This window comes from Stenella coeruleoalba (assembly GCF_951394435.1).
Source record: "Stenella coeruleoalba genome assembly, chromosome: 3".
Lineage (NCBI taxonomy): Eukaryota > Metazoa > Chordata > Mammalia > Artiodactyla > Delphinidae > Stenella > Stenella coeruleoalba.
In genome coordinates this window covers 150,110,926-150,183,014 of record NC_137148.1, presented here as the reverse complement: position 1 = coordinate 150,183,014, position 72,089 = coordinate 150,110,926, and the positions used below count along the sequence as shown (strand labels likewise).

General features: G+C 43.3%; 1 protein-coding gene across 4 annotated transcripts; it reads right to left on the bottom strand.

The window, feature by feature from the left end:
- Positions 1–17,526: 17,526 nt before the first annotated feature.
- Positions 17,527–66,193, bottom strand: SFXN1 (sideroflexin 1). 4 transcript variants are annotated; one of them, XM_079918143.1, is made up of 12 exons: positions 65,816–66,193; positions 50,561–50,733; positions 38,718–38,888; positions 37,902–38,000; positions 36,296–36,371; positions 35,619–35,704; positions 34,566–34,693; positions 31,725–31,774; positions 24,990–25,062; positions 24,035–24,084; positions 23,577–23,624; positions 17,527–19,833 (listed from the first exon to the last, which is right to left on the bottom strand). In XM_079918143.1, the coding sequence occupies exons 2-12, from the start codon at positions 50,722–50,724 to the stop codon at positions 19,771–19,773; spliced, it is 1,008 nt and encodes a 335-aa protein (XP_079774269.1). In that variant the 5' UTR covers positions 50,725–50,733; positions 65,816–66,193; the 3' UTR covers positions 17,527–19,770. The 4 variants fall into 4 exon arrangements, with proteins under 4 accessions (XP_079774269.1, XP_079774266.1, XP_079774267.1 ...); XM_079918140.1 differs by lacking the exon at positions 24,990–25,062; XM_079918141.1 differs by lacking the exons at positions 17,527–19,833; positions 23,577–23,624; positions 24,035–24,084; positions 24,990–25,062 and adding an exon at positions 26,871–29,465.
- Positions 66,194–72,089: the final 5,896 nt, after the last annotated feature.

Below are 72,089 nucleotides of genomic sequence, written 5' to 3'. Positions count from 1 at the left end.
AAGATGATTTTCAGAAACAGGTAATATCATGACTCTCATGCAGATGTAAATATGAACACACGTTAAAAATTTTAATCTATTTGTTAATCAACAAGGGAACCAGGTGGATGTTATAACCCATTCAAAGAAAAACTCAGAAAAGCACTAATGTATGTGGAGTAAAGGAGTGTTGAAATGAATTGCAAATGAAGACAAACATTTTGCACTTGTGTCGATGGGTATAAGACAGGACAGAATCCATGTGTCCATCAGTTACAAACTGCTTACAAAGTTGTAAAAGGACTCCCACAGAATCAGTCTAATAAGGCAAAGGGTGTGCTATAGAATATGCATAATTTTCCACTAAAGTATGAGATTTTTTTCTACGCTGTGCAGGAGATGGGGTGGGCCATCTCTCCCAGCTACTGTGAACCATGGACTCCCCTATAGCACAGAGGATTTGCCCACACCATGGCAAGAGACTTGGCTAAGTCTTAGCCTGGCTTCCACCTGCACTAGGCCACGTCTCAACAGGCGACCCTAGGCCACTGTGCTGAATCTTTGTTCATGTCGACTGAAAAAAATTGCACAATGTGAGAGTTGTGAGTTAAGTTGTATTTGGGGCAAAATGAGGACTATAGCCCTGGAGACAGCATTTCAGATAGCTCTGAGAAACTGCTCCAAAGAGGTCGGGGGCAAGGCCAGTATATATGTGATTTTGGTGAGGGGGGAGTACATGCAATCAAGCATATATATTTTGCAGAAAGTTGCTGCTAGTCACAAGGAGCAGACGTCACCATGAAGGATTTTGGTGCTTTTCTAGATAAAAGGAGATGCAAGAATTGGCTCATAAAATCTTCTCCTGAAAATATTTAACTATCTGAAGACCTGTTCTGCCAGTTTTTTCCCAGAGCACAGAGTGCCTCATTCCTGATCTCCACCCTGATCTCCTTTCGGGGGTGTTGAAGGACAGGGCCTGCAGCAGCTCATGATTTAATCCTTATAGAAGTAGATGGCAAGTGCTCATTTGTAGTTGGCACTCAAAAAAACATAATACAGCCAAACCACAAAATGTACCTTGTCCCAACCCACATGCTCAAACTATTTTCAGTAATTCTTCATTGAACTCCCTTCTGTGATTTTCCATATCCTCATAGCCCCTTTCTGTTCTCCCTTTAAAAACTTCAGTCACCTTTGTCCCAGTCAGAGTTGAGCTCAGTTTGTACCTGGGTTTCTGCCCTACTGCCCTGGTCTGAATAAAATCTGTCTTGCTGCCTTTAACATGTGTCTGGTACTGTTTTTCTTTGTCACTCCACACTTTTCTCTCTCTTTGCTGTTGCTTCCACAAAGTATTAAAAAGTATTATCTTTCAGTACAGCCAGCTCCCTTTTTATTTTTATTTATTTATTTATTTATTTTTGCGGTACGCGGGCCTCTCACTGTTGTGGCCTCTCCCGTTGTGGAGCACAGGCTCCGGACACGCAGGCTCAGTAGCCATGGCTTACGGGCCCAGCCGCTCAGCGGCATGTGGGATCTTCCCGGACCGGGGCACGAACCCGTGTCCCCTGCATCAGCAGGCGGACTCTCAACCACCGCGCCACCAGGGAAGCCCCCAGCTCCCTTTTTATTTTCAGAGCTCTGTATCTTCTGGTCACTTCCCTCACAGATAATTAAACCTTTTTTCACTTTTACTCACAAATTTTCTACCCTGGTTGTATTGCGTACTATTCTCAGCGGTTTCCCCCATGAGTGACTCTGTCTCTTTCCTGAGCATTTTGGAGAGCTTCGAGGTCCCAGGTTATCTCAGCACCCAGACCCCTTCTGTCCCTGTGCAGCCACCTGCAAAGCAGAGCCTTGTAGGCCTCTCCCAGTTCTGTGTACTCCGGACTGTTTCCGGTGAAAGTGAGGTTCTTGTCTCATCACAGAAAGAATTCAGAAATGAGACGGGGAGATCAAGAAAGTAAAGTAAGGATCTATTTAAGCAAGAATACATTCTCAGAGGGACAGCAGGCAGACAAGCGAGCAGCTGCTGCCCTGAGTTTCTTTGGCAAGCCGGTTATAAGGGGCGTACAAATGAAGGGGCAGAATAGTCATTGCGGAGGAAGAGGTTTGGGGGTCAAATTCCCTGACTTTCATCCCAGCTCCACCTTCCCTAGAGGGAAGGGAAGGCTTTCTGCCCACGATTCAATCGCCTCTTTTATTATGCAAATACTCCTTATTTAGCTTTGATTGATAGTATCATGGCATGGGTGCATGATGGGTACTTTTAGCTGCAAGGCTAATTTTATTGTAATGACAGCATAATGAGCAAAATGTTACATTTGGACACTGGAGATTCCTGCCTTTTCCCACCTTTCTTAGTCTGTCTCTAGGGCACTTATCACCCCCAAATGTGTGGTTTCCTGTCAGTCTGGAGGTTCCTGCTTTTCTTTGTCTGCCCATAGACCCCCGCTGTTCACAAGATGTGTGGTTTCCTGCCACCTGGCTGGTGCCCCCCGCCCCGCCGTTTCTCTGCTCATATGTAGCTACATGCCCGCTGTAACACGTCCACCTCTCAAGGACTCACTGCTGTCAGTCTCTGCAGTGCCTGGCTCTTAGGACGTCTGGAAGTCTTTGTTTTCCCTCTATCTGCTCCCACACAGCTGCGACCCAGGTGACCTTGTTGCCATCAGCGGTGTCACTGCAGCCTCCTGTATTCTGGGATCCTTGGTCCCCTGGTTTTATTAAATATGTTGTCTGTGGCTACTTTTCTTTTGCTCTCCTAGTTATTCTGTGCATGTGTGTAAGAGGAGGCAACTACACTGCCACTATCTCTTCCATCCTTGACTGTGCCCTTTTAGACAGGACACGTGCGGTCCACGGTGCCAAGGTCCCCACCAGGTGGCTTCACTTCCTTACTCAGGACATATTACCCTGATGGCCTCCAGAGGTCTGTTTCCACATAGCCTCTATTTTTCTTGCTGTATTTCTGACGCTCAGTGTGTGTTTCAGAATCTATCTGCTTATATTTTCTTTATATTTTTTTCTCTTTATAATAGCTAAGGAGTCAATCCCCACCCCCCTTCTTTCTTTGTTCATGTGTTCTTTTTTGGGGGAGGCAGAGATCTGTTTTTGTTTTTTTTTCTATATTGCTTTCTTTGTAGGAAAAACAATGAGATTCAATCCCTTCCTCAAGCACTTTCCTGGGACTTTCTTGAAACACCTACACCTCATTTCCTCATCTGTAAAATGAAAATAATATAAACACATCAAAGACTTTGAGAAGATTAAGAATATGGTAGGTCCTCAAGTAGTGCCTTTCTGCCTTTCCAACTGGTCATAATGTTGCAACTCAAGTACATTTCCCAGTGTTTTGTTTGCATTTATCAAGCAGTTTTACATCTTGTTTTGTTGTTTTTTTTTTTAAAAAAAGGATGTGAATTCAGAACGTTTTAAAATTCCACTTTGAAGAAATACCCTTCCCTCACCCCCTGCTGGGTAAGAAGAAGAAGAAAGGAAAAAGGAACCAGGAAATCAGTTCCTTTTCCTTCTGCTGCTGTCAGTCACTGCTGTCCCTGTCTGGGTCAGGGCCCCTCACAGCAAAAAAAAAAAAAAAAAAAAAAAAAAAAAATAACAGAGAGAGAGAGAGAGAAAGAAAAAAGGCTTTCTGCCCACGATTCAAATTAACCCCTTTTATGACCATTTTTTTCCCCTCCTGAATTGGTATCTCCCTGTGACACAAGCTTTAGCCTTTGAAAAAACTGCTAGAAATGATTAGAATGGAGAACAAAAGGATTGCAGCCTCTGAAAGGTAAAGACTGTACACGTTTGAATTCAGTCACCTCTTTTATTATGCAAATACTCCCCCTTGGATTCCGCCTTTCTGTGTGATTAAATGGAGACTCTCTTAGGATAAACAGAGCACAGATGCTTAAATAAAGGACCCACATTTCTCAAGTCCCCTTTCCTCAGAAGCCAAATAACTCTGCTCTCCATAGTCCCAGTTGTTTCTTTGGAAAGTTGTCCATGTTCCCTGGGGGAAGATAAATTTTGAATGACTGTTCCTGGCCATGGGCTAAAGACAAAAACAAAACCCCAATTCTCTGGTTTCCTAGAGACTCCATCATCCAGGTTGAGATCTGGGTGGTGTTTCCTGCCCGATAGAGGAAATAATGGCTCACATTTTTTTTCCCGAGCACTTCCTGTGTGCCAGGCACAGTGCCAAGCCCTCTCTCTCCATCCAGTCCCTCCTTTCCTCCTCCCAACAGCTGCATGAGGTGGGCACTGGTTTGGATTATCTGATTTTGCAGATGGGGGGGGGGCAAGACTTACCCAGGTGGAGTCACTCAGCTCATTAGCGCCAAAGCCAGGATTGAAACCCACAGGCAGAAACACGGAGTTGGCACCATGTGCAGTGCACTGAATCTCATGGGCTTTAGGGCAGGGATGCAAGCCTGCGTTTTGTGTCCTGGACCCTGAGCTTCTGGAAACAGAGCCAAACGTGAGGACTGGCATCATGTGCTCCAAAGAAAAAGAAAGAAAGAATGAAAGAATAAACGAACAAATGAATGGATACCAATCTAAGAAAAATGCAGGATGATGGAGCAGAAAGAACATGGGCTTTGGGGTTGGGCATCTGGGTGACAGTCTCAGATATGCCAGGGGCTTGCTGTGTGGCCTGGTGCACATTATCTTTCCTCTCTGGGTCTCTCTTTGCTCTCTCAAGGTTGTGGGGAAGATAAAATAAAATTATCCCCAGGAAGCTCTTTGGTAACTAGCATTTTGTAGAGGGGGACAATATATTGTCCAAACCAGGATGACTTGGAAAGGGGTGCTATTACCAAGGACACCCAGTCAACCTGAATGCGGGACCATTCTCTTCTCAATGTGCAAATGATCTCCTGGCTTCCCTGAGAATAGAAGAGAAATCCTTCAGGAGGAGACCCTTGGGAAGTGTTTTTAAGGTCAGTAACTCAGCCCTCTAGGCACCTGACTTTGAGTACCTTGCTCTGTCCTACTCACTCACTAGATCTCTGGGTCACTTCATAGAATGGAGCCGTTTTTGGTTTAACTCAGCAGTGGTTGGGATGATCGATGCCAGAGTCTTTCTTTTTTAAATATCTTTATTGGAATATAATTGCTTCACAATGTTGTGTTTGTTTCTGCTGTATAACAAAGTGAATCAGCTATACATATACATATATCCCCATATCTCTTCCCTCTTGCATCTCCCTCCCTCACACCCCCTCTATCCCACCCCTGTAAGTGGTCACAAAGCTCCGAGCTGATCTCCCTGTGCTATGCGGCTGCTTCCCACTAGCTATCTATTTTATGTTTGGTACTGTATATATGTCCATGCCACTCTCTCACTTCGTCCCAGCTTACCCCTTCCCCCTCCCGTGTCCTCAAGTCTGTTCTCTACGTCTGCAATGCCGGTCTTACTTTGAATATTTGAATCTCTTACAAGCTGTGAGATCTGGGACAAGATACATAACCTCTCTAGGCCTCATTTTTGTTTCCTGCAAAATGGGGCTATGAATCCCCAAGTGCACAAGTTGTGTGAGGATTGGGTGCTTAGCATGGTCCCTGGCACGCAGAAGCCCTCCGTAACTGGTCGCTTCCCTTCTTTCCTTTGCATGGACCCTGGAGGCTGTTCGAGTATTTATTGAAATCCAAGCATCACAGAGGACAAGGAAAATCAGACTGAGTTGGTCATAGCAGTCTGTTATATTTAAGTGGGTAGTGAAAGAAAAAAATACCCTACTATGCATACCTGTTTTTACTAGTAATAATAATGGTAACTGTAACAGAAGTGATCGAAACCCCGCTGTACATGCCCCTGGCCCTCCGGGGTTGACCCGGAAGCTGAGCACCTCCCTCCTCGAGCTTCTGCATCTCTCTTCTCAGCCAAGGGCTTCTCTCCTCATGCAGCTGTGCCCAGATGCGCAGTGGGGCTGGTCACTGCCTCCCAGGGCAGACCCCTACGTCATGGGGGTGAGATTTGGGGTAAACGTCCCAGCCTCCTTCCCGTCCTCCGGGGGGATGATACTGACATGATTCCACACTGTTTCTCAGAGTCTCGCACGAGGGCCTGAGCCCCAGGTGCCCCCAGCAGGAACCTGCTCAAAACAACACCCAGTACTGGCTTGGCTTCTGTCACACTCCTCCCTGGTCCCCCCTGTGCTTCCTGGCATCACCTCATAAAAAAAAACACGAGCCCAAATTCTACTCTTTGATGAACCCCAGATGAGATGGTAACTGCTGTAGTCTGAACGTTTGTGCCCCCAGCCCCCCAAATTCATATTTGAAATTAACCCCCAAGGTGATGGTATTAGGAGGTGGGACCTTTGGGAGGAGATTAGGCCTTGAGGGCGGAACCCTCCTGGTTGGGATAAGTTCTCTTATAAAAGAGACGCTGGACAGCCAGCTCGTCCCTTCCACCCTGAGAGGTTATAGTGAGGAGATGGCCCTCAATAAGGAAGCCAGCCTCCACTATACGCTGAATAAGCCAGCACCCTGCTTTCCACTCCTCAGCCCCCAGAACTGTGAGAACTAAATTTCCATCGTTTATAAGCCACCCAGTCTATAGTATTTTTGTTACAGCAGCCCTAGCGGATCAAGATAGTACCTAACACTTAAGTGTTGGCTGTGTGCGGGGGCTGTGCTTAGCCCTCCAGAAGCATCATTGAACGTGATCCTCCTGAAAACCCCATGAGGCAGCTCCTATTATTAGCCCTATTTTACAAATGAGAAAAACCAAAGCTCAAGAGGGAAGTGATTTATGCAAGTTCACACAGTGACTTAGTAATTTTCCAGGACAGAGATCCTGGGCCAGAAGCCAAGGTTGCACTGGTTGATTCTGTTCTCTGTCTATTCCATTGATTTGATGTGAAGAGCCTCCTTCAGTGGGGACTTTAGAGACCACCTCCAAGGGGATGGGGGAAGAATACCTAGGCTCTAGAGATCTGGGTCATGAGATATTGATGAAAGTGGGGTTCTGAGCCATAGAAGAGCTCAGTCGAGCCCTGGGAATAGGCCATCCGTGTGTTTTGATGATATTACTAGAGGCACAAAGGAGTTAAGTTCTCTCAGCCATTCTCTGTCTGCTTGACTCTTGGGAAGGAGGTGGGCCTCCTGGAACAAGAGGGGCAGCTAATGCATCATGTCTGTGGTGGGGCAGCTATCACACTGGGAGCGACCCGTGTCATTCTTTGAGGCACATTTCTTTCCTTCCTTCCCTCCCTCCCTCCTTCCCTCCTTCCCTCCTTCCCTCCCTTCCCTCCTTCTCTCCCTCCCCCCTCCTTCCCTCCCTCCCCCCCTCCTTCCCTCCCTTCCCTCCTTCCCTCCCTTCCCTCCTTCCCTCCCTCCCTCCCTCCCCTCCCTTCCTTCCCTCCCTCCCTCCCTCCCTCCCTTCCCTCCTTCCCTCCCTCCCTCCTTCCTTCCTTCCCACCTTCCTTCTTTTTTTGTGAGTCTGCTTCTTTTCTGTTGTATTCACTAGTTTGTTGTATTTTTTAGATTCCACATATAAGTGAGATCTTACAGTATTTGTCTTTCTCTGCCTGATTTATTTCACTTGCACAATACCCTCCAAGTCCATCCATGTTGCTGCAAATGGCAAAATTTCATTCTTTTTTATGGCTGAGTAGTATTCTATTGTAGTATACACCATATCTTCCTTATCCATTCACCTGTTGATGGGCACTTAGGTTGCTTCCATATCTTGGCAATTGTAAATAATGCTGCTATGAACACTGTGGTGCATGTATCTTTTTGAATTAGAGTTTTTGTTTATTCCGGATATATGCCCAGGAGTGGAACTGCTGGGTCATACGGTAGTTCTATTTTTAGTTGTTTGAGAACCCTCCATGCTGTTTTCCACATTGGCTGCACCAATTTACATTCCCACCAACAGTGTAGGTTGGAGGTGCATTTCTGATGCAAGGGGTCAGCCAACCCTGCTCTTCCTCTAACCTACAGCATCTCCCAAGCTTGGGTCTTTGGCCTTTGAGGGTTGCCAACCATGGGGAGACCGAGGCAGATCCTCCTCCACTCTGTGCGCACCGAGCGCTCTCCTTCCCACATTCTGACTCACATCTCCAAGGTGGGACTTCTGATGCAACTTTACCAAGGAGAAGCCTTTCATTTCAGCTCTTGCTAAGGAATTTATGACCAGATTACCAGTAAACGTCATTTCCTAATTGGTCAAATTCCAAGAAGGAAAGTGTATTTTTAAAAATCTGGAGTTAAGGGCTTCCCTGGTGGCGCAGTGGTTGAGAGTCCGCCTGCCAATGCAGGGCACACGGGTTCATGCCCCGGTCCGGGAAGATCCCACATGCCGCGGAACGGCTAGGCCCGTGAGCCATGGCTGCTGAGCCTGCGCTTCCGGAGCCTGTGCTCCGCAACGGGAGAGGCCACATCAGTGAGAGGCCCGCGTACCATCAAAAAAATAAATAAATAAAAAATAAAAAATCTGGAGTTAATGAGAGTCTGGAAAACATCCAGGTGAGAGGGCGGAGCAATGAGAATGCTGGAAAGCTGCTCGGCATCCTCCCTTTGGGAGGGATGCAGACACCATCTCCGAGTCCAAGCCTGGCTCCTCCTCCCATTGGCTTTGGCCCCCCGGGGGAGCCACATAATCTTTCCACTCCTCGGTTTCCTCATCTATAAAAGGGGGATGATATCATTTCCTACAGCCGAGGATTCCTGTGGGGACTAAATGGCAGTGCACGGAGAACATCAGTGCCTGAGGTGTGCTAAAGGCTTGGTAAAAATTAGCAGAGCCACGAGGTTAATGGGCAAAATGCCCATGAAAGATGAAAGGGGGAAGAGGCAGGGAAAGTTTCAGACGGTGGCGCAGCTCTGAAGTTCAGCCAAGGCAGCATCAAGTTCTAGAGCAAAGGTTGTTTTTAGAAGAATCTACATTGGACAGAAATAGCCAGACCTGAGTACCCATGACCCTCTCCTCCATCCCTCTGCTCTTTTTTTTTTTTAAATAAATTTATTTATTTTATTATTTTTTACTTTATTTTTTTTTGGCTGAGTTGGGTCTTCATTGCTGCATGCAGGCTTTCCCTAGTTGCGGGAGCGGAGGCTACCCTTCGTTGCAGTGTGTGGGCTTCTCACTGTGGTGGCTTCTCTTGTTGTGAATCATGGGCTCTAGGTGCGTGGGCTTCAGTAGTTGTGGCATGTGGGTTCAGTAGTTGTGGCTCACGGGCACTAGAGTGCAGGCTCAGTAGTGGCGCATGGGCTTAGTTGCTCCGCGGCATGTGGGATCTTCCCAGACCAGGGCTCGAACCCATGTCCCCTGCATTGGCAGGTAGATTCTTAACCACTGCGCCACCAGGGAAGTCCCAATCCCTCTGCTCTTAAACTGTGCCTCCCAGCTTTGGGGAATGAGACAGTGGTCCAACACTGAGCCAAATATGTAACGTCTGCTCTCTTAGCTGCCGAAGACCCAGAGGGACCCAGAAGCAATCACATGTAGGGACTTCCTTGAGGGCATGTCTGTCCTTGTGTCTGGGAGGGGAACCCAGGAAGGAATCTTCTTTTGAATGCATGAGAAGCTTATGCTTTAGAAGTCAGCCAAGGTGTGTGTGTGGGCTTGACTTTTTTGTTAGTTAGTTAATTAATTAATGTATTTAGCAGCCACTTATTGAGTGTCACCTATGTGCCAGGCACCTGGAAATTCTCTCAGAGGAAAAAGACACCTACTTGGACCCAAATATGAAAACAGAGGCAAGGCCAAGGTTCCTCTCAGAGAGTAATTTAGAATTATCTAGGTCAGGGCCCTAAAGCACTACTTTAGAGAGCACAGACGAAGACATTTCAACTGAAAAATGCTCAAAGATTAAAGTTATTTTATTTTTTTCTAGTTATGAAATAGTTACTCATGTCAAAACATTTAGAAAGCACAAAAAAGTATAAAACAGAAATAAATATCAGTCTCACTTCAATATTAATATTTGGGTGTTCTTGTTGGTTTTACCCTGGTCTCAAGAGGGGCCATTTTAACTGGGTTTTGAAGGATGAGTAGGAGTTCACCAGGCATATCAAAGATAGGAAAGCTTTCCAGGAAGAGGAAATGGCATGTGCACAGGCCTGGAGATGTGAAAGTACGTGGACATGGTTTGCAAAAGCCAACGGGAAAAGGACAGGAGGGCCAGAGAGAGGATATTCATTTGCATAGTCTGGCAGGGAGGAAGTCATGGAGGCTCTCACATGTCAGACCGAGGAGCCAGGACTTTGTCAAATGGCTTCAGGGGAGGGTGTGCCTGCTCAGGCAAATGTGGAGGATGGGCTAAAAGAGGGAAGCCTGGCAGCAGGAGCCAGTGGAGGCTCTGGTCCAAGTAGGGGAGACAGTGGTCCAAAAGAGAATGGTAACAGTGGAGGTTCAAAAGATTTACCCCAAGGGATGAGAAGTAAATTTTTAAAAAGTGACCTTTAGATATTTAGTTCTTACAAAGACAACTATATCCTATCCTGGGGAGGGTGTGGGCCCTGTTGCTAGAGTGAAATACCTTTTTGGAGGACAGTCCATTTACTCCTTGGGTGGTTTGGGGCAAGGGTTTCAACCTCTCTAGGCCTCAATTTATTGTGTGAAAAGTGAGGCTAATAAGAGAATTTATCTTATAGAGTTGATGAGAGGCTCAAATGGGATAGTGAATAAATTGCGCTTATCAGACCTGGCACATCAAAATAAAGGCTAAATACAGTTAGCTTTCATCATCATCAACAAAATTTTAAATGCTCACATCCTAGGACCTAACTAATCTCCCTTCTAGGAACCTCTCTTAAAGAAACAACAGCGTAAGAATATAAAGCTTTGCACAAGGATATTCACAACAGAAATTTTTTTGTAGTAGCAAAATTGTGGAAATAACAGAGGAATGATTAATAAATTATAGGAATTCACGTTTCAGAATTCTATGAAGCTCTTAACAAGAATGAGGAAGATCTATAAATATTACCTAAAAAATTTTATGGGGAAAAGTGAGATTGTAGTAGAATATGTATATTTCATTTGTATAAAGTCAAACCAAATACACTTACAGGTGAGCGCATACATATGCAGTGGCCAGATGAACGGAGATCAAAGTCCACAGCCGTTACCCCCAGAGAAGGTAGCCTTGGGGTTGAGATTAGGAAAGGAGAAGAAGGAAGCCATCTCTTTATACACTTCTGCGTCATCTTAGTTTATTCTTATGAGCGTGTATTATTTTGGTGGGGCTTCTTAGGTCAGAGAGGTTGAGGCAGAAAAGAAGGCTGAAGAAGGAGGAGTGTGAGGCGGAGCCTGACGGAGCCTGGATGGGAAAGGAGGCAGGAAGCAGCCGCGCGCCCAGAAGAGAGCACGCTGCAGGGCTCCAGAAGCTTCATCTTTCACATTGCAAACTCCACTCACGCTGGAATCCTTCCAGAGCCACATTGTCCAGAACTAACAAGCCACTGCGGTCCTGGGCACATCTGTTATTTGCCTCTGGCGATGTTCCAGAATTCTTCTCCCAGGCCTGTGGGAATGGAGCCTTGGTTGTGCTTACCCTGGGGTCAGAGGCTGGCTCGACACTACCCCCCCGCCCCCCCCACCCGCGATGGATGGCAGGCTAAGGGGAGGGTCTGGGCAGGACACATAGGCCGAGGGCGTTCTGCCTACCTCTGCCACGCGTGAGCTGGCTATCTCTGGCAAGTCCCTGAAGTGCTGCAGTTTCATGTGTGAAGTGGGAGCAACTAGAGTCGCAGTTACTTGACAGGGTGTTGTGAGAGTAAATGAGGCTGTGATAGGGTAAAATAATTGCTCAGTGCCTGTTAGCCATCGTTGTCTGTAATGGAGCCTCGACAGTGGTCGAGTGCAAATAAATGATAACCACAGGTCCACGCTCCTAGTGTCCACACTCCCGGTTCACTGCGGGACGTCCCGTCCCCACCACGGCAGAGCACTAACCACTGCCCCCGCTCCCCGGCACCTCCAAAGCCGTGGAATCACTTTAACCTACTCTTCCATCTCGAGAACAACAGTTCTCAACCCTGGCTGCATTTAGAACCTGAGCCCTGGGGAGCCTAAAATGCCGATTCCCAGGCCACCTCCGCATATTGGGATGTGATTGGTTTGGATGGGACCTGAGCAATGAGACTTGTGAAAGGCTCTTCAGGTGATTCTGGAGTGAAGCCAAGGGGGGAGAAACCCTACCCTACACCCAAACGGGGGTGCCTTCTTAATGCCCAGCATCAAGGATGGGGGCTGCCCATTGCTGCCTCTTTGTGTCCCCTCCCCCCAAACCCTGTCTTCCCGGCTCTCAACTCCCAGACTTGAGAGTGCTGTCTACACCTGGTCCAGGCAGCTTTTCTGTCCAGCCTTCTCTCCCTCTCTCCATTATTTTTATTGTCAGCCTCTACTCGGGAGTCCTTTGCTTTGTTTTCTTTTGTTTCCCCATTGTCCAGATTTTGCCTTGCAAAGGAGCCCTGGGAAGCTGGAGGTGCACTGCAGAAGTGGAATCCAGTCCCAGCTTCTCTTTCGGTGACAGCATCCTTTTCCTCCTCATCGGGTCATCCGCACTAGATTTGCCGATGTGACTCACCCCGCCCAGTGAGAAGGCCGTTGGAAGAAAACTTTCTGCTTCTTTCCTATGTCAGCCATCCAGCGGGTAAGCCACCCGGCTGCACCTGAGGCCGTTCCCCTGGGGAACAGGGTTCCCAGCAACCCCACTCCTAGTTCTGGACTGAAATTATTATTCAGGGTTTGTATCAGGAGGTGGCATCCTTCGGAATTTCAATAGCATCGTCATCTTCGTCTCTATTTTTAGCTTTGCGTTATTAAAAACCTTGTTCTCTCCTGCTACCATCTTTCTTGGAGATTGCACATGATTAAAATACATTTTCATCATAAATGAGAATACGAGGAAAGAACTTGTTCTTGATTGCAATCACACATGATGAATCGATTTCCTGGCCCCTGGAAACGTCACACTTGCCAAACCAACACTGTGACATGCTGGAAATGGCCTGCTTGTCTGTCTTTTCCATTTGGTTTATTGCAGAGAAATAAAAGGACAAGGAAAGGAAAGTCACGACTTCAGGTTCTCCATTTACCCATTTTAAGCTTCACAGCAAGACTGTAATGTAAGTTTTATTGTCTCCATTTTACAGCTGAGTACACTGAGGATCGGAGAGGGGAACTGGCTGGTCCCATATGACAAAAACAGCAAGTGACAGAGTTAGGATCTGACTGTTGTTCCTCCCCGGGACCAAAGCCTCCAGAAGGAGTCCCTGCTTTCAGGATGAAGCCCGCACTCCTTCCCTGGGCACTGAAGGGCCCTCACGACCCTGAGATCCTGGTGGCATCTTCCCCAAAGTTCCCTCCTTTGCACACACCATTCAGCCACACTCTCCCTGGTTTCCAGATCTTTCCATGGAAAGGGAAGCCCATTCCGGTACGGAGAAGCCCTAGTTTTCTTCTTGCCCCTTTTCTCCTCCCAGTGAGAAATTTCTACTCCTCTTCCCGGTATCAGTTGAGATGCCACTCTTTAAAGCCCTCACTGATTCCCAGCTCCCTTTCCCTGAGCCAGCTTCAGGTGTGATTGGCCTGTGTCGCAGCACTGATGGCTCCGAGGGCAGGGGTTGGGTCTGGTCTACAATTGTTCTGTGTTCCGCACTGCCCCCCTCCTACCGGGAGTCAGGTGCCCTGTACAATAAGCCCCATTCCTGCTTGTTGGCATCTTTCCAGCTTCCTGAAGCTGGAGAGATCATGTCCTTCTCCTGGCTTCCTGCACCATCTTCCCGACCTGGCCTTGGAAATCCAGAGATGCACTTTCGAGAGCCGCAGTCTGTTGCCTTGCGCCACCTGCCGGCAGCTCTGGGGATCGGTGGGCTCCAGCCGCGCGATGTTGCAGGCAATGCTGCTCCCTGGCGGCGTCTCTCGGCGCTGCGGATCTCTCCGGCCTGGAGCTCCAAAACCTCAGGTTCAGGCCTGTCTATAAGGTAGATACTGTTTCCATCATTTCCAGGAGAGAGATGGAATCAAGGGGAGGGTCAATGATTGGCTCGGTAATCCCAAGGCTTGGGAGCTGAGAGGCACCCGCTTCCAAGCCTGAGCTGGGGGTCACTCAACGGCCTGAACTTGACGTGTTTCTGATTTTAGAACCAATACAGGTACATTCCAGAAAATCTGAGAAACAGAAAGCTGTAAAGAAAATAAAGATTACCTGTAAATCCAGAGATACCAACTGTTAACCATTGTGGTATATATTCCTCTAATATGTCTTTTTATACATATCAGTGCATATATTATTATAAAATTGGGACTATAACCTACAGGGTTTTTTTTTTAAGTAGCATTTAATATGTCCTGAGTTCAGAAACAGAAGAAAATCTGTAAAACTAGAAAAGCATAAAGGAGAAAATTTTAAAATCACTTAAAATCCCACCATCCAGAGATAGCCTTTCTTCCCAAATTAGCTTATATTTGTGGCAATCAACTGTTATTTATCCTTCTATCTTGCAAAAATCCAATTCAGAAATTAAAAAATTCTTTTTCCCAAGGGAAAATTTATTCTTATACTTGGGATTACCCACAATAGTGTACACTTTTTTTTTCCTACCTGGCAGTTTCTCACTATCTTCTGGAAATATTCTCCAACCTCCCCCTTCCTTCACTTCCCCCGACCATTCCATTCATATGGTTCCCTCCCAGGAGTAGACAGGTCTCCTGTGAACCCGAGTGTATCCATCTGTGGGATTAATTCTTAGACGTGAAATTGCTTTAAGGAGGGTACGTGCTTTTATAAGTTTTGAGAGATACACCCAAACTGTCTTGCAGGAACACTGCAGCAATTTGGATGTCTACCAGCAGTCACGAGAGTGCCTGTTTCCCTGTAGGATCACCAACAGTGTTGTCAAACTTCTGGCCCCGGGGATCACATAAGTTTAGCTACAATGCGTTGAGTGTGCCCTGTGCCAGGCTAAGTGCTGTCCATTTATTAATTCTCATTGAATCCTCCCAATAACCCAAGGACGGAAGTGGCATTAACATCATTTTACAGATGAGGAAACAGGTTTAGAGAGATTAGCCTGCCTCAGTTCATAGAACGGAGCTGAACGCGACTCTAGCATTCATCCTAACAACCACGCAGTGGTTTTCAAGTTTGAATGGACTGTGTCAGAGTCACTCAGAGGGCTTGTTAGAAGTTGGTCGGGTCCCACCTTCGAGTTTTTGATTCAGTACGAGAGGGCCTGAGAACATGCATTTCTAGCTCCCAGTGATGCTGATGCTGCTGGACCAGGGACCACACTTTGAAAACCATTGTTCCTATTACTCTAATAGGGGATCCTATCTGGAAATGACCTTGCTGATCTGCCTGTGACCTTGGTTGGGTCCTTACTGGAATTCCATATGTTCCATAAACCTTTTGTTTGTGGGTGTGTGTGTGGGAACGTGAATACATCTTTTATAATCCTTTGAATCCCCCAAGTTAGGTTGGTGGTAAGTGATTTCACTTCTTCAAGACTGTTTCCCCACTTTTTAAATGGAGATGATGCTCAGAGGAACTGTTGGGGGTATTACAAGGAGTAATGTATGCAGAAATAAAAACACGTTGAAGATTGTAAAATGCTGTACCGAAGCTAATTCTAATTATTCCTATTGATGGAGAAGCTGTGAAGTACAGCGGAAGACACTGGAGTCTGACAGGCCTGGACTGAGAGAGCAGTTGGGCCACTGCATGACATTAGACAAATCAGCCCACATCTCTGAGCCTCAAATTCCTTCTCTTTAAAACTGGGCATATCGTGGTCTCCTTGAGGGTTCAACAAGCCCCTATGTGTATTGTCCCAAGCGCTCCTTCGTCTCCAAAAGCTACAGGGGCAGTGGTGTCATCCGTGACGGTTGGGCTGGCTCCAAAACAATGGGTACAATTGGATGCTCATTTTGCCTCTCGGTTCCCAAGGATAACATTCATGGCCAGCTCTGGTCCCAGAAACCCTCAGATTCCCTGTTCTTTCCACATCTTGGTGATGACCTCTCCGTGATGCCAAGTGGCTTCCTTTCCACAACTGGAAATCGGAAATGTGAAGACCCTTCTTCAGATTCCCAGAAAGAGCCCAGGATGAACCCGATGACCATATGGGGACCCTTCGCTGGTGCCAGTTGTTCTAGGTGATGGAGCTACGGCCGTGGACAAAACGGAAATCCCTGCCCTCGTAAGCTTGTTGACCCTACGTCCCTAAGAACGTCAACATTGAAGCTGGAAGCCTCCTTGGAATCTGGTGAGGGGTAAATACGCAAATTCACAGAGTATTAGAAGTTGATCTGAAACTGACCCAGTGAAGCTCGGGTCCCTGGGAGCGTCAGAGATGTGGCACAGCCAGAACTTCTCCAGCTGCGATGCATACGGGGATCTCAGGGCTCCTGTTATCTGGCAGATGCTGGCTCAGCAGGTCTGGGCTGGGGCCCAAGAACTTGCATTTCTAACAAACTTGGATGTTGCTGGGCTATGGACCATACTTTGAATATCTAGAGTTTGATACTTTCTAACATCACTAACAGATGTAACCTGACCTTTCTTTGGCTTTTAGTGAAATTCTGAATACACAAGAATACACCAATTTGAAAAACTAATGTTATTGGACTGTTCCAGTCGTTTACACTTTTGGACAGGGCTGTAGATTCAGGTGTCAGACCTTGGCTGCCACTATAGTTTTCAAGCGACCAGGAGCAGCCTTGAACTTGTACTACTTGAAGCCCCAGCCTTCTCATCTGTGAGCAGAGACTTTCCTACCTCTGTCTCATTTAGGCAAAACCTTAACTGTTGGATGTTTTAAAAGGATGGATTCAAGTGTCTCCCCGTGGCCACTTTAATCTGCTACTTTTAGTGGAGTTGTGGGTTATCTCTGGGGAAGCCGCCAAGATTCTGAAATCTTACCGGTGGATTGATATACTGGCATTTTGAATGCACGTCCAGCATCTGTAGACGATTGGCAATCATCCACTGAATGGTTACTCTGTGCCAGGCACTACGTCAACCGCTGTGCTGGAATTATCTTGTTTACAACAACTCTATGAGGTAGATTCAATTATTCTCTCCAAACAATCTAAACTAATAAAACTGAAGGTCACAGAGAATGTCACCAGCCCAGATATGTTTATTTTAAAAGTGGGTACAACCAAGATTGTACCGGCTCTGACTCCTAGGCCCAAGCTCTTGAATATATTTCAATAATTTAAGTGATAAACAGAGGTCCTGTAGCAACACAGAGCAGAGACGTGACCACGGTGGGTAAAATGCTCAGTTCTTTTTTACGTCTCTTAATAAGGCACTCCCCAATCCTGGGCTGAATTTAGATTTTCTCTGTGAACTATGGTAAACGCTAGTTCCACATTAGAATCTGACAAACAATATAAAAGCAAATTGACCTGACCACATGTGTACGGGTGTCAGTCATCAGGGTCTAAGGCAGAATCTCATTCCCCCTGTGTCATAATGAACGTACCTGGAATTACGCTGTGTGGGGCTGCCGGGGGGTGGGGGTGGGAGCCTCTATGGTGTTCAAGAAGGTGGAAAACTGGTAGACAGGACTAGAAATATATTTCCTGCTAAAGGCATAATACAAAAATATCTCTTCATCAGGAGTTACTGATGGTACCCAGATATTAAGTTAGAATGAAAGGTACCATTGAGTATAACATAAAAACTGCATCATCCTTTACATACAAATAAAAGAGAGAATTTTTTTTCATTCTGAGTTTATTTAACATTTCATCCAGTTGAACTGAAATAATACATCGACTCCAACACTGGCCAGACACTGTGCTAATACTGAAAAAAAGCTGCCAGTCGTTTAATACTTACAGTCATAATTCTTTATATCATGTTGCTAGAAATATTAATAACTATTTACCTTTACAAGCATATTGCACTTCATGTGAACTTTTCTCCAGAAGAGGTATTCCTAAGAGATCAGCAAAGATCGCCAATCTTGGTTCATTTTGTTCCTTTATATAAACCATGATTCAACTATACAATTCATAGTTCTCTATAAAAGCATCAAGAGTCAGAAGCTTCAACAGATGATGTTTAAAAAGACACATCTCCAGGCTCATTATCCCTTTTGTAATGATCCTTTGGCCATCTCATCCTGGTGTGTATTAAAATTTTGGTCAGTTTGTCAATCTTCCAACCAGGCACTCATTAATTTTTCAACGAAGGTTAAGATTTGGACATGGAGCTGCCACCTGACTGGGGGTAAGCATTCTGAGATTAGCTGGGGCGAGTGGGGTAGGCCTCAAGGGCTTTAGTTTCTTGTTAAAAGTGCCCTTTAAGCACTTCGTGGAGCTCTGCCTTGAATTTCCTGCTTTTACCCATTTTTAAAGAGAAGCATCTATGGCCACAAAAGACATCCAAGGCCAGAATGTCATGGGGAAGCTCTTTTGCTTCAAATGGCTTAAGACAGGAAATCTAAATGAGAATATTCCGGCAGTATATAAAGGAAGGCTCAGAGTGGCCCAAAACCTTCAGGTCCATTCATGGTTTCAGAGAAAAGAGAAACACAGACACGAGGCACACCATTTTTTCTTTATGAGGAAATTCAGTCTGGTCACAGTGTCAGGAAAAATTTGCCCAAACTAGTTTCTATATTCTGAATTACAGATCGAATCGAGTGGTCTATACTCAGTGTAATGACCACCTCACGTATGCCTTTGAACCTCTACAGAATTGAAACATAATCTATTAACATTAAATATATTATATGTGAAGATACTACAGATGATGTAAACAGTGGTCCATGGGTTCATTATTTTCAAACAGGGTGGAATGTAATATACAACATTCAAGTAAAATTCATTGAGTCATTGATTCACATACACATTATTTCCGTATCTTTCTGAACGCCAAAGAGATCTACGAGGATGACAAGAAAAGACATGTAGGCAGAGGGAACTGTTCTCTCGCTTCTAAAAAAAAAAAAAATCAAACACGCCAGATTCAACCCAGTCATACAGCGTTGGTTTCGAATATACTTCCAAAATTTGACATTTGTGCATTTCCGTTATTTGATTAGTTGATTTAAATGATTGAATATAAAGTCAACAAGTGCAAGGTAAGATTGATATCTTCATAAGAATGTAAAATAGAATAAATTTCAAACTCAACCGAAGAAATCCACCAGCAATACGAAAGCATACAGCTGCTGACAGCAGGGACCTTTCACAATTGTCTATCACTCTGACTTCCGGGAGGTGTATGAAGGAGCTTTTATCCTACAAATGCAAAGAACTCATCATCTACTTCGGGTCGCCTCCAGCCCGAACTGGGCAGGAAAGTAAACTGTCCTTAATATTTACGAGTCATTTTCTTTTACAGTTTAGCTTCAGAGCTTTTGTGTTTTCTCAACTCACTACTGAGCTCTCCTTGATTTGAAACAAGAGTAGGATAAAAATTCAGTATTTTAAACAGATTTCCTTTTCATTGACTGACAGTCAATATACTGAACATCTACTCTATGCCTAGCGGTGCTTTTGAAAACTCTGGGTGAGGGTTGGGATATTGTCTTTGAAAAAACAGTGACTATAAAAGCTACAGGAAGGGTGTTTCTGTAAATTGTACCATGATTCAAATGTAAGGGGAGGCCACCCCAGGTGCTGTGCTAGAGGTAGCAGCTTGACTCTAAAAGGCTAACGTGGATCGTTAAAAGGTATCTGTCACCTGTCGACCAGAACCAGGATATTCCTTACCAACTTGGCTACACCACACTTGTGGTTGGTAGGATCCTCTGAAGATGTTTCTTTCCCTACTTTATAATCCCTTGTTAAAGTACACGCGCCGTAATTCAGGATGGGTCTCTCGGATCCTGGCTTGCAGCTCGGCCTCCAAGCTTGTCACAGACATGGAACTGGGAGAAGGGAGAAACGACAGACAGGGTCATTCCACGGGCGGAGGTGGGAATTAGAACCTGGAGAGAGGAGAGAGAGTAGCCCCACCCACCCCCCGTGACTGGGACAACAGAGTCCTGTTTGAAAAATGCTTCACGTGCCCAGAAAACGAGTATCCGGTTCCTCTCAGAAAACTGTCACTAAATATCAAAGAAAGGCACCATCAAAACCCAACACTGAGATACGCTTTTTACCTCTCATCTTATTAAAAGCCTTAAAAACCACTTTTGCCAGCAAGGAGGTATGGTGATGACACTCTTAGACCCTGATGGTACTGGAAAACGACCTGTGGTCACGCCACTTCCCAAGGAAAACAACATAAATGTTCACCGTTAATTAAAAAAAGATATATGCACTCAGTGGAATTTTTTAGCACTACAAATTCACTTGCGTTAATCTGCTTTTGTCCATTGTATAGTAAAACATACTTATTCTAAAACTTTCAGAAAATACTAAAATGTATGAGAAAAAACATCTCTTGTTGACCACTGTTAGTGCTTGCTTTATACATTTAAAAATGTACTTGAATGTTTTATATGTGCATATGTATTAAGGATGAAGAAAAACTGTCCAGAAAAACTGTGGACATTTTGTTATTGAAAGCAACTTGTTTGCCCCTTTCCTGTTTGCCCATTTCTGTTCCCCTCTAATCTTAAAAGAACCTAATGACAGGGATGAGATCACTAAGCGATTAGCCTAACTCCTGACTTGTGCTGTCCTGAATGCACACCATGCCTTGTCTAACCTGTTGATTCTTTTCCTAGATAAAAAGAAGAATGAAGAAGTAAGCAGTTAAAAAAATGACTAGCTCTCTACCCGCAACGAATCTCCCTAGGCAATCCCGCAGGCAGATCATGGGGCAAGATAACATGTGAAGAGAGTCAGCCAGTCTGCACTCAACGCGACGGAGAATGATGCAGAATCCAACCTCCTGCCTCGATGATTCGCTGAGATTCTTCCCCCTCCATTTTTTTCCCTTTAAAAACTGTCATGGCTGAGCAGAATCATCAGAGCTGGCCTCTGGACACAAGTCCACCCTCTCCCCAGACTGCCAGCTTTTATGATTAAAGCACCTTTCCTTTCTACTGACACTTGCCTCTTGAATTATTGGCTTCTGAGCGGCAAGCAGCCGAACCTGGGTTTGGTAACACTACATAATTAGTCTTTTAAAAAGATTTGTTCTTGGGGCTTCCCTGGTGGCGCAGTGGTTGGGAGTCCGCCTGCCGATGCAGGGGACGCGGGTTCGCGCCCCGGTCCGGGAAGATCCCACATGCCGCGGAGCGGCTGGGTCCGTGAGCCATGGCCGCTGAGCCTGCGCGTCCGGAGCCTGTTGCTCCGCAACGAGAGAGGCCACAGCAGTGAGAGGCCCGTGTACCGCAAAAAAAAAAAAAAAAAAAAAAAAAAAAGATTTGTTCTTTAATATAGTTGAGATGTGGTAAACTACGAGGTCAAAAAGGTAGGAGGCCTCTTGCCTTCCAAGATGGCCCACGCTCTGTCTATGGAGTGTGTATCTCCCTGAATAAACCTTTCACTTTACTATGTCTTGCTCTTGAATCCTTGCCTGCACGAAGCCAAGAACCCACACGTGGCGGCCATCCCAGGGACTCAGACATGACTTGGGATGTGACCATCCTCTCGCACCCCACTCTCTTTCCTGCAACATCTTTTCTGGCACCCAATGCGGGGCCTCCAAGGCCATAATCTCGATCCACCTATTGGGCTACGGCTCCCCTCTGAAGGGCGGCTGGGACTTACCCTGAGCCATGTAGATTCAAGTAGCCCGTTAAGTGGCAGCTGACGTCGCCTGCAGGATCTGGCAGAGACCAGTTCTCTGGCCGTGAAGAAGCGCACTGAGGCCAAGGCTTTTCCCCTCAGTCTTTCTCATTCTCCTATTGCTCTATCTCTTTGGACTTGAAAAGATCCACCCAGATGACCACCAAACATCCAAATTACGACTGCGCAGCAAGTAACTGACAACTTGGTTGGGTCTAAAGAACTCCTGCCAGGGGGCTTATCTGGTGGCGCAGTGGTTGAGAATCTGCCTGCCAATGCAGGGGACACGGGCTCGAGCCCTGGTCTGGGAGGATCCCACATGCCGCGGAGCAACTAGGCCCGTGAGCCACAACTACTGAGCCTGCGTGTCTGGAGCCTGTGCTCCGCAACAGGAGAGGCCGCGATAGTGAGAGGCCCGCGCACGGCGATGAAGAGTGGCCCCCGCTTGCTGCAACTAGAGAAAGCCCTCGCAGAGAAACGAAGACCCAGCACAGCCAAAAATAAAAAAATAAAATAAATTTAAAAAAAAAGGTAGGATATAGATTTATAAACATATGCAAAAAAGAGAAAAATTATGAATATAGAAAAACACTAGAAAAAAACCACAATGGCTATTTTTTTTCCATATAGTGGGAACTTGGGTAATTTTAAAATCATGTTGCTGATGATACTGATAATGGGTATGACTTAGTACTCAGTTTCGGGGTCCGACGTTATGCGTTTTAACCCTTATAAAAGCCTGGCAAGTCAGGGATTATCCTAATTTTCCAGATAAGGAAACTGGAGGTGTAACTGAGATTTGAAGTCAGATCTTTCTCGACCCAAATGCCATGTTCCTAAGTCACCGAGCGCAAGGTCAAGGGCTGAACACACATTCCAATGCGATATGCTAATGAAATAAACATGTCTTACCTTAAGCCCTGAGATTCTGGGGTTTGTACAATTAAATAGGTAAGAGTGCTCCTCTTTAGGAAATTCATCTGTACTGGGCTTCAACAGAGGTTCTGAAGGTCCCGCCCTCTTCAAGGGGGGCTTAGCTGTAGGCATCAAGGTGATAAAAGTTCCCTCTCCTTGAAATTTAAATCCCCAACTAAGAACAGTGGGGGTCAAAGGCAGAAGTGAAAGACCGGATAAAAGATGGATTTTTCTATCAGGTAGAGGGACCTGATGAAGTTAGTTCTAGAACAGAATACCTCATCCCAAACCCACCGTGAAAGCCTAGGGCATTAAAGGCCATATGTTTGGGGCCTGCTGGCCCACGAAGGATATTACAAGGGCAGGAGTCTGGTAACACAAACCACAGCAAAACAACAAAATGCTGCTCCTCTATGCCTTGATGTTAGAACAGAAAAAAGCTGAAGCCTTAGATTTATGGGATGCTGATTTCATGCCTGTCAATACAGTTCTTACATCAAAGGCAGGATTCAAGGGCAGCTTGTGATGAAAGACACGTGCACAATCAAGCTTTTAAGGCAAAAAAAGAAAAAAAAAAAGAAAAAAAAAAACCCTAAGTAGGAAGAAGGGAAGCAAATATACCAACCACCAAAGCTAAGTGCATATAACTGCTGTCCCTGGGGGTGGAACTTAAATTCGAATATATCTGCATTATAGACACATTTGCCAATGCATTGGACATCAAGCCATATTTACATTCTTATAAGAGCAAATTGGCACCAGAGTTAACCTGAGTCTTACACAAGAATAAAGAATTTTCAAATGTAACAGTAGCAGGTAGAAAAGAGCTGGGCAAAGAGAATTTTGATATGAGACAGACACGCATTTCATTTCTGCCTCTTATCTCTTCCTTTTAGAGGCTTGGCTTCATTATCTTTTTGAGACTCAACTTTCCTACTAGTGAAATGGACCTGTGTCTTCAACTGGTTTTTGGGATTAAAACGCATGATCACTCTGAAGAGTAACAAATACATACCTTTTCTGAGGAAACAGAGCACAGCACAGAGGTGTAGCAAATACCAAACTTAAAAAAAAAGGAAACAAATCAGAGCATTTTTGAAAGGTCGACTTTTCAGATTCTTTTTTATTATTTTACTTTGATAACAATCCCCTTTCTTTCTTTCGAGTATTATGCTGCCTCACAAAAATATGTCCTGTTCGTATAATTTTACTACCAAGGACTGCCAAAATATATATATTTTTAAAATCAAAGAGATAAAAGGAGTTTAAAAAAGAATCACACAAATAGCCCCAAATGTTGTTGGTTTCTCTAAAGACAGCTTATGTCTAGCTAATGACTGGGACCATAAGTTCCAGATGTTCTGGGATGGTCTCATTTTCAAAACGTGTGTCCCATATTATCCCTCACATTTCAAATGCTGTATATTTATCTTAAAAAAAAGAAATTAATGACATCAAAGTAATTCTACTCACCAGAAGCCAACTAATCCAACTTGAATAGGCGCGCTCATCCATGGGAACCTCTGTGTTGAGAAATAAATTATTTTGAGTACTTTTTATACAGGCTCTTAGAAACAATTTCTTCTGCTGGTTAACTGGGACAGGAACCTCGCCACATTACAAGATCCAGCTGGAATGCGATTAGTGAAATGCAGGGGTAACACTGTAACAGCGTTATAGTTAGTCCTGACTTCCCTCTTCGATCTGTTCATGAATGCACAGGCAAAGATTAAGCGGCTTCTCATTTTTCTCCCTTGCACATATAATCTGAGAGATGCCTGGCTATATGGGAGCTGGAGAAATGGTTATCACTTAGCTATAATTTCTCTCCTGGCTGGGGGTCTGTAGAGCGTGGTTCCAAGGCTGGAAGACAAACAAAGTTGCAATGAAATCTCTGCCCTACCAGTTCATTCCCACCGTGGGAAAAGGGCACGGTCTCCAACCTTTGGTTCCTTCTCTGTAAAATGAGGATCACGACAGCTTCCTCAAAGCGTGTGAGTGAAGATATGCCAGATAACATTCATAAAGCACCTAGCACCGTGCCCGGAACGTAGCAGAAACGCAACAAGTATCCCCCCTCCTCCTCTGCACCTTTCCTTTCTTGGTTTTAGTTGCTGTCGGTATGGCTAAAACTATTGCTGGCATGACAAATTTTTGCCTGTTACTTTTTTGTTAATGGAAATGAATGAGTTGGTTGGTCTTTTAGAGAATAAGTGCTGTTAGATTTTTAGTGTTCAAAAGGGAGTTTTAAAAAAGCATAATATGCCATATAAAGAGCAACGAAATACATAGATTATATCAATAAGGCCCCTGAAAGAGCTGCAACCAAGTTGTGAACTGGCTGTGATGAAATCAGCCAACTTAGTTAAGCGTCGACACAAGCTGTTAAAAGCTCATGACCCCAAGGAGGCTTGTGTGACAGGCATACCCTGGTCCCCGAGCAGACTCCTCTGGCGAAGAGGTACATCACATGGGTGAACGTGAAGGGAGAGAGGCGTGGACTGGAGAGGAAGGGAGAGATGTCATCAAGCAGAGACAGACCATGGAGCTCGCACAGAGGGGCCCCACCCCTCCAAGGAAAGCAGGAAAAGGAAATATTGTATCTGGGGCAACTGGCTCTGTCTGATGATGAAGGATTTTCATAAGGAGATGGTAAATCCTCTTCCTAGCACTTCCCAGATGTGTGTCATCTGTGCGGGTACACAGACTTGGTGATGGGAAGGCAAGCTAAGCCCTGAATGAGATCTTGAGGGAAGATGAACCCATGAGAGCCCATCCTCAGGTCAAGTGGACTCTTGAACAGCTGTGTGTAATCTCAACAATGGATGTGTACAAACCAAAGGCTGATGGCGGCTTGTGCAGAGGGTTTTGTTGGAAAGGCTCTCGGTAACGACAAGGATCCTGGAGAATTCTGATCTCTCCCATGAAACCCAACCTGGATGTCATCCCTCCTCCCGACTCCTTCCCAGCATCCCATCCTGCCTCCTTCATCCCTACTTCTTTTTTTTTTTTTTTTTTTTTTTTGCGGTACGTGGGCCTCTCACTGTTGTGGCCTCTCCCGTTGCGGAGCACAGGCTCCGGACGCGCAGGCTCCGGACGCGCAGGCTCAGCGGCCATGGCTCAGGAGCCCAGCCGCTCCGCGGCATGTGGGATCTTCCCGGACCAGGGCACGAACCCACGTCCCCTGCATCGGCAGGTGGACTCTCAACCACTGTGCCACCAGGGAAGCCCATCCCTACTTCTTAAACAGAAATTAGTCTGAGATTAAATAAGTGAGCTGAGGATGTTTGGTTTTCCCCTAGATAATCACAGAACTCCGTGAGGGAGGGACATAACTTATTTAGCACAGAATTGTGCAAACAGAGGATATTTTAAATGAAAAGTTTAAATGAATTAAAGACAGTAATCACAAGTTTAAAAGATATATATTCAATGAAGTAAGAGCTCAAAAAGTTGATATGAGTAAATTCTTTCTCCTCCCAATGATTTTTCCTCCAACAGCTTTATGAAATACAATAAATTGCACATACTTACTGTGTATGATAAAAGTTCTGACATAAGTATTCAGCTGTGAAGCCATCACCACAATCAAAATAATTAACATAGCCATCATCCTTCATGTTTTCCTTGTTCCTTGTGCCCTTGGCAATTCCACCATCTTCCCTAAATCCTGTACCCATTCCCTGGCAACCTCTGATCTACTTTCTGTCATTATATACTAGGCTATAATTTCTAGGATTTTCTATACAGTATCTACTTTTTTGTGTAATTGTTTTGAGATTCATTCATGCTCTTGTATGTATCCATAGTTCAGGACTTCTTATTGCTGGGTTAGGTATTCCACTGCATAGAATGTATTGCTTTGATACTCCATTCATTCTCCTGTTGAGGAACATTTGGATTGTTTCCAGTTTTGGGCTATTACAAATAAAGCTGTTTTGAACATCTGTCTTTTATGGACATATGTTTTCATTTCTTCTAGGTAAATACCTAGGAGTGAAATGGCTGGGTCACATGGTAAGCATAGGTTTAACTTTTTAAGAAACTGCCAAACTCTTCTCCAAAGTGGTTGTATCATTTTACATTCCCACCAGCAGGGGATGAGAGTTTCAGGTCCTCCACAGCCTTGTCAACACTTGTTATGGTCAGTCTTTTTGATTTTAGCCATTCCAATAGGCGTTTAATGGTAGCTAATGTGGTTTTAAACTTGAATTTCCCCAATGACTAAAGATACTGAGCATCTTTACATGTGATATTATTTTATATCTATATATACTTGGTGAAATGTCTGTTCAAACCTTTTGCCCTTTTTAAAAAAAAAAAAAAACTGGTGGGATAGGGAGGGTGGGAGGGAGGGAGACGCAAGAGGGAAGAGATATGGGAACCTATGTATATGTATAACTGATTCACTTTGTTATAAAGCAGAAACTAACACACCATTGTAAAGCAATTATAATCCAATAAAAAAATGCAAAAGAAAACACAACTGCATTGTTTTCTTTAAAAATTATTGAGGACTCTTTATATATTCTGGATACAAGTCCTTTATCAGACACATACTTTGCATAAATTTTCTCCCAGTCTGTTTCTTGTCTTTTCAATCTCTTTACAGTTTTCAAAAAACAGAACTTTAACCTTTTGTTGAAGCCCAATTTGTCAATTTTTTCTTTTATGGACTGTGCTTTTGGTGTTATGTCTAAGAAATCTTTGCCCAAGTCTAGATCTCAAAGATGTTCTGCTATATTTTCTTCCAGAAGTTTGACAATGGTAGATTTTTACATTTAGATTTCATGAACTATTGGGAGTTGATTTTTATATATGGTACAGTCAGTTCCCTACACGTGGCCCACATCCCAGGCAACCTGACCATCTACAACTCTCCCAACAAGCCATGTTCTGTGTCTTCTCTGAGTTTCTGCAAAGCAGATGTCCCTGGCCAGTTGTCTTCAAGCCTCTGCCCACCTAGGGCAGTTGGGGGCGAAACCTCTTCTATGCTCCCTCTGTGCCTCACGCTGTACTCACCATGTATTGGAACCATTTGCCCTGTGCCTCTCCCCACCACCATGCTATATGGTCCCTGAGAGCAGGGCCCAAGCCCTATTTCTCTGATGCTAGGACCTAGCACATTGCTTGGCATGCAACAGGCAGTCAACAAAGGGCTGCTGAATAAAATAAATGAATGAACAAATAAATGCCACATTCACACTCCATTAGCAGACAATCCTGAAAATCTACTGAGTAGACAGAGCCGTCCACTTTTATTAAAGAAAATATAAATGAACTAGAACTTAAGGAACGAGCAGCTCTTATCTGACCCAGACCATATCAACTTTATTTATTCCCAATGAAAGTGCCAGCAAAGTAGAGACCACAGGAGCTACTCTTCAAGAACACTGTTGGGAAAAGCACCAGATTTTAAGCAGTGAACTTTTTGGTTTTACTGCAAAGATTTCTGTGAGTCACCTGCCCACGGCTGATGCTTTTTGCCAGCGCTCCATTTGGGAAAAGATAAAGCGTGGGGGGAAGTATGAGTCATGCCGAAGGCTCCCCGAGCTCACCGTTTAAAAAGGCCAAGAACACTCAATTCATTTCATGTTTGCGGAGGAGTCTGGTCATATTCAAGGTAAAAGCCCAGATAAGTACATCCTTGCAGAGAGGCACATCTGGCCGCTGGAGCTGCGGGAACAATCAGAGGGCTAACCGACCCAGGCAGATGCCACCCACGTGGACATGAACGGCTGAGGAAATGACCTCTAAGCCTTTGTAAAAGGGCTCAGAAAAGCCTGCCCTTCCAAATAGCATGTGAAAGTGCTTTGCAGATGGAAACATATGGATAGAAAGATAAGCTGCTCTGCCTATGTTTTTGTAATGGCCATCGGTATCAGTGAAGTCCTACAGTCCTCGCTACATGGGCAAAATGCAATATTTTGGTGTAACAGCAACCCTGAACATGGGAGTGGGATGTTATGTCTGAAGAGCTCAACGTTTAGCCATTGCTTTTTCAAAGCATCATCCTCCACAGAAGTCCGAACGAGTTCAGCTGCAGCCAGACCCTGTGTAGCTAGCGAGGTGCTCGGACTGACCCATAAGCTATTCTGACCTCCTCCCCCAACCCTGCCCCATGGCTTCTGATGCCAGCGGCCCCTTCCGGTTCCACATGAGGCCCTTCAGTAGTGGAGTGGGGCGGGCAGAGGGGAATCGAGGTGGCACACCTCTCTATGATTATTGAAGGGTACGGTACCAAGCAAAGCTGAAAACCACAAACAAAAACAAGGGAGGAAAACACAATATTTATTCATGTATTGCTGTGAAAAGCCTAGGGCAGTGTGGCAACAGTGGCTAACCGCTTGTATCATCTGCTGGTTGCTTCATGGAAGAAAATGCCAGGCTGTATCTACAGCAATTTCTGTCTGTCCCAGCAAGAGAATGATACAATATGCCCAGCTATGTCTCCTGCCCAGTGTTTGTCACCAAGATATGAGAGTAACCGTGGCAACTTTTCCAACAACACTGAGACCCCAGGAGTTCAAAGGCAGTTGGGAGAGTAAAGGACCAAGTTCATTTCACATGTCTTCCCCAGTGACCTAACTCTTTAGCATGAATGTAGGTTCGAATGCAGACTTTCCTACGGAATTTCTGGAATCCCACGCCATGATCAGCTCACATGTAAGCAGCCACGTGTGCTCAGTATCCAGAGCCTGGAGTGAGCCCCGGGGAATAATGTCCCACCAGCAGCGGCAGCTGGCAAGATTAGGAGTCTCCACTCCAGAGCCGGGCTGCTGACACACCTCTGCTAACTGGGTGCTGGGTGACGTTTGAGAGGCAGAGAGAAGGGGATGGGAAAGCTTCAATGGTGGGGACACACTGTCACTGAAGGTGGCCTCCCAACTGCTCTCACAGTCACCTGCAAATTCACGACAATCATATATTATTGATGGAATGACCCACACTTGCAAAAGTATTCCTCTCTTGCAAAAGTTCACTTTCATGCCAGACACACTAACATGATGAGATGACAATTTCCAAGCCTTGTTATCTACCCAGAAATCTGGTCTTGCTTTAAAAACCTGATTTTGCTTAAATTCCATGGGAGGGGAAGTTGGGTTTATTAAACATGGTTTTTGATTCTCCATTGTTCCCAAGGTTGGCATGCCAATACCTGAAGAAATTAACAACCAGGCAAATCCAAAGGTTGCCTGGGTCAACATATGCCCTTGCAGAAAGACTATAATCCTAATGACTTATCAGATCAAGAGCCAGCAGAGAAGAACCCAGGGCATCAATTCCATGTCTGCAAAGTTATGGATCCACTGGATGGGTCACTTCCTATTAGCATCCTGGAGGATAATGTTGATGGCCCCCTTTCTAAGTTCATTTGATAGGTTTTCTCCCTCAAAGCCTAAATTACGTCCCATAAGGAAAGCAGGGATGGATAGAGGAAGGAGCATTAATTTTCTTTTTTTTAGATTATTTGAAAAATCACTGAAATGTCAAAGTTGGTGAGTTTTAGATGTTTACATAATTCAGTAGTTTTAAGATCTAGTCACTGTTCAAGCACATACACTAATTCCTTTGGCAGCTTTAAAGAGTTCATCTGTTTACATAATTTGGTAATTTCAAGATCTAGTCCCTGTTCTAGTACATAAACTAATCCCTGAGCAGCTTTAAAGAATTAATCTTTTCTAAATTTTGCAGCAGAAACAGACTTCAGCAAAGCCTTTTCATGAATCCTCAAAATAAGGGCTCATCGAAGTAGGTAAATTATGTCACATGAGGTCACATTTACATTTCGGTCATCACTAATAGCGTTACTGATTAAATCAGTGTAACTGTTTTATATTTTTGTTTAATCTTACACTTAAGGCTGTAGAAACCCTCACAGGAGATGGGACGGGGACTCAGAGCGCATTTGAGGATGCAGCCTCCTGGGGTGGCCCGGGGGTCTGTGGACACCCCTGGGAACGTTCCCAGGAGCAATGGGATAGTTCAGTCACTACAGAGCCACTGTGACACCCTATCTTGCCATTCACATCGACATGTAAGATTGCCAGAGGAAGAAGCTCAGGGAATACAATCTGCTCACGTACCCAAAGCTCCCAGGGAAGACTGGGAGGGGGCTGCTGAAGAGAGGGTCCCTTTCCCTCACACGGGGTTGGTGCGTCGACATGCCGGTCAGATGAGGCACACAACACTACTATTTTTGCAAAGCATCCTTTCTTGGCTTATTTTTCTAAGAATGTGATTGTATTGAAAGTATTTAGTGTTGGCCTGGATGGAGCCCACAGGGTGAATAAAGGTCAATGAACATTTACCTGTTGGACACTTAGAATTCTCCTAATCACAGAAATCATTCAGGAAGTGTTTGGTCTGTGAACCATGTCCTTTTTTCAAAGTCCGATACCGTCCTCTCAGTGTGACGGTTCTGTCGCTAAGACCCAAAACAATTCACCCCAAGAGAGTTGCAGTGTTTACAACACACCTGCTCCTCCAGCAAGGAACTGGACCCATTCCTCCCCGCAGGTGTAATGGTGTCAGTTTCTAGATACAGCAGGAGCCAAACGAGTCACCCTATCCCACCCTTTCCTACTTGTTACAAGAACTGGAAAGCTAAGATGGAGCATACATATGATTGCATTAAATCATGGAAGTTACAAAAACAATGCAGACAGTGCACAGAGATTTCTCAGTGACAGTTTCATCCTGTAATATTTTCAGACCCTGAGGGGAGGCGGCTGATAGATTAATAGATTATTAGATATGATCACCAAAGAAAAATACATCAGGGCTCTAAATTCAGTGTTCTGTGAAGCTACTACTCCAGGTTATTTCTTCCTTTCTGATAGTATGTATCGGGACTTACAAACACATCATTCCAAATTCACACCATCTCCTCATTATTGTCTAGCTAGGGATCCGACTGCTGACTACGATGACTGTGTACCCGGGTTATAACCTCTCAAGAGGAGTGGGCAGCATTCAATAAATGAAGATTTATGAGAGCTTTTTCAAATATCTGATATTAGAAATAAAATATTCCCGCAAGTGCCCAATTGCCACTGGCCTTCAAATTCTTTACTCACTATTCATGTGGGAAATACTTCAATTTGAAGTCTGAAAACAAACTGAAAGGATTGAGACAAGGATAAATAGAAGTGGGGCTTACCTTGAGAAAGGCTTTCTTTTCCAAAGTGTTCATGATAAAGGGAGGGATGGCTGGAAGTAAAGATAGATCCACTTAAATCTTCATGTCTATTTTCAGCTCACTTTTTTTTTGTTCCCCCCAACAATTTCACAAAAGGCTTATATTACTTTTAGGCTATTTTCACACTGGCAGAGTAAAAGTAATTGCAATAATTCTTTAAAATACCTTAGTATTTTTTTAAAAAATCCATTGTTTCCATTCTCTAGATTTTTGAAAAATAACACAATGCCCTTTGCCAGCCAGAAAATTTTATGATATTGAAGAGAACTTTATATCTAACATTAAATACACAGCAGTACAAACATCAGGAACTTCTCCCTCCTATACCAATGAAACAAATGCAGCCTTCCTGGGGTGTCCATCCCACGTAGAGTCCAGTATAAAGATTCCTGCTTTGAGTCACGCAGACCACTTGCTAGCTGGGTGAGCCTGGAAAACAATTCTCTGAGCCTCAGTTTTCTGTTTTCCTCATCTATATAATAGGCACAATTGTATCAAACTAGCCAGGATGATTAGATGCAATGATGCACGTAAAACACTGGATAGTGTTAGTTCATTTATTCATGATTTTTATCAGACTAAACTGTCACATCAATTTCAATATATGAATTACCTTTAGAGATTTCGCTGGGATAGAAAGATTGCGTTCCTTCTCCGGGGACTAAATAATGTTTAAAGTAACCAAGCCACTGGAAACAAATTTGTTGGGCCGGCTGAACTTCAAAGAGGAGCGTCCTTATTTCAAAATGGGAAAGAACAAAACCAAAAGCCCACCCAGGGTAGAAGCCGGAATGGCCACCTTGATTTCGGCAAACTGGAAATCTGGGCTCAGCAGGTGTTCTGGGGCTGCCTCCCCAGCCTCCTCGTAGGTTACTGACAACGTGCTGGTCCCGGACTCAGGGGACTCCTGGCCTACAGTTCACGACTGTGGTTTCCACCATTCACTCACCCCTACGGTGCACACCGCTGTCTCATGAGGGCACTGAGGTGCTTCTTTGTTAAATCACTTAATGGTGGTTAAATCAGATAACCAATTAGCTGGAGTGCAATTGGCTGGAATGCGCCTCCAAGTTTTCTTTCATGCCCTTTTCTTCACCTTTCCTTTGCCCACTCCTACTGTCTGCTGATGAGCTTTCCCAGTGACAAAAGGAATTTAAAGACAACAAAAAATATTAGTGAGAAAACCTGACAGCACTTGATTAAGTATGCTTCTTTTGAGAGTTTAGTTAATAGCCAAGTGCTGTTTGCATCTGATTTAGACAAGGAAAGTAAACATACTCATTTCTCTCTGTAAAATATAGATTTATATTTTTCTGCAAAGAGTTATGTACTCCCGGGCCCTCTGATTTCTGAGTAAGTCTGAGAACCTTCTCGAGAGCCCTGGTCTGAGGGTAGCTGAAGAAGCCTTAGGAGTGGATGAGAGATTCTCAGGGGAACTAAATCACCACGGAGATTTTCTGCTTTTGGTTATGTTGAGTCCAGGCCCTAGGGACAAAACTGAGTCACATATTAATAGCTCCTATAAATAACCCAACTTGGTTCATGCTCTAAGGTTTTCCCATTGATACGAATAAATCTTCAGTAGAAGTTATTCCTATTCAAGAACTTTTGGAAGTTTCTTTTCAAGATTTACAAAGATCAAATTCTTTCCCTTCAAATTGTCATCACCTTCACTGTCACTGCCCTGGTCCAACTACCATAATCTCTTGCCTGCAGCAGTCAACAGCTTCCTGAACAGTCTCCAACCACCATTCTTGGTCCCTCTTCAGCCTACTCTCAACGCAGGACCCTGAGTCACTCAGTTAAAACCTAAGCCGGATTATTATTCCCACTCCTGTGCTCAAAACCCTCCACGGCCTCCTACCCCTCAGACTAAAAGCCAGGGCTCCAAACGCTTGCAGGGCCATCTGCGTTCTGCCCGCTGGGGCCTCGTCTACTCCTTTCTACTGTCCCCACACCCTTCTCTCCCCTCCCGCTGCACCTGCCTCCTGTGATGCTTCCGTCACACTGGGCACAGCTCCCTGCTCTCCTGCTGTTCCGTCTGCCCAGAATATTCGACCCTGGAACCACTTGGCTCCCTCGCTCCCATCTGTCCAGTCTACTTCTGTAACCAAGCAGGACCGCACGGGGTCTTCCTGGGACAGACCCCTTCCCCATATCCTCTGCTGCATCTCCTCTCTGAAGTACCCAGCTAACAGTACCTCATGGATATTTCCTGAGTTTTTCAGATGCTAAAAACCACCACCCAATGGAAGAAATTAACTGTTTGATGATCATGAGCACGTAGCCCCCAGACCTTCTGGTGCCTAAGGATTGATAATGTTAACTGTCCTGTTACCTCGCCATCAACCAATCAGAGAATTGTGCATGAGTTGATCACACACCCTGTGCCCCCCCTCCCTCACCTGGCCTTTCAACATGCTTTGCTGAGACCGTTCGGGGGTTTCTGGGGGCATGAGCCACCCGTTGTCCTTGCATGGCCCTGCCATAAACCTTTCTCTGCTCCAAACTCCCAACATTTTGGTATCATTTGGCCTCACTATATGTGGGGCACACGGACTTACGTTCGATAGCACTTCCACCCCAAGATCCCCAACCCTCTTCCCCCCCACCCCCCGCTTAGCTCTATAACCATCTCACCTATTCATATTTTACTTATTTTTGTTAGTTTTCTGCCTCCTCCGCCAGAAAGTAAGTTCCACTAAGGGAAGGGATCCTTTGCGGTTATTGCTCACTGGTGCACCAACGCTTGTTTGATTGAAATGTACCGAACAAATGAATGGATGGCAAAGCTCTACTCACCCATGCCGGGGGCCGCCATGAGGATCCTGGAGACGACTACTTGCGTGATGGCTTGTTTAGCGGCGTTTGCCGACTCGCCCAGGCGGTTCCCGTTTTCATCTGTGACAGGAATGCCAACTTTGAGTTCCCTAGAGAGCAAGACAATGGGCAAAGAAGTTCACAGGTGCCTTCGCAGAATGGCTGGAAACAGCACTGAAGCTGTGAAAGCCCAAGTCCCTACTTAATCCAAAAATCCACTCCGGTGTCATTTTTGGCACTAATAAGTCTATTTTTAAAACCACAAACATGCTTAATCCTCGTGTGATAGACACACAAGTAAAATAATGCTAGGAAACTTTGTAAAAAAAAAAGGTGTAGCATTTTGAACAACAATAGGACTCAACAGGTGAATACGCTAACTGAGAGATAAGGCTGATTTCTAAGCTCATGTGCAAATTTGAGCAACTTTCCAAATGAGAGATAGATATAATTACTAAAAAATAAACTAACTGTACTGACACAGGCGTCACAAGTACACGGAACTATTGCATATTTAACTATGGTCACTACTGCTACAATTATAGCTCCTACTGTTACCCTGTTTTTTGTTATCCATTCCAAAATGCTTTTTTCTCGTTTTTTCTTCTCCTTTAATTTTTGCCAGCACTAAAAAATACTTCCAGAGATATAGATTAATATTACTTGAAACCCCAAGAGAAAATTTGGGGGGAAGGGGGGAAGAACCTATTGTATAGAAGAAGCTTTCTAGGCATAGACGTAAGTTTGAGATCTATTTTTTAAACTTTTTATTATACAGAGGTAGAAAGACTATTCTAAACCCCATATGGCCATCAGCCTGCTTTAATAATCAGCAACTCAGAGCTGACCTTGTTTCATCAATGGACCCATCCTCACCCCCAAAACCAGATTATTTGGAAGCAGATCCCAGATCTCATAAAACTTCATCTGTAAATATTAAAATAAAACAAATTTATTTAAGTTTCAACAAAGCAGATTATTATAAGACCCTACTGTCAAGCACAAGTGTTCTCTAAGAGGGCATATTAAGCTTACCTTTGCCTCATTAATGGAATATTAATGCAATTAGCAGCAGCTACCGCAGCGAAGGGAACAAAGCGTCCTATGAGCGGAGAGACATGCTGCAGAAAAGATAATTCCAAAAGCAAGATCTTATTTTTCCTGTAGTACTGAATGCAAGTACTTATTTCTTCTTGAAAACCTCTACAAATGCAGAGTCCTATTTGTATAGAAACTTGGGCCAAGAGTACGTTCAAAACTTGGTTTCCTAGAGGTACTTTCTATTTCCAGCCTGGGCACACTGGGACAAGGCAGACTTCCAAGATATTTTGATGGCTTTATGTGGCTGATGGAGCAGGAGCTTTGGAGTCCCACAGTCTTGGGTTCAGATGCTGACTCCTCTACCTCTTCAGGGCAGTGCCTGGAGGTACCCAGCCCGGCACCCAGCCTCTGGTGGGCTGTATGGATGGGTGAGCATTTAGCATTGAATACACAGTGCCAGGTACAGACCAGGGTCTTGGCAGACGTTATTAGTGACACTCCTTCCCAAACGTATTGAAAGATACACTTTAAGAAAGCAGTCGGAGATAATGACTATAATAAGAGAGTCATAGGACTTGAACTATTTTGAGAAATTAACAGAGAGACTTAGAGCCAGGCAGGTGAGAACAAATTAAGAAGCTTTACTGCTATGGAAATAAAAATCTGAGTACCTTGGTTAATGCATTGAGTCCTAGAGCTGTCGCTACAGCACCTGTTGTTGCAGAAACATAAGCTGTTCCCAGTTCACTGAAAAGAAGGAAAATGGTACATAAACAACAAGTGTGCGTCAGAAAACTCAAGCCCAACATTTTTGGAAGAAATCAAGATTAAGAATAGAGATTCCATAAAACATGACACAAATGAACTTATCAAAGAAACAGAAACAGGCTCACAGACATAGAGAACAGACTTGTGGTTGCCAAGAGGGAGCGGGGTAGGGGAGGGATGCGTTGGGAGTTTGGGAATGGCAGATGCAAACTATTATATATAGAATGGATAAACAACAAGGTCCTACTGTCTAGCACAGGGAGCTATACTCAACATCCTGTGATAAGCCATAATGGAAAAGAATATGAAAAAGAATGTGTGTATGTGTTAACGAGTCACTTTGCTGTACAGCAGAAATTAACACAACATTGGAAATCAACTGTATTTCAATAAAATAAATTTTAAAAAGGAGATCCCACAGAACAACATTCGTCATCACTCTACAAGTAGAGATATTCAGAGAAAAAGCACGCAGACCCACACAAAAATGGCATTCTTCACATAGAACCTAACTACCACGCCAAACGAGCAGACAGAGAGAATACGCATGCGTGGTGGTTGGGGGAAGGAAGCAGGGACTGTGCAGCAAGCTACAAATGTGGGAAAATGCATATTAGCTTAAATGGTTGTAGCATATTTGCTTAAATAAAAAAATACTTCTCAAAATATCACTATACATACTGAAAGTAAAAATGCAGTGCCGCCATTCTAAAAATGACATCTTATAGTATAAAAAGACTAAAAGTCTCATCCTCAAAATACAATTAAGCCCAAGCCGTTCTCTCTTGCTTTAAAATAAATTCTAATTCAAGGATTGGATGAAATGAAGGTGTGACCGGCACTGCTGGGTTGCAGATTTCAATATTCTTTGTTCCCTAGGATGATAATAGAAGACTACAGATGGTCAAAAGCAATTTGAGAGTTAAAACAAAAAAGAAAACGCTTTGAAGTGTTACTAAGTTAGGCTCAAAGTTTTGGTTAACTAATCACTTTAGTCTATCTGAACATCTTTTCACAGGAGGCAAAATTTTAAATCCATTCACTTTCTTTTGGGTTCCGGAGGCGTCCTATTTTAAAGACAAATCAGATACAAAATTCCCCTGGATTTCTGCAGAGATCACACTGTTGATTCTGCTACTTTTGATGTTGGTATCTGTCTACACCCACAGGGTGGTTGGGGGTACAGTGTGTCATGTCACACAGGCCAGCCCTGAGCTGCCTGCTGTGTGTTCTGCAGGGGCGAGGCGGGGATGCGCCCTAGGGTGTGGGAGCCATGTCCTCCTACCAGAGCCACTAACGGCCTGGATGATGTCTGGAAAGGCAGGCTGCAAAAAACCGTTACCTACATAGAAAGGGAGGAAAAGAAACACTACTGAAAAATATGCTCCCTAGGATTCCAAACCGTATAAACAATTTGTACAAATATACTTTTTTAACCAGGAGAGCATCACCAGTGAATCAAATGAACCCCAGAGAAGTGCAGAGGACAGTTAAATCTTCCAGTCTTACTTTACAGTGAGGGGAGCATCTCCACTTCTGTTGGTGTAATTGACCACGGCATTGAAGGACTGGTTGATCCACTGCCAGAACAGCACTGCCGGTGTGGTCCTGAAACAGATCGATCCATCACATACCCACCAGCGCTTGTGAATCAGCCGCCATGCAGAATGGACAACATGAGCACCAGTAACCCGAGAGGAGATGGACTGGAGAAGGGAGAACGCTGGGTCCAGGACTGTGTGTTCTGGGTCAGAGGCCGAGGACCGGTGTGGCTGGGCAGATTTTTACCTTTTCTGATTCTCAGTTTCCTCATTCGTTAGATATGGATAGCAACAAACTCAGAGGGTTAGGGTGAGGATGGAGATAACTTACTTAAATTTTATCTTAAATTTGTAAGGGAGCCCAGCAAAGAGTGGGCACCCAATTAATGTGATTAATGTCAGGTCCCTTCTCTTAGGGAAAAAAGCCATTTGTAGGCTATTTCTGGTCCCTCCTCACTACATGTCTACACCTACACCTATACTTATACCTATAGCATATGAATGGATTAAACAGAATCTGCTTAGAGGATCTTTTTATTTTCTTTCTCATTTTCTTTTGGGTCTAAGATTTAGGGAGAAATTCAACCTCCTTTTGGGCAATAAGGAGAGTTCTACTCAACAGAGGGAAAAGGTAAAACAACCCCCTAGAGTTGCAACATTTATACAAACTGAAATGCCACATGAAATGACATTTATTTCGATTAAACCACTCACATAAAAAAAATGTACTTTAAGCTTCTGGAATATAAAGCAAACAAACTGTCGTTACATTGCCAGAACTCACCTATAGAATGTCATCATACAACCTGTGATGGTCATGTTCATTGGAACCTGAGCTGACATCCTTCCTATCAAGATCATCTTTTCACCAGTGTCGGGATGAAAAGCTGAATCATAGATGTACTTGGCTCTCCATAACTCATTTTCTGTGAGACCCGGAGGAACAACTCCTTGCCTAGGAAAACAGCAACAAATAACATGGTGATTGTTCATTCCAAATATCTCACCAGTGCTCTGGAGACATGTAGCTAGAATGTTCTGGAGTTTATGTTTACCTAGAACATCTGTGTCTGGATGGAGTGACAAATCTAACTATTACAGAGTCAGGGAAAATTCTAATAACACAAAAGACAATAAACACTTAAAATGAGCACATCAAACCCATAAACCTCAAATTGCCTATAATTTGGAAAAACAAAAGCATCTTGTATAATAGGGAAGTATTCAACTTTGAAATAGTCTTTGTTTTAAATGACATTTAAAAATGTACTTTGAACTCTGTAAATGCTAAGATATTTTTAACTCGTTAGACAAAATCTGTAGCAATCAAGAATGTGAATTCATTTTTAAACCTATAGTTTGAAAACCTAGATAAGAAAGGCTCACTATTTTTCCTCTTTATCAAAGAAACACATATTCATTGCAAAAAATTTAGAAAATACAGGAATTCATTAACACAATTAAAGTCATTCAAGCCTCTCCCAACTTAGCACCACTAGCAATGCTTTGGTAAATGCCCTTTCAGGCTTTTATTGGATCTATTATACATGATATTTTTATTTAAAGGCATTGTATCAAATCACCTTTTTTATTCAATAATATTTTGTAAACATTTCTCTATATCTTTAGATATTCTTCTATATCATCTGTACTGGGTTGAATAGTGTCCCCCCCTAAAATTCTTGTCCACCTGGAACCTCAAAATGTGACCTTATTTATAAACAGGGTCTTTGCAGATGTAATTACATAGTTAAGATGAGGTCATGCTGGATTGGCGGGGGCGGGAGGGAGCAGATCAAATGATTGATGCCTTTATACGACCAAGTGCAGCCACGCAAAGAAGGACATGTGATGACAGAGGCAGAGATTTGAGTGACGTAGTTACAAGCCTAGGGCCACCAGAAGCTGGAAGAGGAAAGGAGGGGTTCTGCCCTAGAGCCGTCAGAGGGAGCAGAGCCCTGCCAACACCTTGATTTCAGACTTCTAGAGTCTGGAACTGTGAGAGAATAAATTTCTCTGTTGTATTAAGCCACTCAGTTTGTGGTAATGTGCTATGGCAGCCTTAGAAATTATACCAATCCCCTACTGTTGGGCATTTTAATTGCTTTTAACCTTTTCCATTGGTAAGGGATAAGGAAGTAAATATCCTTATAAATAAAACTTTTCCCCCATCCGAGATTATTTAGAAAGAAATGAGTACATTTGCTGAGACAAAAGCTATGTAAAATATTAAAACTGTAAATATATCTTTTATCCTTTTCCTCTACTTGAGTATGTCTTTTTTTTTTTTTTATCCTCAGCAGCAGTAGCATCATTACTATTTAGGTAACCTGTTATATTCTTTATACAATGTGGATAATTTTGTTTAGTTATGTTATCTGCCACCCTGAAAATTTTTATGATTATGCAGTCAGGTAGGAACAAATGGAGTTCCTGCCTAGAAAGGCGTGACCCACTTCAAGATTATAGGTATGTTCACCTATATAGTTCTTTGCATTTTCCTAATAGTTTTTTTTTTTTGGTCACAGTTTTAAGCTATTTGAAATTTATCTTAAGATATGAATATGTGAAATTGCTTAATTTTAGATTCCAGTTGGCTGGTCTGCCCTTCCAAGACCAAGATTTCAATGCTATATTTACCATCATGAACTTTTGTGAATGTTAGGCTGGACTTTCTACCGTGTGCCCATCATCTACACCTCGTGTTGCCAAACCCACCATTTTAACTGAGGGTCCCTTTGAATATCTGGTAGAGCAATGGTCCTTCACTCCACTACTCTTCGTCTGCTTTCTCAAAAGTGCCTTACTTACACCCAGTAATTTGTTCTTCCAGGTAACTCTTACAATTATTTTGTTAATGTTATAGGGGATCGCAATTGTATTTTGACCAAAACTATATTAAGCTGAAGAGAACTGCTATCTCTACAGCAATAAGACTTTCTATCCAGGCCTACCACATATTTCTCCAGTTACTCAAAGGCATCTTTTAATGTCGCCCAGTGGTCTGTACTTGCCTCCTACTTCTGGGTAAGTTAATTCCCAGGTATTTTTTATATATATATATATATATATATATATATATATATATATATAGTTCTTAGGAATGAAATTGAAAAACACTGTCTAATAGAAAACAAACCTACGGTTACCAAAGGGGAAAGCATCTTTTTGTGTTCTATGTCCCCATAACATTAAAAGAAATTAAATCTCTTTATTAAGGTATCATTTAAATATTATAAAAGTCATTCATTTAAGTATACAATTTGATGAGTTTTGAAAAATGTACACGGTGGTGTAACCACCTTCAGAATCATGGTATAGAATATTTTCATCTCCCCCAAAGTTCCCTCAGGCCCCTTAGGAGTCATTCCCTGCACTTCCCAGCAACCATAGATCTGCTTTCTACCACTACAGTATTGCCTCTGAGAATTTCACATGAATGGAATCATACGAGCAAGTAGTAGTATGTGTCTGGCTTCTTCAACTTTGCATAGTGCTTTCAGATGCATCTTTGTTGTATCAGTGACCGGTTAATTGCTGAGTGGTACTCCATTCAATGAATGGACCACAGGTATTTATCAATTCTCTTTTTAGCCATTCTAGTAGGTAGAAAATGGTATCTCATTGTGGTTTTTGTTTTGTTTTTCATTTTTAGACATTCCAATGTATACTCTTTTCTTCCAGTTTCGTTGAGATATAGTTGACATACATCACTGTCTAAGTTGAACGCATCCAGCATAATGACTTGACTTACATACATCATGAAATGATCAGCACAATAGTTTAGTGAACATTCATCATCTCATACAGATACAAAATTAAAGACAGAGAAAAAAAATATTTGTCCTGCTGATGAGAACTCAGACTTTACTCTCGTAACAACTTGCATATATAACGTACAGCAGTGTTAATTCTATTTACCATGTTGTACATCACATCCCAAGTACTTATTTATTTTATAACTGGAAGTTTATACCTTCTGACTGCCTTCAGCCAATTCCCCCTCTCCCAACCCCCGCCTCTGGTAAGCACAAATCTGATCTCTTTTTCTATGCGTTTGTCTGTCTGCTTGTTTGTTTTTGAAGTATAATTGACCTACAACACTATGTTAGTTCCTGGTACACAACACAGTGATTCGGTACTTCTGTACATTTCAAAGTGATCACCACGATAAGCCTAATTACCATCTGTCATCTTACAAAGATATTAAAATTATAGTTATTGACATATCCCCACACCATACTGTACCTCTTGTATACCTGTGACTCATTTATTTTGTAATTGGGAGTTTGAACCTCTTAATCTCCCTCACCAATTTCTCTCCTCCCCCCAACCCCCTTTCCTATGGCAACCACCTGTTTGTTCTCCGTATCTATGAGTTTGCTTTTGTTTTCTGTTCATTTGTTTTATTTTTTAGATTCTACATGTAAGTAAAATCATACAGTATTTGTCTTTCGCTGTCTGACTTATTTTCACTTAGCATAATACATGCAAGTCCATCTGTGTTGTTGGAAATGACAAGATTTCGTTCTTTTTTATGGCTGAGTAATAGATGTTTTACATATCTATATATACCACATCTTCTTATCCATTCACCTATTGATTGGCACTTACGTTGCTTCTATATCTTGGCTATTGTAAATAATGCTGTAATAAACACAGGCGTACATATATCTTTTTCTAATTAGTGTTTTTGTTTTCTTTGAATAAATACCCAGGAATGGAATTGCTGGATCGTACGGTAGTTCTATTTTTAATTTTTAAAGAAACCTCCACACTATTTTCCATAGGTGGCTGCACCAATTTACATTCCCACTAAAAGGGCAGAAGGGTTCCCTTTTCTTCACATCCTCGCCAACAGTTGTTATTTGTTGTCTTTTTGATTCTGACAGGTGTGAGGTGATATTTCATTGTGGTTTTAATTTGCATTTCCCTAGCAACTAATGATGCTCGGCATCTTTCCATAGGCTTACTTGATATTTCTAGATTTTCTTTGGTTTAGTGTCATCAGCCTATTCAAATCTTTTGACCATTTAAACAAATTGGGTTGGAATGAAAAGAATTCTTTACCTCTTCTGGACATAAGTCCTTTATGAGCTATAGGTTTTGCAAATATTTTCTTCCAGTCTGTGAATTGCATTTTTGTTTTCTAAACAGTGTCTTACGAAGTGGAGAGACATATCTTTTCCCTTATTGTTCATGCTTATGTCTTATCTAAGAAACCTTTGCCTATCGCAAAGTCATACAGATTTTATCTTGTTTTCTTCTAGAAGTTTTACAGTGTTAGCTTGTATATTTAGGTCTATCATCTATTTCAAGTTATGTTTATGATTTTGTTTAAAGATTAATACTCTTTTTTTATGTGGAAATCCATTTTTTCCAGAACCACTCATTGAACAGAATATTCTTTCTCTATTGAATTATCCAGACATCTTTATTTAAAAATCAATTGACTATATATGTTTGAGTCTATTTCAGGATCCTCTATACTGTTCCACTGATCTATATATCTATACTGTTTTGATTACTTGAGCTTTACAGTAAGTCTTGAAATCATGCATTTAATATTTTTGTTGCTACTGAAAATATGATTTTTAAAATTTCAACTTCCAGTTGTTAATTGTTACTATACGGAAACCCAACTGATTTTTGTATATTGATCTTATATCTTGTGACTGTGCTAAACACTCTATTTGCATTTTTGGTAGCTTCTTTCTATATAGATGATCATGTTTTCTGTGAATGAAGAGAGTTTTAGTTCCTTTCCTATCTGTACATCTTTTATTTTTGTTGCTCTTTTTTTCTTATTGGACTAGCTATGCTAGTCCAATGCTGAATAAATGTAGTGAAAGCTGAACTCCCTGCCTTGTTCCTGATCTCAGGGGGAAAGTTTTCATTCTTTCATCATTAAGTTTGGTGTTAGTTATAGGCTTTTCTTAGATGTACTTTATTCCTTCTATTCCTAGTTTGCTGAGAGTTTTATCATGAAGGGATGTTGGATTTTGTCTGTTTTTTCTGCACTTATTGAGAAGACTGTATGTTTCTCTGTCATAGTCTACTGATACAGTGATTTCCAAATGTTAAAATGAACTTGCAGTCTTGTGACGAACCATATTTGGGTTCTGCTTATTTTGGGTATTATCCCTTTTAAAGATGGCTAGATTTAAGTTGTAAATTTTGTTGAGGAGTTTTTGTGTCTATGTTTATGAGGGATATTGGTCTGTAATTTTTGTCTTGTAATCCCTTTGGTTTTGCTATCAGTGGTCTCATAAAATGGATGAAGAAGGGCTTCCCTGGTGGCCGAGAGTACGCCTGCCGATGCAGGGGACACAGGTTCGTGCCCTGGTCCGGGAAGATCCCACATGCCGTGGAGCAGCTGGGCCCGTGAGCCATGGCCGCTGAGCCTGCACGTCCGGAGCCTGTGCTCTGCAATGGGAGAGGCCACAACAGTGAGAGGCCCACGTACCGCAAAAAAAAAAAAAAAAAAAAGGATGAAGAAGTCTTTCCCCCTCTTCTATTTTCTGAGAGAGTTTGTGATGGAACTGATATAGTTTCTTTCTGTGAAGAAATAATTTCTTTCACCTGTGATGCTAATTGGCCTTGGAGATTTTTGTGGGAAAGTTTTATTTTTATTTATTTATTCTGCCATCTTGCTCTTTGTTTTCTGTTTGTCTCATCTCTTCCTTGTTCCTTTTTTTTCTCTTTCCTTGCCTTATTTTGGATTGAGTCAATTTTGGTAATTTATATATTCATAGAAGGCTAGACATTTCACTTAATATTTCTAAAATTTTTAGCAAAGAGCTACATAGTAGGCTTCATTTTTTTAAAAAAATTAACTTATTGTTAGGTACGTTGGGTCTTCGTTGCTGCGCACGGGCTTTCTCTAGTTGTGGTGAGCGGGGGCTACTCTTCGTTGCGGTACACGGGCTTCTCATTGTGGTGGCTTCTCTTGTTGCAGAGCACGGGCCCTAGGCACATGGGTTTCAGTAGTTGTGGCTTGCGGGCTCTAGAGCGCAGGCTCAGTAGCTGTGGCACACAGGCTTAGCTGCTCTGCTGCATGTGGGATCTTCCCCAACCAGGGATCGAACCCATGTCCCCTGCACTGGCAGGAGGATTCTTAACCACTGTGCCACCAGGGAATCCCCTTCATTTTTATATTTCTATTTCTCACAGGCAACTTTCTTATCTTCTTGTTACATACTTTGAGTTTTATTTATTTATTTTATATTGATTAGACGTGCCAGAGGCTTATCTTTCTCTGGGCTTATCAGAGAACCAGTTTTTCATGTATTTTTCAATTCTGTTAATTTCTGACCTTAAAAAAATGACCTTCTCTCTGTTTTCTTTGAAAGACAGTCTATATAGTGGTTAACAGCATGAACTGTGGAGTCAGACTGTCTGAGTTCCTATGCTGGCTCTGCCACTTAACAGTGGCAGGACTTTGACTTTTCTGCCTTAGTTCTTTCATCTGAAAAATGGGCATAACGAGAGCACCTACCTTCAAGGGCTGTTGAGGCTTAAATGAATGTACATGAAGTGCTTCAGGCAGTATCACTACACAGCATGTGTTATTGCTATTTTCTTTTTATTATTTTGTGCTGTTCTTTAATTTCTTAAGCTGAAGTCTCAGTTCATTTGTTGTAAGCCTTTAACGTTTAATCAGAGAGACATGTAAAACTATAAACTTCCACTCAGAGTACAATTTTGGCACAATCCCTTAAGTTTTCATATTAATTTTCCCATTATTTTTACTTTGTAATTTTACTTTTGGTTTTTCTTTTTGTACAGTTAAAGTACTGAACAATTCTGATGTGATTAATCAAGTTCTCTCTGTATTTCTAACAGTCTTTTCTTTGTATATTTTGATGTAACATTAACTAGTTCATGAATACCAAACATGGTCATTTTATAAATATCAAATTTTTCTGATCTATTCGCCCTGAACTGAATTTTGTCCGATTTTCATACAGCTTCCTTTTTATTTGCAGTTACCTTCGTCCTGCTTTGTAATGTTAGCCATTTTTATTACCTCCCTTTGGATTCATACTAAAATAGTACGTTGGTATCCCATGAGGACTATAGATTATTGGTATTCATATTCCTTGAAGGTACACTGTACATGATACTTCCTTGACTCCAACTAACCCTTTGAGCTATTCTCCTCTGAGAGTTCACAGCTAATTTGTCTCTTAGTGGGTAGGGGGAGAACTCTGGGGTATTTCTTATCCATTAATTCACAAATTGGTTTTACTGATGAATATATAGATAAAGATATAGATGTAGATATATAGATATATAATGAATATAAAAGCAGCATTACCCCTAATCCCCAGTGGAGCAATTTATGACACAGACTTTAAGGGTTTTATATTCCTTAAAAGGTGAAGAGAAAAGAAGGTGAGGTGCTCAACGATTCTTGGAGGAAGTCATTGTATTTTTACATGCACAGTGACCTCATACAGAGATTAGTCATGTAGCTAGCAACCCTCATGCATTCTGATTGGGATGTCATGTCACTGTTGAGCTTTTTAAGTGTTTTTACACAATTTTAAAGTCTCTGATTTTAATAGAGGGTTTTGATCCCTTTTACACATACTGTTATTACTAAGCTGTCTGGCCTCCTCCATCTTGTTTTACGTTATTTTAAAAGCTTCTATGACAGTTTTTTGGTTTTACCTTTAGTTATACTTACTACGCTGTCTTTGTTTTTATGCCTTTGGGGTTTTAGAAGATATATACTAAGATTTAACTTGACTAGTGGTTACCATTAAGATTCTCAAAACCGGGCTTCCCTGGTGGTGCAGTGGTTGAGAGTCCGCCTGCCGATGCAGGGGACACAGGTTCGTGCCCCGGTCCGGGAAGATCCCACATGCCGCGGAACGGCTAGGCCCGTGAGCCATGGCCGCTGAGTCTGCGTGTCTGGAGCCTGTGCTCCGCAACGGGAGAGGCCACAACAGTGAGAGGCCCGCGTACCGCAAAAAAAAAAAAGATTCTCAAAACCATTCTAAGATACATTTCTCTAACATGGTAAAGAGCCAAACCATACATACTTTTGAGTCCACCTCCTATTTAAGGTAAATATTTGGTATACTTTTAATTCCCCCTCTTCCTTTTTTTAATTAAAAAAATTTTTTTTGATACTACAATCTAGGGCTTTAGATTCAGATAGCTATTACTATTTTTTACAAAACACTTAAAACTTCTTTTTGCCTATACATTGCTTTATAACTAGAAATGTAACAACTATTTCTATTTTAACAGTTTCGACATTCATCACTAGTCTATTTATATTACAGCTTTCTTTTTTTTTTTTACTGTAATACAGTATATAACATAAAGTTTACCATCTCAACCATTTTTAACTGTACAGTTTTGTGGTACTAAGCATATTCATGTTATTGTCCAACCATCCATCTATCTCCAGAATGTTTTCATCGTCTCCAACTGAGACTGTATTCATTAAACAATAACTCCTGATTCCCCGGCCCCCCAGGCCCTGGCAACCACCATTCTATTTTCCGTCTCTATGAATTTGGCTACTCCTGGCACATTATTTAAGTAGTATTGTACAATAATTTGTCCTCTTCTGACTGGCTTATTTCACTTAGCGGAATGTCTTCAAGGTTAATCCATGTTGTAGCACGTGTTAGGATTCCCTTCCTTTTTAAGGCTGAATAGTATTCTACTGTGTGAATAGACGACGTTTTACTTTTCCATTCATCCATCCATGGACACTTGGGTTGCTTCCACCTTTGTCTATTATGAGTAACGCCACTATGAACACGGGTGTGCAAACATCTGTTCAAGACCCTGCTTCCCATTCTTTTGGGTATATACTCAGAAGTAGAATGGCTGGATCGTACGGTAATTCTATTTTGAATTGTTTGAGGAATCACAATATACTATGGATTTCCTAGTTTTGAACTCAATTTTGCTTCATCACCTGACCTCTCAAGAAGGATTTATGAGGAGTTTATTTTTGATGTTGTTACATATTTTTCTGTTGCCTCTGTAAACGGAGACACTCTGGTATAAAATTCCTGGGTTACATGCTTTCTCCTGGAAACTCCTCGGCACACGTTCCTTTACTGTCCTCTGGCACTCAGTACATAGATAAGAAGATTGAGACTTCTCCGTCATTTGTTCTTTTTTAATAACTTTTTTTCACTGTTTGAATGCTTACGAAATTTTTAAAAGTTGCTTTGTAGAAAAAAGAAAAAAAAGTCTCCCTATGTGGGTCTCTTTGCCTGAAACAGGGTGAGCCTAATTTGTGGATGTCTGTCCTCACTACAGGACAATTCTTTTATCTACTTACTATGACATCTTTCGCATTTTTCTAGTTTCTCCTTGAGAAGCATCAGTAAATTATATCTTCACTCTCCATCCTCTAGTCCCCTGAAATATAATCCTTTTCACACTCTCACCTTTTCATCTATATCAGGAGTTGACAAACTACAGCCCACGCCTATTTCTGAATAGCTGGTGCGCTAAGAGTGGTTTTTCCATTTTTAATGGGTGGTGAACAAGCAAAACAACAGAGAATGAGACTGTAGGGCCTGCACAGCTGAAAATGTTTATCATCTGGCCCTTTGCAGAAAAAGTGTGCCGACCTCAGATCTTCATCCTTGGAGAGTGACTCAGGTTTATCCCCAGCATCTCTGTTTCCACTTTTTTCTCGGTACCATTGATGTCATTACTTCTCCACCGCTGCCTCCAGTGAAGATTTTAATTTTGCTCTTACAAGTTTAGGGGCTTTGCAATCGCTTTTATGGCTTCTTTTCAACTCCTCTAGCTGTCTTTACATCGCCACCTCTCCTCTTTTTATGGCTTTTATTCCAGCATCATGGAACATTGACTTGCCGGAATTCTGAAATGCGCTTCTGCCGTCTTCCTCTGCCTCGTTCCTCAGGACTTGCTCGTAGGGCTCCAGGACGTTCTGCTTCCCAGGGAGCCCTCTTTCTGCACGGCTGCGCATGCTAAGACCTGGCCAGACTCACTGTTTGGTAACAAAGTTTATCGACCGCCCTTGGTGGCCTCGCTGACTACCCATGTGACAGTCAAATACGTGCCTTGCATGGATTATTCTTGGCATGTTTAGGCTCACAGCTCCCACTAATCCAATTCTCAGCGTATGGCTGACTTTCCCTGAGAGCAGGAGTCAGCAAACTACTGTCTGTGGCCTGTACGGCTGGCTAGCTAAGAGTGATTTTTACATCTTTTAAAGGATTGTAAAACAACCAACCAAACAAAAAGCCCTGGAAAACAAACAAACAAGCAAGCAAACCCCCAAGACACTAAGAAGACTAGGCAGAACATTTAGAATAAGACAGAAATCCTCTGTAGTCCACGAAGGCTGAAATATTTCTTATATGGTCTTCTATCAAGAAAGCTGCATGTCCATCAACAGACGGATGGCTAAAGAAGATGTGGCACGCACACACACACACACACACACACACACACACACACACACACAGGAATACTACTCAGCCATAAAAAAGAATGAAATTCTGCCATTTGCAGCAACATGGATGGACTTGGAGGGCATTATACTAAGTGAAATAGGTCAGACAGAGAAAGACAAATGCTGTATGATATCACTTATATGTGGAACATATACATATATATACAACAAACTAGTAAATGTAACAAAAAAGCTGCAGGCTTGGGCTTCCCTGGTGGCGCAGTGGTTGAGAGTCCGCTTGCCAATGCAGGGGACACGGGTTCATGCCCCGGTCCGGGAAGATCCCACATGCCTGAGAGCCATGGCCACTGAGCCTGTGCGTCCGGAGCCTGTGCTCCGCAACGGGAGAGGCCACAACAGTGAGAGGCCCGCGTACCGCAAAAAAAAAAAAAAAAAAAAAGATGCAGGCTCACAGATGTAGAGAACAAACTAGCGGTTATAGTGTGGCGGGGCAACATAGGGGTGGGGGAGTGGGAGGTACAAACTATTGGATGTAAGATAGGATCAAGGATGTATTGTACAACACGGGGAATATAGCCAATATTTTGTAGTAACTGTAAATGGAGTGTAGCCTTTAAAAATTGTATTAAAATATTAAATAAATTAAAAAAAAAAAGAAAGTTGTGACCATTGCCTTAGAGCATGTCTCTTCTCTCACCTCATGCCTGGCTTTTTGAACTGACAGAGTCCATCCCAAACCTACAAACTGTGTCACCAGCATCCTTCCCATCTGAGCTACTGTATGTGGGGTTTATTCCCTGGGGCTTAATCTGAGAAGAAGCGAACAACCTACCCTAATTCTTGACGACTTGCTTTTTGTAAGATGCAGTCTCTATCTGGAGACAGAAAGTTGTGGATGCAGGTGTGGTTGTATTGTCGAGCAGAAGGCAGGGCTCTAGAAAGGGGACCTCACGGATTCGCACCTATGAGTTGGAGGGACGGCTGGCTTATTTTCAGGTTACTACGAACCCTGGGTATCTGTGTTAAGTGTCAACAATGGGGAATGAAACACGTCTTCCTATTTCTTACATTTTTTTTTTTTATAAAAAGGAATCAATTGCAAAAAAAATGTTGAAAAATCCCTAAGGGAAGGTTTAAAGACAATAGGCTAACATGATGATCTATTCATATATTAAGCCCCAAAGCATACTTGTTAATGTTACCTGTAATCATGCACTACTTTCCTTGCATCCTCTAGTTGTTCGTTGGTTAACAGAATATTCCTGGGATCAGTTACAGTGAAGAAATGACTGGCTCGTCCAATGAAAGTGCTTTGATCCCATCGAGGTTCCTTGATGTTAATGTTTGGTGGAAGTTCTCCAGACATTGTCCTGGACTGTAGAGGGTCAAAAGGACAGGCCTAGTTAAGACTTACAAAGTCACTACACATTGAGGAACTTTGTAGTCACACTAATCTTCAAATAAAGAGTTATTTACATTACATTCCTATTTATGAAAATAATTTTGCTATAAATGGCAGAAAGGCTATTTAAATCCAAAGCTAAATTTGTCTGTAAATCTCAATTTATCTTAACCAAATTTCAATGATTTCCCACATAGTTCTTTTTATAAGGACATAGTATTTCATCATCCCTTACTTTGGAAATCTATTCTTCAGAAAAAAATAAAAAAAGAGTTAAAAATAACATTAACAATAACAGTGTCTGAAGTCTGAAACACTTTTTCTGGATGAAAGAACCAACGTCAAACTACTGCGGCACTCTGGTTTACTAAATTTGTTTTTCCTACAAGTAGAAGTGACTAATTATGCCAAAAGGCTTACATGCTAAAAAGTCTAGAATTAAAACAAGATTCAGATTCATTCAGCCTTATTCAGCGTATAAACCACCAATCAAAAATGAAAAATTATTCTCCTCAATCTAACAGTCATAGTGGGAAAAACACATTTGGACAACCCCATAAATAGTAATAACATAGAGCATATTATTTTCCTCATAAAATACTTATTTTCTGGCTAAGAACCATTACTTCTTTCTAAAGTAACTAGTTTCTTTCGCTGAGTAATATACGCTTATTTTTAGAGCTGCTTTGTATTGCTGTAATACGTGCTTATTGTAGTATTTTGAATAATATAAGCTCATTGTAGAAAATAAAGAAACAAAATCTGCTATAATTTAGCCATGCTGAAATAACCATTGTTGATGTTTTGATATATTTCCTTGCAGACATTTTCTATACATATTATCCTCTAACTAAAAAAATAAAGTTGATATCATACTCTATATTTTAATATCTTGACTGTTTCCTGCTGTACTTATTTCACGAGCACTCCCTATGGCACTAAATATTCATTTCAGGTATTTAGCAACACCTTCAACCTTTATGTTATTTTCAGTTTTTCACCATGAAAAATAATGCTGTATCCTTGTCTATTAATTTTTTTCCTCATAACTGGTGACTTCCTTCAACTAGATCTCTCTATGTGACATTAGCAGGTCAAAGGATCCTATCACTATAAAGGCTTCAAACCATTGCTTTCTCATACCTCTTTCCTCTTTCTATATTTCTAATATTGGTTCTTATAGTGGCTTTCTTTTCCAGGTATTTTTCATGAAGTTATTTTTCAGTGCTTCACTAGATCATAGGTCTGTTAAGATGTCAGGTGCAGACGCCTGCCATTTGAACTTTATCAGAATCTCAAATTAACACATTTCATGGCCCACTGGATCAAAATCAAGCATGTTAGGCCCAGAGATGTGAGGAATCTAGTATATGTAAAACAGCTGGTCAGTTGAGAGTAAGAAAGTAAAAATCAGCCCCATTATTCATAAAGCAGGCTGGGATGACAAACACAGATAAAGTCAGCTGCAAAGCTAATAGGAAACCATATTTCTCCCAAGGTCACACTGAAGCTAAAAGGTGTCCTAACAACCCCCTTCTTTGGGTGACCACTGCTTTCTTATCTCATTGAGAAACCCTGTTCTCCACAATCACAGACTGTCAGAAACTTTGCTGTTTGAAATCATACTAGGAAAAATGAATCATCCCACTTTAACACAGAAAAGGAGCCTGGATTTCCAGCCCAGATGCAGAGTTTCAGATTAGGGAGTTTCTGGACACAACATTCCACGTCTTTTTTCTTTTTTTAAAAAATTAATTTATTGTTATTATTATTTTGGCTGTGTTGGGTTTTCGTTGCTGCACGCGGGCTTTCTCTAGTTGTGGCGAGCAGGGGCTTCTCTTCCTTGTGGTGCGTGGGCTTCTCATTGCGGTGGCTTCTCTTTGTTGCGAAGCATGGGTTCTACGTGCATGCGCTTCAGTAGTTGTGGAAGGCAGGCTCAGCAGTTGTGCCTTGCGGGCTCTAGAGCACAGGCTCAGTAGTTGTGGTGCACAGGCTTAGTTGCTCCACAGCATGTGGGATCTTCCCGGACCAGGGCTTGATTGAACTTGTGTCCCCTGCATTGGCAGGAGGATTCTTAACCAGTGCGCCACCAGGGAAGTCCCTTCCATGTCTTTCTTAACTCTGTAGTTTCCAAGGAAACTTTGTAGTTTCCAGGTCATGGGCTACTTCACAGTTCAGACCTTTACACCCAGCCCTGCTTTGAGCCAATCAAAATATTGCTTCATTAAACTTCCCTAAGTTCCACCATTCTCCAAGATGCTCTGAAAGACCTATCTTTTCCTTTGTTGGTGAGACACTCCCAGTTCCTCCAGTGTGTGGTCTCCCTCATTGAAACACACATGACTTTGTTTAACTAAGGTTTGTCCCTGCTGGTTTTCAGTCAGCTGGGCTATGATAAGAGAAGTGTCTAAATTTCAAACTAGGACACCTCTAAGCCATGAACGTCAAGTCCGGGGATGTAAGGATATAATTTTCACTTCAAAGAGCTGTGTCATTGTATGAAGAAATGTCTCAATTTTGAATAAGAATGTACCTAATGTATTATTTATAAAACATACAAAAAGTCAAACAAAAACTCTAATTCACACCCAGGAGAACAGTTTTCAGACTTGTGTACAGGGACCTAGGGCTCTGCTGAGGCATGCTAGTGACCTGCAGGGAGTGGAGGGGATTCAAGCAGGTGGGTTCTGAGCCCCTGCGTTTATAGTCAACTAGAGCAGGTCTGCTTTCATCTGCTCTCTACATCTGGGTTTTATGGCAATGATCATTTAAAGGGAGGGTTCTAATGCTTGAGGGTTGGGCGGGGGGGAAGAAAAAGCAAAAAAGAAAAAAGTTGAAAATCACTATAGGAGAGGAAAATCTGAAGATCTATGAGACGATTCATAAAGGTCCAGAAGGTTTCAAGCTTTTTTTTTTTTTTTACACCAGTTTCCTAAGTCAGCCCCGGCATCCATTTGATTAGTGCCTCTTCAACTATGTCCGGTGAAGGACCTGCTTTGGTTGTTCTAATTTCCGGTCCCATCATGAACCAATACTTTTGTAAACTATATTAAAAATAAATTTTGAAAAAATGAAATAAAAAAGTGGGACACATATAAAAGCCCCCATTTTTATTATTAGGTTCAGCAGATATACTAGAACTCTATCATATTGTTATGAAAGTTCCTAAATGCTTACCCCCAATTTCTGTATTTTCCCCAATATGAGGACACTGGCCTCGTCCAAGGGTCATAATTTGAATTTACACTTAGGCGTATAGATCACAATTTGTTTCTATACTTAAACGTCACCAAATAAATGCTACATATAATCATGTAACTAGAAAAGACAGATAATCTGGTCTAACTCACTTCTGTTTTTGAATGGACCACTAGAAGGTATAATTCTTACCCTCAAGTAGATCGCATACTAAATACAGAACAGATGAAATTCTGACCAGGACAAAACTTTTAGCTTTGTTTTTTCTTTAAGGTCTAGAAAGTGCTCCTACCTTTAGTGTTCACTGACTGGGCACCCACCACGTGACAGATTCTTGGGCTAAATCAGTGAACAAAAGACAAAAATTCCTGCCTTGGTGGAGCTGATGTCGGGTGCTGGCAATGGAAGGCTAGACAGACAATAAACAAGGTAAGCCAAGTATCCACTATATTAGTAGGTAATAAATGGTTTGGGGAAGAATCACAATGGGAAGCATCATGAGGACAGACTGCATTTTTAAACGGGGCAGTTGGGGTAGGCCTCATGGAGAAAATAACAATGGGGCAAGCTCAAAAAGAAGTGAGGAACTGAATCATGTGCGTATCCAGGGGAGCAGCATTCCGGGGAGAAGGAACAGACATTGCAAAGGCCCTGAAGCAGGTGTCTTCAAAGAACAGCAAGAAGGCATGCAACTGGGGTGGAGAGAGGAAGAGGGAGGGAGACAGGAGATGAGGGGTCAGAGAGGTATGGGGAGGGGTTTAGTTGGAATCACACTGTTTGGCACCTCGTGGCCACCGCGAGGCCTTTGCATTTTACCCTGAGGGAAATGGGAGTCATTGGTGGGCTCCAATCAGAGGACTTACAACTGAAAAGGACGTCTCTGGCTGCTGTGTGGAGAACGCAGTGGGGCTATCAGAGTGGATGCAGGAGGAGCAATTGTAAAGCTCCTGCAGGGATCCAGGAGAGGGCTGATGGTGGCGCAGGTGGCAGCAAGGAGGGGCCAGAAGTGCTGACGTTCTGGATACTGTGTTGATGGAGCCAACAGGATTTCCTGAAATCTTGGATGTGGGGTGTGAGAGAAAGAAAAGGCATGACTCCTAAGATGTTTGACTGGAGGAGAAGCAGGTGTCAGGGATCAAACAGCAAGTTCAGGTTTGGATGGATGGAGTTTGTGACGCCTAGGGGACTTCCAAGTGGAGATGTCCAGGAGGCAGTTGCGTACGAGAGTCCAGAGTTCAGAGGAGAGATTTAGTCTGCAGATCTTCATCTGTGGGCAGAGACGGCTGAAACTCAGGCAATGGGAAAGCGACAGACAAGTGAACGTAAACAGAGAAGAGATCCAAGACCTCCAATGTTAAGAGGTCAGGAAAGACTAAGTTATAGCAAAGGAGGCTGAGAAAGAGTGACCAGTGGGTAGGAACTCAGCAGAGCGTGGTGTCCTGGAGGACAGGTGACTACCTGTAGTCCCATCGGCCAAAAGGAAGAACACCTTGGTAGTTGGTTACTCCCATCTTGGGCTAGTGAAGAGGGGGATACAACTCCTGAAGGGCCATCTAGGGAATGGGAACGCTACAAAGATGGTTATCTTGGCAAATTCTAAAAATTCTTAGCAATGGTGATGGCAAGTAGGGAGTGAATGCACAGCACATTAAATGCCCCTTCTTCGGGGCACTGTTTATTCCTGCAAGGTCACCGGCACAGACCGGTGGTTCCTAACCAACAGAACGCATTGAAATCACCTGGAGAGCTTCTGAAAAAGACAAATACTATCGCCGTTCTAGAGATGCAGACCTAGGAGGTCTTACATAAGGCTGGGCATGTGATTCTGCAGGCGCTCTGGGTCTGGACCTCCAGCTCTCTGGGCACCAGGCTGGGACTCTACATGAAGCTGGGAGCTGTTTCCTTGCCTGCATCTTTCTCTGTGCCGCCTATGCCTTCCCCCAGGCCTGAGCAATCTGCAGTGCTTCCCAGTGGATATCTCATACTGATTTTTTTCTCATAAAATTGAGTACCAAGCAATATATCTTCCTTTTAAAGTATAATTCTCACTATTTCCCCTTCACACTTAATATATATAACAATAGCACAAACAAAAAATTAAAATGTAGCTTTCATAGAATTGTAGTCCTTAATAACCAACCGTCTCCAATTTGTTAAACATAGGGCAAGCTTCAGGTCAAGCTGTTGAACACATGATCTGGTTTTACAACATGGTGCTTCATAAAATAAAGATGTTCTATTGCATAAGAGCTGGAGAGGATCTTAAAAATAATCCACCCAATGTTCTCATCATGTAGGAAACAGAGGCACAGAGGGGGACATAACTTGTCCAGGGTGTGCTCCTGGTGATGGTGGCAGAAGGAAGTGGGCGAGGATGCAAAGCCAGACTGAACTCCGGAGCACTGGTCAACCAGTTTACTCTTTCTACTCTATTACTCTCTTTTAGCTATTCTCCTCCCCCCCCCCCCCCCCCGCCAAAGTACAGCAATTAATGTCTGCACAGAATTGGTATCTTTGAAGCCCTCCTTTTCTCCTTTCAATAAAAACAGCTTTACTCACACCACGAAGCTCTGCACTACGCTAACCCTCTGGTGCCTCCATAGTGTATGTGAGAAGAATGCTGTGGAGGCCTCACAAAGTCTCTTTTTTGTTTTTAATTGAAGTACAGTTGATTTACAATGTTGCGTTAGTTTCTGGTGTAAAGCAAAGTGATTCAGATATGTGTATATATATATATATATATATATATATATATATATATATATACCTATGTATGTAAGTATGTGTGTATGTGTGTGTGTGTGTATGTGTGTCTGTACTCTTTTTCAAATTCTTTTCCATTATAGGTTATTATAAGATAAGGAATACAGTTCCCTGTACTATACAGTAGGACCTTGTTACTTATCTATTTTATATAGAGTAGTGTGTACAAAGTCGCTTCTTAAAAAGGCAAAGGAAAAGAAGATAGATGGGGAAAGGAAACCCCACATTTTCGGAGTTTCTATTGCATACAAGGAACTGGGCTGGATGCTTGCCTAAGAGTGCAAGCCCCTACTATGTGCCAGTGGCAGAAGAGTCTATGTCAGTTTTCGCAACGCTGTGCTTTACGCATATTGTGCACACTTCACAGAAGAGGAAAGTAAGATTCTGAGATGTCACTCACAGCTACCCCCTTATCTCCCGGCAAGGGAGGAAGCAGGCTTATCATCAGACTACAGGCCAAGCCCACCAAAACCCCAACACTGAACGCTTATACTGATCCACTTCGTATAGACTTGGGGTGGGCAGAATCGTGCCCGCCCAAAGATGTCCACCTCCCAACCGCCACAGGATCTGGATCGATTACCTTACGCGGCAAAGGTGGTTGCTGGTATGATTAAGTTAAGGCTCTTGAGACTAGGAAACCACCTTGGATTATTTAGGGGGGCCTGTTAATCACAAGGGTCCTTATAAGAGAAAGAGGCAGGCAGGAGAGGCAGAATCAGAGAAGTAGATGTGACAAGGGACAAGCAGAGCTTGGAGTGATGCCACGAGCCAAGGCAGGTGCACAGCTTCTGGAAGCTGGAAACAGCAGGGAAACAGATGCTCCCTTGAAGCCTCCAGAAGCAATACAGAACCATTCAGGCTTCTGGCTTCTGACTTCAGAACAGTAAGCTAATACACAGTTGTTTTGTTTTAAGGTACATTTGTGGTAATATGCTAAATAGCAATAGGCTACTAATTCAGCACTCTTTTACCCTACTTAAAAGGATTTTATTTTGTAAATAAGTTCATTTAGAAAACAAACTTATGGTTACCAAAGGGGAAAGGAGGGGGGGCGAGGGAGGGATAAATTAGGAGTTTGGGAGTACCATATATACACTACTATATATAAAATAAACAACAAGGACCTACACCTATAGTTCTCTGTGTGTACAGCACAGGGAACTATACTTGGTATTTTGTGATAACCTATATGGGAAAAGAATCTGAAAAAGAACATATATATATGTATATATATATATAGATATATATATATACGTATATATATATCTGAATCACTTTACTGTACACCTGAAACTAACACAACATTGTAAATCAACTATACTTCAATAAAAATAAATAAATAAAAATATTTAAAAAGAATTTTAGTAGAACTCTATACTGGTGTAATACCAACTAGACTTGAGAGCCTGTCCTGCCCCCACCAATTTCAAAACCATAAGGCTAATCAGGAATACCATATGAACATTCTTACAAAGACAGCTGATCTCAAACCAGATAAAATTTTAATTATTGACTAGGACTCCCATGTTCCAATTAGACAAGCATTTTCACACACCAACCTTCAAGCCCAGGAACAGTTTTCACTTTTTTCCCACTCTAAAAAAATAACCCGTTTCTATAATTAGGGGTCCAGTTTTCAAAAAAAATACTTCTTATTTTGCACTAAAAAAACAGTGCATCCAGGCGCTGCTACCCTGGATCACTGGTCTCCCTCCAGTTGTGGACCTGGGAGCAGCTCTGCACATCCGGCCAAGACGCAGGGGGCCACGGCTGGGGCTCCTGACCCAGTAGCGGCCTCCGGGGCCAAGGCACCCCCATGGCCTTGGTTGCTATGCGGGGGTCCCTGGGGTACATCACCTTCCTACCTGCCTTATCGCCAGGGCTTGGTGGGCTGGTCACTTGGTCGGTGACCTGCAGCATCCAGGACGCCCACTAGCTGCCGGGGTCTGCGCTTTGGGATCATCCACCCCACAAACTCGGTACCGAGCAGTGGGCCAGGGGCTGGGGCTACCGCGGGCACCTTCGTGGGAAGGAAGCGAAGTCCCAGGGGTGGTAGGGGAAGAAATGGATTTGGTTTCCCCACTGTCTGGTTTCTGCATGAAGAGCACAGCCATCCCTGAACTTGTGGTTTCTGGACTTTCCTCTCTGTCTCCTCACCAAGGTTGACATTGGTCAAAGATCAGATACCTTTCCAGAGAGTTCTTAAGCACCACTGACCACGCAGTTCTGACAGTATTTCATGACAATGTATGGTGACAGTTTAGAACAAGTGCTTCTCAGCTAAGAATTTCTGCAAAGTAGACTGGGTAAGTCATTCTGCTGTACAGCCCTAGCAATGATACTGGGGACCACGCGGATGATTGCAAAGCCACAATGGCTCAAAAGAAAGATTCAGAGAACAAGGTATATATATGTATATATACATACATACATGTATATACCGTCCAATTTCAGGGGTGGCAGAGATAAGGGAAAATGCCACACCTCCAAGGGACAGACTGCGCGGGACACCAAACAATGTGTTCAAGGAAGTGCAAGTGTATCAGCTTTACAACAAGCCATGCAAGTGAAAGATGCCATGGACAGACTTAGAAGAGATGAGTGGGAGGATCTTCTCTCTGCCACGTCTATCTGAGGCTTTGACAGTTATGCAGAAGGGCGGAAATATCTTCAGAAATTTAGAGGCTATAGAAGGAGAGACAGGAAAGGTGGAAATATCACAGCTACAGATTGATTAAGTGAAGAGCTTCCCAAGGAGAAATTTACTAACCAGTGACCAGCTGATTGAATAGCTGCAGATGGTCAACTGTGGAATGTTATGGTTTACACATAATCATATCAGTAGATTTCTGATGTTCAACAAACTCAGTTTCCATGACCTGAAGAAATGATGGGATAGGGGGTGTAGAGAAGCAAAGGAGGCTGGAAGATTCTGGAACAGAGGCGTTAACAGGAACTGACCTGTGAAAGGAGGTGTCTGTATATTTAAATAGTTATAATGTTGCTTTTTTTTTTTTTTTTTTGCGGTACACGGGCCTCCCACAGCTGCGGCCTCCCCTGCTGCAGAGCATAGGCTCCGGACGTGCAGGCCCAGCGGCCATGGCTCACGGGCCCAGCTGCTCCGCGGCATGTGGGATCCTCCCGGACCGGGGCACGAACCCGCATCCTCTGCATCAGCAGGCGGACTCTCAACCACTACGCCACCAGGGATGCCCTATAATGTTGCTTTTTGACACTTGACCAACTGAGGTGTTAATTCTGACTTAAGAATCTTTTTTTAAAATGAATGATTTCAAAGAAAAATTTGGATTGTAAAGGTATGAAAATATTTTTTTTGTATGAGAAAAAAAGTGGGATTCAAAAAAAATTTCTGTAGTGACTGACATCACTTATGCTAAGAAATAAAGTCAAGGCTTTCTTACCTAAAGACAAAATCAATAAACTAAGAATGACAGCTATCTGGGGCCATTAATAATTATAGCATTAGATTGCATTTAAATGAGTCATTCCTAAAGATATTATTTTACAGATTATATACGTTAATACATTAATTAACCCCTCAAAGGGGATAGAAATAATCTCTTAGAGGGGAAAAAAAATCCTGTTAAAATTCAATCTCTTGGCTAAGGGGTTTTTGGTAAATATAGTATCATGAAGCCTCATCAAAACTCATCAAAATGAATTTCTCCAAGTTTTCCTTATTCACTCATTCATAAACGAAATTAATATATGCATTCAGTATGCACTGAAGGCCTCTCCTATACCCAGCACTGGCTTGGCCCTGGATTTGGAAAGACCCACCATGCGGTAAATAAACTGAAAGGCAAACACATTCTAATGAATACAGCCTAAACTTCCCCAAACGTACTTACAGACACCCTTCTCATATAGAGCTTATTATGGGTGGACATCACCCACCTCTGTCCATGCAGTCTTCAACTGAGTTATCAGATTACTAACCTGGGTAAACCTTATTGAAGACTGTGATATGAATGATTCTCATATCCAAATCTGTACACACTTTTCAAAAATATCTATTATTTCAGTGAAGTAAACCTGGTTTAACATCCACAATAACTCAGTCACAGAATTTATAAGCTTTTAAAGCCAAAATGAGTGCCATGACCAAGATTCTCTAGTCATAATATTGTATTACACATTATAGGCCTACTGGAAATGGTACTTAACTCCATCTTTTTTCAAGTCATTATTTAAGCTATATCACAACCTTCATCACCAATTCTGGGAGGGCAATACTGTCTCCCTTTTAGGTTAGATGTTACACAGTCAGTGCACAGCTATGCAAGGGCGAGGACCACCCCCTGACTCAGAGGCCCAGGACCACTTCCCACCACATACAAGCCTTCATGGCTGGTAAACAGTCTGCTCCAATTAGACAACGGTGATCAGTTTCATTGCCAAATAACTTTACTGAACCAGTTGGTTAGGAACTTGAATTTCTGGCTCCAAGCCGCACCTCCCTAACTGCCCTGTAACCTGGAATCCTCCGATGGAGGTGATGAGGGCAGGGGTGTGTAGTGGTTAGGGGCTTATGCTGGTGGAGGCAACAGACCTGAGTTCCAATGCCAGCTCCACCGACGACTCTGGGACCTTGTACACATTATCCCACTGCCCCAAGTTTCTGCATCTTTATCAGCAAAATTAGGATGCTGCTTAATAATAACACTAATGTTTAATAACCACATATCATAAGAGCCCTCCTTATATGACCCCATCTAACCCTCATAAGGGTTTGGTTACAAGGAAGCGGTGCTGCCAGGGTGTGACGTTTTATTACCTGGCTCCAGAATCCCTGCTCCTTGGGGAGGTAGTGCTGACCTGGAAAGCGGCTTCCTGGAAATCCTGATTCAGTAAAGCAGGAGTGGAGCCTAGGAAGGTGATCCTTAAGAAATACACCAGGGGTATCCTATGATCAGCTAAGTTTGGGAAACACTATGTGGGAAAGGATATAAAACCTATAGATAAATAACCAAATGCCCTACCAGCTAAGGGAAGATTCTTACCCTCTTTCAGGGGCAACAGAAATATTTAGATGACTCCATGGCCATTCAGGCTGGTTGCTGGCTGGGTCCTGTCGAGGAAGGCTCCCTGCCCTGTAGCCTGGTCTGCTGAGTACCTACCCTGCCAACCCACGGAATTGAGACCTGGACTTGAACCACTGCAATCTGGATTAGAGTCCTGACTCTGTCTCTTCCTTTCTAAGCATGTCACTGGGTGAGTCATCTCCCCTCTCTGAACCTCAATTTTCTCGTCTGTAAGATGGAGATGAGAGTTGGCTGACACAGTTGGAAGAATTAGGAAACTGAAGTGTGCAAGAGGGCTTTATTGACCTTTATTAACTGTAAAGGGCTAAACAAAGGTAGGGTCATTACTAACATGTCATTCTCCAAGCAAGGAATCTCCTGCCCTCATTGGCTCAAGTCCTGCACAGAAACACAGTGGCTGGTAGTATTGGTGGGGTTGGTGGTGGGGGGAGGGTGGGGATTGCAAGGGCACTTGGCTTCCTGAAGATGATGCCTAAGAAAAATGATTTTCCCTGAGATAAGCTTTATTTCAAACTTTTAGCTACATGCCAAGAAAATGCTTAACTACTGGAAAAGAAAAAAAAGAATTTTCTAAAACTTCACAGAAAACAAACTAGCAGGGAATGTGCTTTCTCAGGAACTTGGTAAGAAAGACCTTTAACCCTGGCTAAAGATTAACAACGCTAATTAAATTATTAAACTGGAAACTTATTGTTAGTTATGTTTTAACTAACATAATGCAGTTGTTTACTGCATTTGAAAGAGTTGAAAAAGAGTCTGGTTGCTCTTGGTTTATTTAGTTAGGGCCAGAGAGGTGTGATGTACCCTATCAAAGTCACTATAGGGGTACATGGCTGAGCACCCATTGTGGGCCAGACACAGGGTGTTCCACGCGTTACTAGACTGCTAAATTCTCACTTCAGCTAAGAAATTTCCCCCTACTTTGCAGAGTTACTCAGAGAAATCAAGTGCCACGCCCAAGAAGGCAGTTCGGCCTGACTTTATACCCCACTTCTGACCCTTGCGGGGCCAGAAGTGATGTGTCTGGCAAGGGCAGTCACGTTCATTGAAGGCACACATTTCCTCATTTGGCTTTGTGATGGTCGTCCACACACAGCATTTCTCTCTTATGGGCATGGCCACACAAGAGATCAAATTATAGATCAGAGGGGCTTCCCTGGTGGCGCAGTGGTTGAGAGTCCGCCTGCCGATGCAGGGGACACGGGTTCGTGCCCCGGTCTGGGAAGATCCCACATGCCGCGGAGCGGCTGGGCCCGTGAGCCGTGGCCGCTGAGCCTGCACGTCCGGAGCCTGTGCTCCGCAATGGGAGAGGCCACAACAGTGAGAGGCCCGCGTACCACAAAAAAAAAAAAAAAAAGAAAGAAAAAAAATTATAGATCAGAAAGTTGAATCCTGTGCTAAGAAGCAGATTCTTTCAAAGGGCATTTCCACTCAGCAATGGCTTTCTGTTGCATACCCTCCTCTATTCCAGGGACAGGTCTGCATGGAGACATGGGGCCTGTGTAGTAGAATCAGGAACCCATGGGGAATGACTGCCTTCTGTCTGTCTCCCTGCCACCATACTCCCTGCCTCCACTCCCCATCCACATGGCAGATCCCATTCTTCTACGAACTTTAAAACACCCAGGTAACAATACAATCATTGTTCATATTCTGGTGAACCTCAAGATCAACTTTGGGTTTCTTAATCAATTTCTTATGATGAGCGAAGTTCTTATCCATTTTTTAAAAAAAATTCTATTAGTTTTTACTTGAGATGGTGGTATCAGCCTGTAAAAATAATAAAGTACTCCCAAACTGTAGTATTTTGGACATATTCAGTTGAATATTTTCCCACCTACTTTAAAGAATCAAGTAACAGATTATATATACTGTGTATGAAAATATTTCACAAAGTAATAGCAGTTAACTAAAAACTTAATAACTTTGAACTTTGTATAATTAAGTATAGGTTTGATATGTATTCTGACAATTTTTCACTGTCTAGGTAAGAGTCAGCCTTTTAAAAAAATGACTTAGTGCTGATTTCTTACCTTTAACCTCAAACAAAAGGTTGGTTCTATTCACAATTATACTCCAACCGAATGCATCTAACCACGGCTTGCTTAGTAGGATGTAGATGCCATATTTCATTCTAATGCATCAGAGAGCAAAGAAGTTTTATGATGGATCTGCTCTAAGGGTCACTGCTGCTCTGGTTGTCTTCTCAGCTTCCTCTGCAGGAAGTGAGGAGGGGGAAGGGGTCCCCTCCCTCTGACAACATCTTTCTATACTCATCCACATGGGATTTCATAAAACTTTTACAGAATATTAAAAGCATTCTAAATATTTTCCTGATCCTGAATTACATCTACCCCTTGCTATACAGCTTCTTCTCTGACAACTGCAAGCACAGATACCCCTTTCCTGAAAGCCCATGGGACTTAAATGCTTGCCTGCTCAAGCAAAGCCTTGAATACATACTTAAAGCAATCATATGTTAGAGCTGGATAGAAACCGATATATCCTCCTCTCCAAACACCATCATTTTTTGCAAACTAGACAACTGCAGTCCTGAGGCGAGAAAGGAGCTGCTTGAGGTCCCAGAACCTCCTGGTGGAGCCTCCACTCATCCTCCCAGATTTCCCTCTCAGCTTACAGCTCTTACATGGCAAGTTCAGCACCACAAGAGCTGCAAAGTCTCCTTATTTACCTGTATACCCGCCTTGCACCTATTACAGTGCCTGGAACATGGAAGCAGCTCAGCAAACTGCGGATGGGCAAAGGAAGAGAAAAGCTGGAGACACGCAAGTAAAAATCTAGAAGATGAGGCAGAAGAGAGATTATGACTGAGAAAAGTAAAAACAAAATGCCATGGGGCTTCAGAAGGCAGTTGCCCATGGAGTGGTTAAGTGCCCGAGCTCTAAAGTCACTCATACTGAGCTTTCTCATTCAGGCACTCAACAAATATTCAGTGAGGGTCTCCCTGGTGCAGGGAACAGACAGATGAGCAAGACAAACAGAGGCCCTGATCACAAGCAGAGAATCAAACAAGCAAGTAAACAGTTAATTTCAACTGGTGACAAATTCTCGTAAGGAAAAAATCACAGGGGTAATCTAACAGAGGATGTGTGCATGAAGGGGCAATTTCAAACAACACAGCCAAGGGAGAGCATCTCTGAGGAAGTAACATGTAAGCTGAGACTACAGATGACCAACTGTGTGACTTTAGGCAGGTTACACAACCTCTCTGAGCCCCAGTTTCCTTCCCCATCTGGATTAGGAAGGCAAGGCCAAGTACCTCATGGGGCTGGAGGAATGTAAAAGTAGATGGACCTGAATCACCTGCAAACTCTTAGTAGGCATTGTGTCTATTGTCATTCTGAGAAGGTTAGAGGCTCGTGACAAGTGGGAAAGCTCAGGCGGTCAGCACGGAAATGCAAGCTCCGGGCAGGATCACTCCTGTTCCCATTACCTGCTTTTCTCTTCCCTACTAGATTGCGAGTTCTAGGGCAGGGGCCAGGTGGTCTCTGATCTCCGAGCCCCCCCTCTGCGCCAGGAGGAGAAGCCAGGAGCTAGGAGCTTGAGGGGCGTGGGGGTCGGTGCCACCGAACCACCGAGCAATCGCTCGCGCCAGTCCCCGCCGTGGCCTGTCCCCGCGGCAGCCATCTTGGGTGTCCTCCCCGCGGCGAGTTTCGTCACGCGGCCGCGGGGACAGCGTGGCAGGGCGCGTGCGGGCGTGGATGGGTGAGCCCCCTCCCATGCCGGGAGACCCACTCCACCGCGGGGGCTCAGGGGGAGCTCGGAGGAGGTCAGGCTGCTAGAGATGGGGAGCTCAGGCATTGGGATGGCAGGGGTCTCCAAGGTGTAGGGACCCCCTGGCACGGGGAGTCCCGGGCATGGCGAGGGGGCTTCTGACCTCCCAGCCCCGGTGTCTCCTGGCAGCCGGCCCGCGGGAGCGCGCCCCCGCTCCAGCCCGCGCCCCTCCGCCAGGCTCCCTGCGCGTTTCCAACCCACAGCACCCGCGTCCGCGGCCCACGACTCACCGCTCCCCCCCGGCCACAACCCGCGCCGCTCTGGGGACCCGCTCAGCGCCGCCTTCGCCGCCACCGGAAGCGCTTCTCCCGCCACGGCGGCCCTGCGCGCCGCCGCCGTCCGGAGCGCGCCCTCAGAGCGCGTCCCCGTGCGGAGCCCAGAGGCCCGGCTGGGCTGGGCGGCGGCCGCGCGCGGGAGGCCCCGGACGCGCCATCGCAGTCGCTGCGCTCTGGAAGCAGCCTCCGCCTGGTCCAGGCGCAATCCTCTGTGCCCGCGCTTTTGCTTCTGGCTCCATCATGAACTCCGAAGTTCACCCTCACCGCGGTGCGGGCTCCGTGCCATGTTTCCCATTTTGGTTTCCCCGAGACCGACCCCTTACTTGATCATTTCTCAGTTCCCAGGGTCTTACATAGTCAGCATCCTCTCATTCATTCATTCAAACCATTGTTTCCCAAAGTGTGGAATTTGGCACCACTGGGGCTACAAGGCGATTTTAGGTGGTACAAGGGCCATGACCTGATTTATGTCTAAACAAGAACCATCATCCTGGCTGCTGTGTGAATAGGCTGTAGAGGAGATGACGTGGAGGCAGAGGAGCCAGTAGGGAGGCTACCCGGGGCTAACCAGGGGAGAAATGACGGTGGCTTGGACCAGGTTGGTAACAGGAGAGGCGGTGAGAATTATTGGATTCCGGGTATATCTTGGAGACAGGTGAAATTTAATAAGTAGTGAAATTAAATCATGTTCATGGATAGGAAGATTCGATTTTTAAAGTCGTAAATTCTCCCCAAATTAACCTAAAAATATAATGCAATACCAAACAAAATTCTGTCAACTCTAGTGGGTATAAGAGTTTGGTGTATAACTTGACATGGTGACTGTAAAATGTATATGAAAAATAAAGAGCCAGAAATAGCCAAAACTATTTTGAAGAAAAAGAGCAGGGTGGAGTGACTCATCCTATGAACACAGAGAGGTTGTGTGTTTGTGCAGGGATCAACAAATAGTGCAGGCAAATAAGAGGTACCAGACACACACCCTGCACATACAGAAACCTTCTATTAGCTGCATCCTAAGTGAACGGGAAGGTTAGATATTCATTAAATGACGCTGGGGCAATTGAACCCCTACCTTAAACCATATATAAAACTGAACTTCAGGCACATTAAAGACCCAAATATGAAAAACAAAACTCCCAACTTTTTAGCAGACAATATAGGAGGGTATCTTTATGACTGGGGATAAGGATGCATTCTTAAATAAACACAAAATGGATGGAATATAAAGGAAAGATTGAAAAGTTAAACCTCATTAAAACTAAAAAAGTCATGCTCACCAATGATAGCATAATAAAAGGGAAAGAGTTCACAGACTGGCAGGAAATATTTTCAATACATGATCTGGCAAAGAATACATATGGAGAAAATATTAAAAAGTTTTCAAATTAATAAGAAAAAAGAGAAACAATCCAATAGATAAACAAATAAAAAACAAGAAGCATGCAATTCACGGAGACAGAAAAACAAATGACCCTGATACCTAAAAAAAAAATCAACCTGGCTAGGGATTTGGGCACTCAGCGTAGGTTTCACAGATAGTTTTTTTTTTTTTTTTTTTTTTGCGGTAAGTGGGCCTCTCACTGTTGTGGCCTCTCCCATTGCGGAGCACAGGCTCCGGAACCACAGGCTCAGCGGCCACGGCTCACGGGCCCAGCCGCTCCGCGGCATGTGGGATCTTCCCGGACTGGGGCACAAACCCGTGTCCCCTGCATCGGCAGGCGGACTCTCAATCACTGCGCCACAAGGGAAGCCCTACAGATAGTTTTTTGGTGGGACTCCTCATTCTCAGAATTCCTAGGAACGTTTAACCGGTTTCTGTTCTTTACTACACTCTGTGCCAAGTGTTGGGCTCAAAAAGATTTAAAAAAATTCCTCCCTCAAAGAGCTTAGTGTCAAGGAGATATATATATATGTAAACAAGTAGTTACAATAGATGATTACAACTCAGTATAAACACTGCAACAACATACTTTGGGTGATGTAAGTGCGTGAGCACAGGAGGGATGTCCCACTCTGCCCGCAGAATGGTGATGTGAGAGAGGTCTGGTAGATACAAAGTGTATCCGTTATCTGTTGCCACGGTGATGCTATAGCAGAACCACAAAAAACCTCAGGAGTATACAAAAAAAAAAAAAAAAAGGTTATTTTTGTTTCTGCATCTATGGGTTGGCTGGCGGTTCTGCTGATCAGAGCTGGGCTCTGCAAGGCCTCCTCAGTTGGTGGCTTTGTGGGTCTTGGCAGGGTTTTCTCACTGTCTGAGTCTCCAGCTAGGACATGTGGACTGACTTGGCTCTGTTCCAGGTCTCATTTTTCCAGCAAAGTTACGGAGAGAGAATCCTCAAGGCTGCCTTCATTTCTGCTTTAGCCTATTGGTCAAACCAAGTCACAAGACCAGCCCAGATTCTTTATCTCTTGATGGGATGAGCTGCAAAGTGACATTATAAATAGATGTGATATATAGACAAGTGGAGACTTGGGGGCTTTCTTTTTCAAAAATTCTTTCTTGTGTGTATTTTGCCTTCCCACCCTCCCAGTTTCTTTTGGGGATCTCCTCTCTCTCACTTCATTTGATCCTGGTCAGATTGTCAGTCATGGGACTTTTATCTTCTCACGCCTGCCACTGCCATGGGTATGTGACCCAAGCTCGGCCAAACAGAATCCCGCTCTGAATTTATATGTAGACACCGGGAAAAAGAGAAGTCATCCCCCTCCTCTGACCCTATAGGGGTTGCTAAGCTGGGAGAATGTGGATCAGGGGCTGCCAGGGCTGCTCTTTTTGCCTGTTTGCAGAATTGAAAGTAAGCTGAAAGAAGGCAAGAGAGAGAGTTCAGATGACATAACTGCAGGCCCTGGGCTCAGCCAATCCTGAAGCTAGGTCTACCTCCTAGGCTTCCAGTTATAAGAGCCAATAAATCCACCCACATACAGTTTTTGTTTTTGTTTTTGTTTTTTTAAATCATAAGCTCTATTGAGTTGGGGTTCTGTCTCTAACTGACTGGGGCTTCATTTTTAAATCATAAGCTCTTTTGAGTTGGAGTTCTTTCTCTAACTGACTGGGGGCTTCACAGAAGTGGTGACATTTGAGCTGAATGAAATCAAATTTGAAAAATCAAGGAAAAGAAGGAAGATGAAGGAAGAAGAAATGAGCTAAGGTTTAAAGAATAAAAAGCAGGTGTCCACATGTGTTCCTACCATTGTTTTAAATAAACGTCTTTCAGAAAGAGCTTCCAAGGAAGCTAAAGCAGTATTTTTCACCTTTGTTGATAAGGAAACTGAGGGCTTGGGAATTCTTGCTAGTCTAGCATTGACAAAGGTTGCAAAACTCTGGCATTTTAATATGGACTTTGAACTGTTCAGGGCATGGCAAAAACGAAACAACGCTTAAGTCAGCAAAGATAGGGGGACATTTCTGAGCATAGCAAAAGTTCCGTGAGCTGAGCAAAGATCTTGCAGAATATATCACAAGGTGAGAGTTTCCTCATGGTAGAACAGGGAATTCAGTGAGACTTAATATGTTTCTTTTAAATTAATATTTAAATGAAAACCTTAAGTTACAGATTCAATTAGCAAATTTATTTGTGATGATAAAGGAAATGCATAATCATGAATTTGAGAGGTGTGGAAAACTTCATGTACACACTCCATGCTGTTCCTCAGCTCTCTCCCTGGGAGATTTTTAGTATGTTTCCTTCTAGGATTTTCTTTTCTTTTCTGACCTAATCAAACTTCTGTTCTTCCTGAGCCTTATAGGAGAAGGAACATAGGGGAATAACAGTCATTGAGTGCCCACTGTGAGTTGGGCACATAGTAGACACTTTCACAAACATCTTTTCTAGTCCTCAGAGAAACACTGAGAGGTTAACTACTTGTATTAGTCAGGGTTCACTGAGAGAACAGAACCAATAGGATACATCTCTATCTTTATAGCTATCTATCTATCTATCTATCTATTTTTCCTAAGGAATTTTTTCACATGATTGTGGGAGCTGGCAAGCCTGAAATTTATAGGACAGACCAGCAGGCTGAAAGCTCCTATTGATGTGTTGAAAGGCTGAACTTCTCTGGGCAAATCAATTTTTGCTCTTAAGGCCTTCAACTGCTTAGGTGAGGCCCACCCACATTATGGAGGACAATGTTCTTTATACAAAGTCAACTGATTACAGATGTTAACCATATCTACAAAATGCCTTCACAGCAGCACCTAGATTAGTGCTTAATTGAATAACTGGGTTTCTAGACTAGCCTAGCTAACACATAAAAGTAACCATCATATTACCCTTCCCCTGATTTTATATCTCCATTCAGTCTTGCCTCTAACAATTCATCCCCTGATCTTTTGAAAATGTGAATCAGATCAATTCTTGTCCCGCTTTAAAATCCTCAATGGCTACCAGTTTTATTTACAGTTAAATTTGAACTTTCCATCATGGCCTATGGACCCTCATGATCCGTCCTGTACTATTTCTGTGGTTTCATGTTAATATCACTAAACTTCCTGACTTCTGAACAGGCCAACTTATTCCTACCTCAGGTGCTTTGTATATGCTGGTCCAGCTGCCTGGAATGCTTTCAGGTCAAATATCACCTCCTCAGAGAAGCCTTCCTTGACCACCTGAGTAGGAGTAGCCCCTCCCACTTCCCCTGGAGCTCATCCCTCTTTTATTTCTTTTACTGCACTATTACTATCCAAAATCACCTTGTTGACTCATTTGTTGACTTGTTTCTTCTCTGTCTCTTGCACTAGAATGTCCCACCATAAGGGCAGGGGTCCTGTCTGCCTTATCTGCCACTGTATTCTCAGCTCCTTGAACAATGCTTGCCGCAGTTACCCTCCCCGCTCAAATCACGCCACAGCACCACTGTGGTGAGGATCCTACGGCCTCCACCCCGGATGTCGGACCCTGCAGCTTACACAAGAGTTACTCATGCTCCTGGAACTGCTTACTACAGCCGCTGCTGGAACGGATGCTCCACTGCCTGGGCAGGCGCGTCTGATTGGCTGAGCCGCGGTCACGTGCCAGCGCCACATCAAAACTTTTCTGTAGATGTCTAGCACTATTTCTAATTAGCTTTGTCTGTTCTGGAACTTGAGCTAAATGGCATCATATAGTATGTGCTTTTTTGCATGTGTGTCTGGTTTCTTTCACTCAGCATGTTTCTGAGATGTATCCATGTTGTTGGATGTAGCTGTAGCTTGTTTTTTCCTAATGTGTAGAATTCCACTTCATATGAATAGACCACAATTTTTGTGTCCATTTCCCAATTGATGGGCATTTACAGTGTTTCCAGTTTTTGGTTATTATGAATAAAGCAGCTGTGATATAAACAGTCATGTACAATCTTTTTATGGATAAAAGAGCAGTTCTTTTTTTGCATTTAGTTCACATGTTTGGGGCATGTGTCTTCACCTAATTTCTGCCTCCAGAGTGATGTTACCAAGATCTGAAGCTCACGTCACTCCCCATGTGAAAGTTGGTTCTTGCCTCCTGATAAAGTCCAACCTCCCTGGTATGGTATTCACGGCTTTTTGATACTGACCTTAACTTCCAATCCGTTACATCTTTTGCCTTACACCCTGATACAGGCACATCGACCAACTCACTGTTTCTAGAATGTATCAGGTTGTTTTCTTCCTCTTGGCCTTTGTACAGCTTTCGTCTGGAATGCCTTTCCCCAGAGAGTCTTGATTCCTGGACAAACTGTTACACATCCCTCAAAACCCAGATGAAAGACACCTCCTCTAGGGAGCTGTCCTTCAGTTTGTCAGGCACTTTATTGTACTCTCCACTGGGTACACACTTTGGTATAAATGTTTGGTATTAATGTTGTAGGAGGACTTATTTCATCACATAAATTTCTATGATCATGGTCTGTCCCCTCTTCTTGTCTGTGAGCTCTGGAAGGCAAAGAAGGACGCTCAGAGCTGTGAAGTAATGTACCTAAACGCCACACAGCTTCTATGACTGAAGGTTTGCCTGATTCCAGGTTAAATGCTCTTAACACCACAGTGCATGGTGGAGTACATGCTCATCGCCATGTGCAAGGTTAAAGGAGACCAGGGGTTGGAGCTCAAAGGGCCTGAGGGTCTTGGTCTTGGTCTTGGTGATGAGAACGGAAGAGAGCATGGAGCTGGGCCGAGTGGTCGGGGCGTATCTGCTGGAGAGTGCAGAGTCCTCCCAGCCCAGCACATTGTTGCCATGGTAGTATGAGCTCCGAGGGGCCACAT

Coding starts and splice junctions, on each gene's coding strand:
- SFXN1 (XM_079918143.1), bottom strand. CDS start 50,724: ATGTCTGGAGAACTTCCACCAAACATTAACATCAAGGAACCTCGATGG. Junction 36,372..37,901: donor GATGCTCCCCTCACTGTAAA/GTAAGACTGGAA, acceptor CCTTCTTTTCAG/TGAACTGGGAACAGCTTATG. Junction 25,063..31,724: donor AAAAGAAAGCCTTTCTCAAG/GTAAGCCCCACT, acceptor CTTCCTCTCCAG/TCCACGCCTCTCTCCCTTCA.